Genomic DNA, 72,089 nt, shown 5'->3' on the forward strand with positions numbered 1-72,089 from the left:
CTGATCTGAACACAGCCTCATAACTCTCCTGAAACAGAGGCTTCAAAAAACACAGAAGCTTTGAGTTCTCAAGTCTTCCTTGGCAGTGGAAGGATCAACAATTCTTTCTTCTTTTGTGAGAAACTGTAAATGTAGAATTGTAAGAATTTAGTTTGAATGTACAGAGCTAACACTGGGCCTGGTTCATTAAAAGGTGAATATGTTGGGCCTGCACGTGCTGAGCAGATTTCAAAAGGCACCTGCATGTGCAATGCATCTCCCACTACGTGCACAAATGAAAAGTTCCCAAAAAACGAGCAAGGCCTGGGCAGGGCATAGGCATTCCTGGATTTCAGTTTCAAATGTGCGCGTCCTTATGTGCACAGGCGCGCGTCAGGCTCCCCTGCCGCGTAGCTTTACTTCTGCTAGGAGGATGCGTAAGTAAAAGATAAAGATTAATAGATCAGCGGCGTGTTGAGGGTCGGAGCTAACAGGAGAGAAGGGAGGCTATTAAACTAGGAGGGTTTGGATGTCATATCCCTTACCTGGGCAAACTGGGAATGAACTTGGAAAACTGGGAACGTCTCTTAAAACCCCCCCACTTATGTGGTAGAAGCGGCATTTGTGCGCACATCCCACTTAAAATTGTGCGTAACATGTGCATGATCGGAGAAAGTTCTTTTTTACTCAACGCACAATTAAACTCTGGAATTTGTTGCCAGAGGATGTGGTTAGTGCAGTTAGTATAGCTGTGTTTAAAAAAGGATTGGATAAGTTCTTGGAGGAGAAGTCCATTACCTGCTATTAAGTTCACTTAGAGAATAGCCACTGCCATTAGCAATGGTAACATGGAATAGACTTAGTTTTTGGGTACTTGCCAGGTTCTTGTGGTCTGGATTGGCCACTGTTGGAAGCGGGATGCTGAGCTTGATGGACCCTTGGTCTGACCCAGTGTGGCATTTTCTTATGTTTTCTTATGTTCTTAATATATGTGCATATACGCGTATATGTGATAAAATGGCCGTGTCCCCGGGCGCAGACTTTCGGACGTGCACACGGGCGCCTGCACGCCTGCTTAAAAGTTGCCATCCCAGGTTTTTCTTTCATTCTGTGTCCATGGGAGAAAAAGCTCAGTAAGAGGACTTGTTGTGTTAGAAACCGCCTCTCCGCAGAGATGATAGCACGATAACAGAATACAAGGAAGCGTTTGATAGGAGAACATGATAGTAAGGAGAAGTGAAGATAAAGCCAGAGACCAAGTAAGAAGTTTTGCATAATTCCCGTGAGTAGGGAAACTGAGCAGACCAGGTCAGGCTTGCAGCCTTGGTCTGCCTTCATATTCTCTGCTGCTGCTACACTACAAAATAATTGTTACTTTTACTGATGACCCTTCCTTCAGAGAAATCTCTTTATAGAAAATAATTGAAATGAGATTTTGTAAAAATAGAGTTGGGAACCAGAAAGCAAAAATTAATTTAACGCCAAACTGCTGATACACAGGGTGCATTCATTCTAGCATTGCAGACTCCTGCCATTTCCCATAGAAGAAACGTTGCAAATATTTCTTACAATAAAAACCTGTACTGAGAGGGGAAGATTACCTCCAGCTCTTTATGGCCTCTGGAGAGCAATTTCATAGAAAAAAGTTCAGCTGTCATAAAAGCAAATATTTGATATATACTTGGCAAAAACCAGATAAATCATACATTACTGCCTGAAACAAATGTATTCATGGCTCTCTGCTGGCAGGGAAGCGATACCATCTGAGGCAGAACCCTTTAGTGCTCTTTCACTGTAAGCCTGTTAAGTGAGTGTGACCCATATGTTTGGGTTCCCCTAGTCGGTCCTGGAATTACCCCCCTCCCAAGCCAGTATGCTTTTCAGGATATACCCAATAAATATGCCTGAGATAAATTTGCATGCAGTGGAGGCAATGAATGCATATTCATTGAGAATATTGTGGACTGGCTAGGAGATACTTCAGGATCAGCTTGGGAATCAGGCCCAGACCATGCAATATTAGGAATGTGCATGTGTTTCAAATGAATGCCAAAAATGCGATGAATGAGGCCATTTTTTTGGTTTATTCCAAATGGAACGGGCTGAAAATAGCCTCCTACAAAAACATCCAGTCGTTTTCAGGTACTTTTGTTTTCATGGCATTTAAAAAAAAAAAAAAAAAAAGAGCCTCAGGATGCCCACACCCCTGCAGGCCCCACTCCTGGGCAAGAAAATTGAACCCACCTGACTGTGGCGTGCCCAGACCCAAAGCTCACCCCGATACCAGGGTCTAGCTGGTGTTGAGACATTCTTGAGGTTGGCCCTGTGCAGTACAGGGCCTGCCAGGAGCCTGGGTTTGCCCAGTACAGGGCCTACCTAGCACCGAGGCCTACCCAGAGCGAGTCTGGCCAGATTCTCATTGAAAAAAGGGCAGGAGCAATACTAGCTTGCTCCCACTCAGGTCCCTGTGCTTTAAAAATAGCACTGTTCCCCCTGGATGATGGCACCAAAGAACTGTCACTTCGGTGCCTTCCTCTAGTGCAGCTTGCATTATTTTTATGTAAGGCCATTGTTACACCTGTGATAGCTCACAAGTCCAGCCCTACAGATTTTTATTTTTGGTCTGAGAAATAGTCAACAAATTGCTGGTGATAACATTTTTTGCAGGACTAACTGAATTCATTTGTGACTACCTTCTTCCTTCATTGGGTTTAGTGCAAAATGAGTCAAGGATGATAATGTCCAAATAGATAGGAGGCAATACTAGACAATTGTTTCAAAGAAAAAGGATAATGGAGGGTTGGGGAAGGTCCCGGGGATCTTTCTAGTCATTCTATCTGTTCTATTTGTTTAGATGAATTTTGAGAAATGTGAGAGGTGAGGGAGAAAAAGAAAAATAGCCTGAGTTGTAGATGAAAGAAGGTTATCAGTAGTAATCCGTAAGGAAACCAATGTCTCTCCTGAGTCCTTTTCTATTTGTCTCATAGTTGTCTTATTTTTAATTACAATATTTTCCATTCGTGGGAAGTTTTCCAGTTTTCTTTTAGGAATAAAATGTCTGATCTGCACTTTTGAAATATTTTCCACAGGTGTCAGTGCTAGCGTTTCTCTGCTGTTTTTCTCTGTCTCTGTAGTTTCATTATTATGTTTAGTTTCTAGCTCATTTTACCAATATAACATCCTTTTTCATATTTTCTGGCTGCATTGAGATATGTGTGCCACATTAATAAAGAAATAAGAAAATGATTCTTTTGTGCTGGTGCATTTGAAGGCAATGGTATTGCTTTTTTTCTCTTCTGTTTGAATGGTTTTCACTCCTTCTTTAACCAGACACTGTTTTGTTTAGTTTAGTTTAGTTTTTTTTTGGGGGGGGGGGGGAATATCGGGTATGTTTTCATCCTGATATTTCCATTTATCTCAGTCTTCCGATTCCCCTTATAATGACAATGTGCCCGAGGATCTGGTTTCTAGGATACCCGAGTAACGTTTTACGCTCCATTCTGACTTAATATACTTTGCCCAGTTTGCTTGGCTGATGCAGCCCAGCTTCTTCAGCATTTTCAGAACGTCATGCCGAAACCTCACGCCAATGAACACATACAGAAAGGGGTTCAAACAGCTGTGCAGGAAAGCCATGCTTTGAGTGACCTGAGTTGCAATATCAATCTTTTTAGCCATGTCGCAATCGGGGGCAGTCAGGTTAGCAGCATCTAAGGTTTGCAACACTAGAATGCTATTGTATGGCAACTGGGATAGGACAAACACTGCCATGACAGAGAAGATTACTTTCAGGGCTTTGTGCTTCTCAAAGCTCTTGGCCTGAAGAAGGGTTTTGATCACGACAGCATAGCAGCAAATCATGACCACAACAGGAATGCCAAAGCCCATGGTGAGCCTTAAAATGAGAACACTCACTTTCAAGGACTGGCTCAAGTCAGACGGATACACCATGGTACAGGATTTTACGCTTGTCCCTGCTCCAAACACAATGCTAGATGTCTCTGTACTGTACATGAATTCTGGGATGCTTAAAGCTATGGCAAGCAGCCAGACGCCAAGGCAGATAAGTTTGCTGTAAAAGAACCTTTTGGGCTTGTAATTCTGTGCTTTCATCGCCTGTACAATGGCAATGTACCTGTCCACGCTGATGCAGGCGAGCAACAACATGCCGCTGTAAAAATTGATTCTGTACATGCTGGTCACAATTTTACATGTGGCAGTCTTAAAAACCCAGTGATGCGAAGCAGCTATTGCCCAGAAAGGAAGAGTGAGGAGAAAGAGGATATCGGCAATAGCCAGGTTCAGCAGATACACATCAGTCATGGTCTTCATCTTCTTATAGTGTATATAGATAAGGACAACTAAACCGTTCCCCGTTATGCCCAAGAAGAAGACGCAGCAGTAAATGAGTGTAAGGAAGTATTTGGCAAACTCTCTGACAGAGCTCTTTTCACAAAAGGAGCCAGGATCCTCATAAATGTAGTCTGGTGTAATGGAGATATTACCCTCGGTGTAATCCTCTACTGCCTCCATAGCCTGTAAGAAGACAAACATTGATAGTTAGTTGTTCGCCAGCAAAGACAGTTGAGTCCCATTTAGCTTTTAATTAATGACATCTCAGAGATGTCTTTTGTTCTATGTTTTTATACATAATACGAGTCATAGTAAGGAAGGAGAGATATTTTAGTTACAGATATACATTTATTGCTTGTTATATACATTATTGTATGTTTATCACAGTATGTTATTACAAAGTACAGAAATAATTTTATATTACAATTTAATGTGAATTATTGTATTTTCTGTCCTGAGCCTGTATGGACAGGCAGATGATGATTTACTTCTATTAAATGCCTCTACCGGAAAGCTCACAGTGATTTATAATGAGAAATATAACAAGCCATTATTAAATAAAAACATATCACTCCCCAAAATCTCATCCTGAAAAAATTACCCTTTTGCTGACCACATAACACATCATAGTAAACCTGCTTTTTACAAAATACCAAACACCTTAATCTTGAATACAATAAAAAAAATAATTCTTCTCTATAAAACCCCTTAAAATTATGTTCTTAACAACTCTCTGGCCACTAAATCATAAATACCAGGAGACTGAATCAAAACAAACTCCTGCCTACCCTAATCTCAACCATCTAGCAGCTACAGTGATTGGCAAATGGCTTCCTTTCAGAGGTTGTGCCAAAGTCTAGGGCCTATCATCAAGAAAGCCCACTTTGTCAATCTCTGCAATTGGGCAGTTTGTACAGAAGGAACAATCAAAAAATTCTCCCATGTGAAGCACAGACTGTGGGGTGGGAGATAGTTGCACAACCTCTCTGTTAGGTAATCTGTCTCTCCCCCCTCCCCCCTTCAAGGCTTTAAACATCAACATCAATCTCTTAAATTTACATCAGGCCTCAACTGGACGCTAGTGGAGATGCTTCAAAGTGGGAGAGACATCGCCCTTATACTGCAACCCATCCAAGATCCTAGCAGCCATATTTGGAACTAATTTTTGAATGAATAATTAAATAAATGAATAAATGAAAAGTTTTCCAATAAATTGAAGATATTTTATAGTACATTACATAGTGAAAAAGACAGTTCATTTGAAAGCATATGTAACCGCCTCTTTGGTTGATATCCAGAATATAGGGACCACTCACAGTCCTAGGGCCAATCTTATCTTCCCGGACCTCTAATTCTTCCTGCCACGTACACTACCATTGTGTTGGCTACTAGGATGCAGGGATTCTGCTGGCAGGGAGGAGAACAAGCCTCCAGGGCCCTAGGTACATGCGGGTAGGGATCCCTCTGCAGTCTCTCCAGTCCCACAAGTTACATTTGATCTTTCTCACCATGGTACTCACTCCTTGATGTCTCAGAAAGCTTGTTCTTGAACTCGAAAATAGAAGCCTGGAAGCTTGAAGTGGTGCTCAAATAAAACTTTACTGTAACTGAGGAAAAATTTATAAGAATAAAAAACAAATTACAAGAATGAATCTTGCAGCCTAGGTGCAATATCAAAGAAAACTTCGCCTTAGTTCTCTCACGGTTCAAACTCTGAGCTGATTGCCCTTCCTGGTGAGGGGAAAGCAGAACAAGTCTCTCCTCATTGACAGGCCGATGCTATATCATGCGCTGAGCCTAGCGCACTGGCTAACATGCATTTTGGGTGTGCTAGGCTAACACCCGATGCAATAAGGGAATTAGCATGTCCAAAACATGCATTCAAACCAGTGCGTAGCGTATAGATGAGGCTATTAGCTATTATTCCCCAATGCAAAAAATCATAGTGTGCCCAATGTGCATGTTTAACATGGAAAATTTAATGCGCTCCGAGCTGTCTAAAAAAAACAAAACCCACAAAGCCACAAAAAAAGGCCCAAAATACTGCTTTTCTATGCTTCCTCCTACTGATACTAAGTAGGAATAACCACAGGAAGCAGTATGGAAAAAAATAAATTATGTCGGTGGTCAGGTTAGGAAAATGGATGCCTATTAATTGTCTATTTTCCCTAACTGGCGCACAGCCACTTCTCTTGGGCGCCTAATACCATGGACGCGCCAGGGACACACAATTTATCCCTAGCACGGCCTTTTCAGCACGAATCCTCATTTAAATAATGCATCACACGCCCAGGAGAAGTGGCTGGGTGCTCGTTGAGAGAGCAGGCACTAAATCATGGGCGCCCGTTTTATGAAAGCCGATATTGCATCGGCCTGAAAGCGTGTAGCAAGGTGGTGGTAAAATGGCTTCCTCCTATCCAAAAATAAAAAAAAATCCCTCCAAATGAGTTCTGCACCTGGGCAGTTAAGCTGGATGCAGGGCAAAGCAGCACTTCATCCTTTTCCCTTCAGGCAGGAGTTATTATCCTCCTGAGTTGGGAGCAGGTCAAGCAGAAAAAAATCAACTCTCTCGCAGAGGTCAGAACTGTTCCTCTGCCCGGGCAGTCCCATCCAGGTGCGTGAGGGCTCGTGAAAGAATTCCACAAGCTATGGGGCCCACTGGGATCCAGCAGAAAAACCCGCTCCTCTCCTTCCAAAGCCAACTACACAATGCACGTGCTCAACCCAGGTTATATAAAAGCGAGGGACCGACCAATCCCAGCATCCAAGGCAGGGAAAAATCATAGGATTGGGCCCAACAGTGTCAAAAAGCTCTGCCTACAGATGAAAAAGGAAAACATGAGTGGTAAGAGAACAAAGTACCCCTTATCCGTAAACAAGCCATTCTATTTAGCTTCATTTCCCTCTCAGTCCCGTAAGAAGAGAACAGTCCCCTCCTCCAGGCCTTGTAAACTCATAACTGCATTCAGTTGATCTCAAAGGCGAGTATAGTGTCTAGATTGTACACTACAAGACCTAAGAGCAACTATTGCAGAAGGTTAACAAGAACAGAGAATTCAGACGTAGTGAGTGGGTCCTATTTTCAAAACAGTTTCTTCCATTCTATGTCCATGGCAAATCATTTGAAAATGGAAGCAGGGGCTCCCAGGAACCCAATCTCTCCTGGAGGGATTGGAAGGGTTCAGGACGCCCAGGATCTCTGCGGTGACATGTACTGCGTGGCCATCCTGTGAGTAGTTTTGCTTCGCGCACCTCTCATTTCCAAGCACGGCGCGTGGCTGAACGTGTAATGTAGGTTCACTTGGAAGAAAGCAGCCTAGAGCGCTGGCATGGCAGGCTCCGTGTTCTGGTTCCAGCTTTTAAACACTGCATCTCTGGTCTTTTCTCTGTGTGTGCATGTGCGCTTTCCATCCTCTGTTGTTAGTTTGCTGTTATATGCAAAGGAAAAGCATTTATTGATTGTATACAGAGGAGTGGCCTTCCTTTCTTATCCTGTCTTTTTGTCTTTTCTGTGGATTCTAGCTGTTTTTATTTTATCTGTTGTCCTATGAGTATCTGTTTCCCCCTTGTATTTTTTTTTTATCCACTTTTTCTGTATTGGCAGAGGGGTGGGTTCAGGGTAAATAAGCCATGAAATTGTTTCTCTCCAGGGCTGCAGTCCTCCATTTCTCCATCAATAAATGCATACATGCACTGGAGTTTGCTCTGAGGTTGAACAGATGCCTCTTTTGGTTGTGCAAGTGCATGTGCTGGCTAATGTCTTGCTTTGCATGCCCTAGGTCAGGTGTTCACAACTCTGGTCCTCAAGTGTCACAAGCTGTTCGGGTTCTCAGGGTATCTATCCACACTGAATATGCATGAGATTCACTATATGCAGTGGAGATGGTGAATGCACATGCATCTCATGAATATTCAGTGTGGATACCTTAAAAACCCAACTGGCTTGTGGCACTCAAGCATCAGTGTTGCCTACCCCTGCCCTAGGTTCTGTTTTGCCTGTACGGCATCCTCTCTCATTTGTCTTTTTCCTCTTTCAGCCCCACCATCCCATAATAGCCCTCCGGTTAAAGAACCATCTCAGGGGGTTATTTTCCAAGCCGCGATAGGTCCTTATTGCGTGTGTTAGGGCCTTATCGCACGCGGTACGATTTAAATTAGGGGGAGGGGAGGAGTCAGGGCGGAGTTGGGGAGGGAATTATGGTAATTGGCGGTGGCACCGCTGCCGGTGATAATGTTTCGAACATTATCCCCGGCAGTAGCGCGTGGAATAGCGCCACCTTTTTTCGGTGGCGCTATGCCCATGCAGGCGAAACCACACCGCCGAGGTGCAGCCGGCTGCAGGCTATCGCCCAACCCGCCCCCCGTAGCGCAGGGTTCATCATTCCTGGCCTAAGGGAGACTCTGAGAGAAATCCTCCAGCAGTCAAGAGGGACTAACCCTGGATAGGAGCACCAAAAGCATTAGAAAATTCGTTTTTTTTCATCCTATTAATATAAATGCATGTTTAAATCATTCTAGTTATATCATTTCTATTATATTTAGTTGTGTGTGAGCCTGCATGATGGTTTAAGAGTAGTAGAGCATGAGTGCATAGGAACAGTGTGGGCGTATGTATGTGTGAAAGACCATGGATGAGGTGAGATTGAAAGGGAGGGGGCACATGTGGCAAGTGAGGGTGCTGGGCTGATTGTGTAGAAAGTAGAGTGGTTTTAAAAAGATGAATGCTTTATAAAATGTTCAATAAAAAAAAACGTTTAGAAAAAGATGAGTGCTGTGATCTGTTGTCGGGGAAAAGTGGTGCTTTCTCTTTAAAAGTTGCTTTTGCAATAAGAAAGAATAACCAGTCATTATTTTCACAACAGGAGATTTTGTCATCTTTCCCTCTCATGGCATGTGATTGACTATTTCAACTAGATTTTCTGATTAGGGCTTTAGAAGATTAAAAAAAAAAAAAAAAAAGTGACAAACTTGCTTCGATAGAGTGCAGTGGGATCTGCCACACTATAGTAAAGGACCTGCCAGAGAGCCACCTCATTTGAGCAGAACATATATTTGAGTTTTTAAATTCAGGCCCGTGAATACAAAGGGCATGGTCACCCCAAATCTCTTTTACTTAGCCATGCTGAATTTGTTGGTTTGTCCCACATAGCTCCTGTATATGCCCTTTTACAACATTTGCAATTTGGCAAAGCACAAGTGTCCTGTTATATTTGCCCTCTGAAACCTAAAAACAGAAAGCATGAATTAAACCCTGGGCGGACACTTTTCAAAACACCGTACAAGGGATAACTTATACAGCTGAAGTTAGCTATATAGCTGGTTAAGTTTAATGTTATCTGGGAACATAAATCAATCTTTGGGATTTCCCTAATAAGTATGCATAGGATATATTTGCATATTTATTAGGGATATCCTGAAATTCTCCTGACCGGTTTGCAGCCTTCTAAGACTGCAGTTTGATACCTCTGACTTAGGGCATGGCATACTATAGCATCATATACCACTTTTTATCATTTCATTATCTCTGTTTCTTGTTCTTATGCCTTGTTGTTCCAACATTTTAAAACAGTGGTTCCCAACATATGTTCCTGGGGGCCCACCAGCCAGTCGGGTTTTCAGGATATCCACAATGAATATGCATGAGAGAAAGTTTGCATGTTATGGAGGCAGTGCATGCAGATTTTCTCTCATGCATATTCATTGTGGATATCCTGAAAACCCGACTAGGTGATGGGTCCCCCAGGACATGGGTTGGGGACCACTGTTTTAAAAGACCAATTAGCACAGGGGTAGGCAACTCCAGTCCTCAAGTGCCACAAACAGATCCAGTTTTCAGGATATCCACAATGAATATTCATGAGGTGTATTTGCATACACTGCCTCTATTGTGTACAGATCTATTTCATGCATATTCATTGTGGATATCTGTGGCACAGGAACCATCAGTGACGTCTTTTCCTCTTTGTGTGCTTCATTTACAGTGCAAATAAACAAATAGTATTCTACGTTCACAAGTCCATTTGGTAATACAAACGCAAACAGGCCAGCTCGCTTGAAATGGCTGCCTTCCCTTTTGACTCACAGTTATTAATCCACAAGCTGTTCTCTGGTCTCTGCCCACATTATATCCCTGGCCCAGAGGAGAGACAGTCTGGACCCAGCATTCCCCGTGTTAAGGTGGACTGGGCCAGATAGCGGAGCCTGTTTTTATGTTGTTCCGTGTTCCCTGGGTATATATTCTCTCACAATATCCTGAAAGCCATACCTGTGCGTGGCACTCCAGGACTGGAGTTTCCTGCCCCTGTAATAGCATCTCTGCCTTTCATAGCCATGTTTTCCAGCAAACATTTATAGTCACTACAGGTCTGATCTGTGCGTTTCCCTTTTGGGCAAGATAACTTTATTAGGCTAACAAAACATCCCACAATTTAGATTTACTATCTTCTTAAAACATGCAAACCATAGCACACGTTGTGACCGTTCCCCAGTCGCTCCACTGAAATGTGTTGAGTTTTCTGGCAGGGGTAAAGTTCCTGCAGAAGACTAGATCCTTTGCAAGCTGTGATACCCTTTTACTGGACCAATAGGAGAACAGTCCCAAGTTGTTCTTGACTTTTTGGGATCGCATAGATTCCCTGTTCAGTACCATCTTCTTATGTTGGTCCAGGGAAAGGCATCACAACCTGCAAAATACAAAGAAAATCGAATAGTGGAAGGTATATTTGGCTGTGACAGCTGACGAAGCACTAGTGGCAAAGTTTTCTGTTGTAGCCCGGGCCGTAAGGTTGTGGAACCCATAGGCAGAGTGCTATGGTGATGCCCCTGTGAAGCTCTGCCGGCGCATGGCGCTAAAGCAAGCAGAAGCAGACTCCTCTTTGGCCTGAATATTTCGTGCCTTCAGTATTTGGCGCCCTAGGCAGGAGCCTATTTTGCCCATGCCTAGATACCCAGCCAGGTTACAGCACAGAAAAGGTTTGTTTATCTGACACAGAATGCTTTACCATCAAAGTGGTTTTCAACTGCTGATGTGTAACAGTCAAGCAATGTGTGTCCTATTTAGGCGCGTTTTGCACCTGGCACAAAAAAAAAAAAAAAAAGTGAAAAGATAGAAAGCCCTGCTAGTCAACCATGGTGAGTCTCTGTGAAGATGCACTGTTACAGGGGGCTAGAGGTTGCAAGCAATAGACAAAGTCTTTGAGCTTGCCTGCTGTTTTGCAGATCTTTCAATCGCATGTGCTTATTGCATAGCTCTGACTTACCTATGATGTTCTAAAGACTTGTGGTTTTAGTGTTTACTTGACAGAATGCAGCAGACCCAGTACATGTGTGACGCTTTGGCTTATGATGTCTTTAACTTTCACAAACTTTCCATTTCATCTGGTTGATTTAATTCTTATTATTATGTGTGTGCTCAGAGTAACAAAAACCATTTGCAAATTCAATAAATAAAAAAAGAAAGTGTTGGTCAAAATTCAAAGAAACAGAAGGAAAGACTGCCAAAATATCTGCTTCAACACAAAGAAGTCAATATTCAGTAAGCCAGTGTGCGGTAAATTTATCCAAGTAACGCTATTCAAATCAACGGGTGGCCGCTGCACTGGAGTGTGCGGATGGTAAGAGGGCATCCATGTGCCCAGCCAGGGCCCGCCCATGGACTTGTCCCCTCGCTGCCTGTGGTCTCAGGTAAAATGGAGTTCCAGCAGTGCCCTACCCCCCACTACTAGTGCTAGCTCCGCAGCCTAGCAGCTGGCACATGGCTCCTTCCCCAGGGTGCTGGCGAGTCTCGATGATGCAACATGCATCCTGGCTTCGTCAGCCTCAAGCATGCTCTGCCATTGGCTATTGCGGTGTGCACTGATATCCTGGGATGGTGCCACAGGTGTGCAACGATAGCATCGATGCCGGTCCCAAGCCGCCATTGGCTACAGCGGAGCATGCCCATATCATCAGGGTGGGCGGGGCTGCACACCAGACTCTGCACCGATTCCCTCCCTGGGGAGTGCAATGCCAAGTAGGCCTAACTGATCAGAAGCAGGGCCTTAAGACTACTGAGTGGTGGTCACATGGGAGCCTGAGGGCTCCTCCCAAGGGTGCAGAAGAGACTTAGGTGGTAGATGGACCTGAGCACCTGAATTAAATTCCATTCAGGTCGATACAGTAAGGGCGCGTAAGAAAAAGTGCGGCAGTGCCGGGCGCCCGCTCGTTTGCCGCACGCACAGTTCGGATCACATACCGCTCGATACAGTATTTAAATGGCATGCAAATGCAAGCCGCGTCCAAGGCGCATCCATGAAGCGCAATCCATTTTACTGTATAGGGTGCTATACAGCTACACTGTGAGGGTGGGGAAAAGTACTCGCAAAATCATTTTTCAACATACTTTTCCCTGCCCCACCCATAGTTTGATGTTCAGAAGGTGGTTTATGCACATCGTCCAGGGTTTATGCACGTAAATCCTTGTAAAAATTGCTTTCTAAAAGGTCGATTTTAAAAGAAGTGCACATGTGCATCGGCAGGCGAGTGAAGGTATGCTGGCTTTTTAATTGTGTGTGCACTTGCGCACATCTGTTTTAAAATGTACCAACCATCACCCGTACCTCCGGCCATCACCATTGGCCCCTGAAACCACCAAGGAGGCCCCCATGCAGCTGTGTGGCAGGCCACCGCGTTCGGCCAGCTCTGAAGCTCCCAATGTGGCTCGCGACAGAACACTGCTGACTCACTCCTTGGCCTCCCCTAGGCATGTGCACGCCCAACGTGACCATATTTAAAGGGCCAGTGGCAGGAAATCCCCTGCGGCACCCACTGATGACCTCAAAGGCCCTGGCCTACAAAAGGCCCTTGCTTCCTTACAGTCCTTGCCTTGGCAATCAGTAGTGTGAGTTGCTCTGCATTCCTCATCTGCAGTTCCAGTGTTTGTTGCCTTTGTCTTCAGTTCCAGGTCCAGTTCCTGGTCTTCATCTTCAGTTCCAGTGGTTCTTGTTTTCATCTTCAGTTCCAGCGTCCTCCTTCTCAGTTCTTCTTCGTCTCCTCGTCTGCCCACCTGTCTTGCTCCTTGCCTTTCTGCCCTGCCTATCTGTCCCACCTTCCCTTCGGACAGATACCTGGTATTGACCTCAGCCTGCCTCCTGGACATTCCTGAATGCCACCTGCCTCTGACCACTGCCTGCCTCAGGGATAAACCCGAATGCCAACTGCCACTGATTCCGGCCTGCTTCCGGATTCGCCTGTACTACATCTACTCTGGTCCAGCGACCTCGACAGTCCTTCCGACAATCTGTAGAGGCCCCCACCTAAGACTTGCTGGACCTGGCACCCAAAGGCTCAACCCGAGAGGAGTGTGGGATGGTAAAAGCGAAGCTCTGCCTGCCAACGGTGGGGACCTGCAAGACTCATCCCTGAAGGTTGTGCTAACTCCACCAAGGGTCCACAACTTCAACAGTAAACTAATATCACATATCCGCCTTTCATCTATTTAGCATTAATCCATGGAGCTATATACCCTAATACTGCACGAGCAGCTATACTAAGAAGTATGATATATCCATATTTTGAATTCCTCGTGTACTTTACATAGGCCTGCTGTCAAATTTTCTAAGGGAAACTCCACAGGCAGTTTCCTTTTGAAATTTTGCTTGCAGGCTCATGACTATAAAGGGTACCACTTTTAGCCTGAGGAAGTGTCCTTGACCTTTACAAGCATTGAGATTGGGGTTTCAGCTGTCTGAATGCCCTCAGTATGACAGAGTATGTCCAGACCCTGCCTGTTGGTGATGTCAGGTTAGTGTCATTATGATGAGGAGGAGCACTACTTCACATTAGGAGGGGTAAAATAATGCTATAAAAGCCCCTGCTCCCAGGTGAGTAGCAAGAGCATTTTTGAGGACGGATTGAAGATTTTCAGGAGTAGGATTCTAAGCTCTAGAGTCCTGAGTGTTATCTTAGAGCCCTCTCCTTCTTAGTAGCTACATAGGATCTGTCTCCCACTGAGCGGGACCCAGAGAAATTTAGGAGGAGGAGTAAAATTCCAGTGTGGAAGGTCCTGGGAGTTCACAAGAGAGAAGAGGTTCTAGCAGAGTTTGCTGGACAGGTGGTACTGGGAGAAACCAGGAGAAAAGTCAGCCTGCACGGGAAAGCTCACCATTAGGAGGGGTAATATACCTGATTCACCTGATTCAGCTAAAAATCAGCCCAAGACTCACATGAGAGTGAAAGGAAGAGGAAAGGACATTGGTGAAACAGATTGCATCTGCCAAACAGGTACTGGGAAGGCTCAGGGTGAAAAAACATACTTTCCCCAAAGGGCGGGCCTGTTTGAAGGAGAGGTGGAAAGAGACCGTGATGTCTGTGTTGGTTTGTTTTTTTTGGTGGAATTTTGCTACGGTATTGGCGCACTACCCTAAGTGTGCTGATTTTTGGGCTTGTGGTTTGCCACCAGTTTCTTTGAGTAAAAACTTTATTTTCAACAGCGTAGCGTGTTAAGAGTATTTTGTTACTGGATTGGTAAGCAGCAGAGCCCCCATGGTATGTAAAACCCTTAGGGCCTTGAAATCTTGGCTTTCCCCCCTGTACTAGCAGTAGGCGCTGTGTTTGGGCCGTGGGCCTCCCTGTGTGCCCAGGACCCAAACGGGATGCTGGGCTACAACTACAAAGCTATCCACAGGATTTCATAATTAGATGAGAGCCTAAGAGACACTATGCTGGATCAGATCATAGTCTATCGCGCCCACAGTCAATATGGGTCACAAGTACCCATCAGATCGCAAAACCTAGGTTTATTTCTTGTTACTCTCAAGGATAGCAATAGCTTTCTTGAATATTCCTGGCAAACAATGTGTTATGGATTTTTTCTCCAAGAGCTTGCCCAAACCTCTCTTAAACCTGCTATGCTAATCGCCTTGACCATATACTCTGGGGAACAGATTCCATAGCTTGATTGTGTGCTGAGTGAAAAAGTACTTTCTACAATCTGTTTTAAATTTGCTGGTTGTTAGTTTCATGGAGTGTCCCCTTGCTTTGGTATTTGAAAGAGTAAATAGCCGTCCTTTACTTACCCTTTCCACCCCACTCATGCTTTTATAAATTTTTCTATCGTGTCTCCTCTCAGCCGTCTCTTTTCCAAGCTGAAGATCCCGATGGAAGTAGCCGGCTAACTCTTCGGGGAGGTCAGTTTTCAGAAACCGTCTCACTGCACCAAATACACGGCTCCATAACTTTAGGATTCCCAAAACAAAAGTAGCTGGGTAATTTTTAATTGAAAATTCACCTAATATTATATAAGTACAAAGTACCCATGTGAACTTACACCTGCTATTTTAGCGGGATGACTTGCATGGAATAAACTATGTGCACATATTGACAAATTCAATGTGCTCGCGTAGTTTTGTCCCCCAACCAAAACAGGCCTCCTGAACGCCCAGTTGTTGGGAGGTTAAATATAGGCACATACATTTTCATCCTGATGGATCTAGCTGGCTAACTCCTTAGTTAGACGACGGCTAGATCTGTTTGGAAGGTGCCCCGAATAAGAACAAAAATGATAAATATATATGCAAATATATGAAAAATAGCATTATTGTAGCAGGTTGTTCTCTTTTTGAATGAGGGAACACGCAGCCGGAAGAGTTAAAAGTGCATTCAGTGTGTTACAGGAGTGCATTCTAAGAACAAAGACTACCTTCTGCCATTTGATTGCTTTCTGGGTGAAGGTGGCAATGACCTGTTAGGAAACACTGATTTGTAACCACAGATTACTCATATCAGGCCCTTTCATGCCCAAGAATGTACTGCAATAAGAACCAAAACTGCTTGTTACATAACTCTGTAGATACAAAAACAGTGCCATACCAATGCCCTCAACTCAGAATGTACATGTTTTCTGCTTCCAGAAGCAAAATGACTGTGACCTAAGCAGCACATAGAGCACCTTGAATACTGTGTACAATTCTGGTCGCCGCATCTCAAAAAAGATATAGTTGTGATGGAGAAGGTACAGAGAAGGGCAACCAAAATGATAAAGGGGATGGAACAGCTCCCCTATGAGGAAAGGCTGAAGAGGTTAGGACTTTTCAGCTTGGAGAAGAGCCGACTGAGGGGGAATATGATAGAGATGTTTAAAATCATGAGAGGTCTAGAACGGGTAGATGTGAATCGGTTATTTACTCTTTCGGATAATAGAAAGACTAGGGGGCACTCCATGAAGTTAGCATGTGGCACATTTAAAACTAATCGGAGAAAGTTCTTTTTCACTCAACGCACAAGTAATCTCTGGAATTTGTTGCCAGAGGATGTGGTTAGTGCAGTTAGAGTAGCTGTGTGTAAAAAAGGATTGGATAAGTTCTTGGAGGAGAAGTCCATTACCTGCTATTAATTAAGTTGACTTAGAAAATAGCCACTGCTATTATTAGCAACAGTAGCATGGAATAGACTTAGTCTTTGGGTACTTGCCAGGTTCTTATGGCCTGGATTGGCCACTGTTGGAAACAGGATGCTGGGCTTGATGGACCCTTGGTCTGAGCCAGTATGGCATGTTCTTATGTTCTTATGTTCTAATTACAAAACAGCATGTGTCAGGGGGTCCCAGAATTTGCCTCCTGCCATAGTAACTGCCCTTACTAGTATAGAGCCAGTGGTCTCAATAGACCCTGCCCATGAATGTTCTTAGAGTAGAGCAGGAGTGTTATAGGGAGGTTAAATATTCCCCAGAGGGAGGTGTCATACTTTTAATAAAATTCCTGAGCCTGAGTAAGTGCAGAGGGAGTTGATGGTGCCTCTCTTCACAGCATGGTGCTGGTGTGGGGACTTTCTCACTACAGGGAAAGGACCCGGGTTGGGCCCTCTCTCAACAGAAGGGTTTCTGTAGAAGAGCCCTGTCCTGAGGGACTGGCTGCAGCCCAGGGTCAGGGTGCCCAGGTCTCCAAGAGAGTGAAGGGGTCTTGGGGTTCCAGGGAGTGAATTCCTAAGAGAATGATGAAGATAAGAAGCAGTTTTAAGGAAGAGAGTTGTAAGCGCCTGTACGCCTCATTTGTCTAAAGAGAGTGCTTGGAGAAGTCTGGCAAAGCAAAAGCATTGTCCTTTGTGGGCATCAGAGGGAAGACTGCCTAACAGAGGAAGATCCTGAAAAGTTGCTGATTGACAAAAGGAATCAGCCAGAGGCTCATCTGAGTTTAGGAAGTGAGAGGGCTTCCAGAGTGAGCTGCAATCAGAAACAAGTACCAGAGGAGACCCAAGAGAGGAGGGTTCTTTCCCCCAGAGAACTAACCTGCCACAGGTGCAGCAGTGGCATGCAGGTCACGGCCATCAGGGGATTCACTGAATTCAACTTGAGAGTGAGACTGTTGCGGACTGGGTGCAGAGGGGATAAGTGAGATTGCTGGGGACTCGGAGGGCAAAGAGGGCATTGAGGTGGTGAGACTGCTGGAGACTCAGGGGAGAGGGAGTTGAGAGGGTGAGACTGCTGGGAAAGGTTTGGGGAGAGATGGGGTTGAGACTGCTGGGGACTCTGGAGGGGCAAGGGGGTTGAGAGGGTGAGACTCCTGGGGACAGGGTGGGGCAGGAGAGGGTAACCGCTAGGGACAGGGTGGGGCTTGGTAGATGAGCTATAATTGTTTCTTCTGTTTCTATTTCTCTTCACTTTTAGGAAATGTGCATCTCTGAATGCTTTAATTTTGTACAATACAGGAGGAAATGCATTCTGTTTTCATTTCGCTGGTGTTGCACTGCAGGAAAAGTCTGGCCTTTTGAAGTTTCCAGTTCTGCTTTTGTCTCCATGTTTCTATTTATAATTTGTCATCACTCATTCTGTGTTTGGTGAGGGGTCTGCCTATGTTTTGCATGTTGGGACCAAGGTGGAGTTTTCTAGCAGCATGTAATTTCTGAGTTAGGATCTGTAGCAGTCCAGCTTGCTCTGTTTTCCAATCTGTACCTCCTAGAAGGAGAAGGATACAGGGCAGTGGTCCTCAGACTTTGCTGACCCCTTTCAAGAATTGTACATGTCTTGTGTACTTATTAGGGTTACAAAAATTCAAAATTCACACTGAATATTATCACCCCTGTCATTATGCCAAGGAAGTGGTGGTGACGGGAACAGGAAAGAGAGAGGAAGCTGTTCCATCCCCTTTACCATTTTGGTTGCCCTTCTCTGAGCCTTTTCCAGTGCATTAATATCTTTTTTGAGATGTGGCAACCAGAATTGTACACAGTACTCAAGGTACGGTCTCACCATGGAGCGATGAGGCAGGGTGAGGCAGCCGCTTCAGGTGGCAAAATTTTGGAGTGCAAAAAGTACCATCCAAAATGCTCAGTAGCCGCCTCGACCTGCCTCCTGAAACATATTTAGCTAAATGTCGGCAGGTTTCCAACCCCCTGCCGGCGAACGAAATAGGAGAAGACCCTGCATCCTGCCAGCAGCAGGATGAAGAGGAGAGGCTTCATAGCCACTGATGGTAGGAGGAAGAAAGCAGGCCTCAAGCGCCACCAGTGGATCTCATCCCACTGTGGCGAAGGCAAGAAGAGGCCCGTGCATGATGCGATCGGAGCTGCTGCTGCTGCTCCTTCTCCTGTGCCGGTCCCTCGGTATTCAAAAATCATGAGGCTAGCACGTCCTTTATGCTGATCATCGCAAGATTTATTTATTTAGTTAGTTAAAAGGTTTTATATACCGACAACCGTTTGCACATCGTGTTGGTTTACAGATAACTTAGAACCAAGGTATAGATAGGCATGGCCTTTACAAATAACAATGAACAATCAACATATAACAAACAGAAAACTAGATAATTTAGTTGATGGATTCAACTGGGGGAAACATAAATTAGGAGAGGGGGATGAACAACAAAAACAATAAGAAAAGGCTATGTACAGGGTTCAAATAATACGTTCGTTGAGATTTTTGATTCCTATTTGGGGGAAAGAGAAGGGGAAAATTTGGGAGGCCTGAAATTAAGCAATGAGATTTTTTAGAGGTAAGTCACAGGGGGGGAAGAGTTAGCAAGAGAGGATGAGGGGGGTAGGCTTGTAGGAAGAGCCATGTTTTGAGTTTCTTTTTGAATTTGGGTGTGGAGGTTTCAGTGCGTAGGTCAAGGGGCATGGAGTTCCAGAGGGTGGGGCCGGCAAGTGAAAGGGCTCTGTTTGTTGTAGAGATGAGTCTAGTTGATTTTATAGAGGGAGCGCAGAGGGTTCCACGTAGGGAGGAACGGGTTGGTCTTGTGGAGGTGCGAGGAAGGAACGGTGGGTTTATCCAGTTGTAATGTTCATTGGTGATGCTTTTGTGAATGAGGGTAAGAGTTTTGTAAAGGATACATGATTGTATAGGAAGCCAGTGGAGATCAATCAGGGTGGGAGTGATGTGGTCTTTCTTATTAGCATTTGTGAGGATACGTGCAGTGGCATTCTGAAGTAGTTGCAAAGGTTTGATGTAAGAAGCAGGGAGGCCAAGGAGGAGGGCGTTGCAGTAATCTATTTTTGAAAATATGTTAGACTGGAGTACAGTACGGAAGTCAGAGAAGTAAAGTAAAGGTTTGAGCTTTTTAAGGGTTTGCAGCTTGAAGTAGCAGCTGCTGAGGATAGATTTGATGTAGGGTTTGAAGGTGAGTTGGTTGAAAAGTATGACACCCAGGTTTCGTGTGTGGGATGGGAAAGTGGAAGAGGAGAGGGTAGGGGGTATGGGTATTGATGAATGTTTGGTGGAGATGAAAAGGAGTTCAGTTTTTTGGGGGTTGAGAGATAAGTGCATGTCAGTGAGGAGCTGGTTAATGGAGGCAAGACAGGTTTCCCAGTTTTGGAGAGCGGTGAGAATGGAATTTGTGAAGGGGATAAGGATTTGCACATCATCTGCATAGATGAAATGCATGAAACCAAGCTTAGAAAGAAGGTTAGTGAGAGGGAGCATATAAATGTTAAACAGGGTAGAAGAAAGGGAGGATCCTTGGGGGACACCACAGTCGAGGTTTACGGGGAAGGATTCTATATTGTCAGTGATGACTGTGTAACTATGATTTTGGAGGTATGATTTAATTCATAATAGTGCTGTACCAGAGATTCCAATACTGATGAGAGTGTTGAAAAGGATGTTGTGATTGACGGTGTCGAAAGCGGCAGAAATATCAAGCATAGCGATGAGATAGGAGTTGCCGGCATCCAGTCCTTTGATTAGAGTATCAGTTAGGGAGAGGAGTAAGGTTTCCGTACTGAGGTGTTTACGAAAACCATATTGTGTTGGTGGGAGCATATTGAATTGTTCAAGGTAGTCAGAAAGGTGGGTGTTTACTAGTTTCTCCAGGACTTTGGAAAGGAAAGGAAGATTGGAGATGGGACGGAGGTTAGATAGGTTGGCGGGATCAAGAGAGGGTTTTTTTAGGATAGGCTTGACAACAGCATGTTTTAGAGAGTTAGGGACCAGGCCTTGTTCAAGGGAGCGGTTCACAATTTTGGAAAGTGATGTAGCTATAGTTTTGGGAATAGAAAGTAAGAGTTTGGTGGGAATAGTTTCAAATGGATGGGAGGAAGGTTTCATCTTTTTTAAGATGTTTTCTATTTCAAGAGTTGAGGAAAGTTCAAAAGATGAAAGAAGGGTGGGTGTGTGTGTGATGGGGAGTGTTATATTGTTAGTGTTCGGAGAGAATTTGGCAGTGATATTGGACACTTTATTCTTAAAGAAAAGAGCTATTTCATTGCAGCGTTTTTGTGTGGGGGGTTCCTGAGGTAGTGTCAAATTGGGTTTGGTGAGATTTGAGATTAAGGTAAATAGGGCCTTAGGGTTATATTGTAGGTGGTGAATTTTTTTGGCATAATATTCTTTTTTTGTTTTTTGGATAGCATTTCTATAGGCATGCATGAGTTGGTAGTAGATGGTTTTAGTAGCAGGAGAGGGGTGTTTTCGCCATCGTCTTTCAGCTGCTCTGAAGTGGATTTTTTGGATTTTGAGTTCGTGGGTGAACCAAGGTTTTTTATTTGATTGGGTTGGTGTGACAGTTTTTTGTGAGACAGGGCATAAATTGTTTGCAATGTTGAGGGTAATCTCTGCCCAGGAAGAGACAACATTGTCAGCTGACTTTAAGTCGAGGCGATTGGGAATGTCGGAGCAAGCTGTGGTGAGAGTGTCTAAGGAGCAGGTCTTACGGAACTGGAAGGATTTAGGTTGAGAGATAGTGGAAGGGGGTGGCAGTTGAAGTGCAAGGGTAGTTTTTATAATGGCGTGGTCAGACCAGGGTACAGGGAGGCATGAGGGGGAGTAGATGGTGTTGATGAGGGAGTTGGTAAAGATCAGGTCTAGGGTATGTCCGGCCTTGTGGGTCGGGGAGTGAATGATTTGTGTGAAACCCATCGCATCTAAGGATGAGATGAACACTTCGTATAGAGGAGATTGTGGTATGGAGACCACATGAAGATTGAAGTCACCAAGGAGAATAGTAGGAATGTCGGGAGAGAGTGATTGAGTGAGGAATTCGATGAGAGGGGTCTTTTTCTAGCAGACCCGGGGGGGTGTAAATCAGGCAAATTTGCAGAGAGTTTGATTTGAAGAGGCCTACTTCATTTTGGATGGGAATATTGCAGATTTGTGGAGTGAGTTTAAGTTCCTTCTCCTCCTCTTTTCTTTTTGCGGGGAATAGAGAAAATATCATAGATTTCAATGGGAAATTTGTTGATAAGGGGAGTATCAGAGGGTTTAAACCATGTTTCAGTTATAGCGCAGATTTCCGGTTTAGAGTCGGTTAGTAGATCATGAAGAAGGTGAGTTTTTTGTTGCAAGGATTGGGTGTTAGAGGAGAAGTGATATAAAGGAGAAGGTAAGGAGTTGTGTGGAGGGGGATATGGGAATGGGGGTAAGACACCTTTTTAGAGGGGTGGAAGGGTTGGAGGGGGGGATAGTTTTGAGGGGTATCTATTTTGATAAGTGGTGGAACAGTAGCATGAATGCGGTGGCATCGTTGAAGAAAAGGGCTGGCAGAAATTTAGTGGGGAAAATTAATGAGAGGCAACCAAATAAGGAGTTTTAGACAGGATGTTACAGAGATTTAGCAAATAAAGGGGCGCACGAAGGGGCGCACAAAGGTCGCACAAAGATCATCTGCATCAACTTCCATGTCTTGTGGGTAGTGAAAGGAGATGTTCAAATGACTTTTTCAATAATCTGTTGGTTCCCGCTTCAACCCATTCACAAAAGTATTTCGGTGTGTGTTGCAATTATTCACCTCTTCAATATCTTAAACTATAAATAAAGATTTATATATTTATACCCACAAGATGTTGGAAGTTGATGTGACATTGATTTAATGTAATGTCCCCTGAGGAAGCCTCATTGTGGCAAAACAACAGGGGGCCCCTGTGGTGTGGGGGCTATAATAACAGAGTAAATTACAAACAAATCTATAACACTGTGTAATGGTAGTGGGCACGACAGTGCTTTAATTTGTACACACTGTTATTTAATTAGTAAAATGTTTGACACACAAGATGTTTTTCTTTTAATATGGAAATGAATGCATGGTTTAGAGCAGTGATGGTGAGCTCCAGTCCTCGAGTGCCACAAACAGGCCAGGTTTTCAGGATATCCACAATGAATATGCATGAGAGAGATGTGCATACAATGGAGGCAGTGCATGCAAATCTCTCTCATGCATATTCATTGTGGATATCCTGAAAACCTGGCCTATTTGTGGCACTCGAGGACTGGAGTTTGCCATCACTGGTATAGAGTGTGTGAGTAAATGGTTGAACGTTGTTTGATACGATCCGAAAGGTGTTGATTTCCAACATAGATGCATCATTTTGGGTTTTATTGCATATTTTTGTAATTAGCATTTTGGGTATCTTGAATATTTTATAAAAGATGTGTATAATAAAATATTGTGAATTTAAAATAGAGTAAATGATACAGATTATTTTCATATTTTGATATTATTTGAAGTTAGGAATCTTATGTCACCTTCATACACTGATGTATCATTATTGAGGTTGCCATTCTCTCTTCCCCACATCAGTCTGGAAGAACTCCTGGACTGCAGCGAGTTAGTGGGGGCTCAGCAGTGCCTGAAAGTAGTCCTTCTTCAAAAAGGAAAGACCATGAAAGGGGGGGGGGGGGGGGGGGTTATACGTGTAAATGGTGAAATAACTGTAGCTGACAAGGACCATCTTTTTCCCCTCTTGCAAAAATAGTCCAGCTCAGGGATTACTCAGAACTGTCCTACAAAGCTCCAGTCTTGTGCATCGTCTTTCACCTGCCTTTGTACAACATAGAATATAGGCCATGGTTTATAATTACATAGTCACAAAGATGAAAATGATTTACTATAGCTAGATGCATATGATCTTTATCCAACAGAACATATAGCTGATGTGTTACCCACATGAAAGCAGCAGAAAGTCACATCTAAATTTTTCAGCCATCTACCAGCTGAGAGAGCAACCGTAAGCGAAGACCTTTATTTTCTTTTTTACCCTAATTTCCTCCCCTTAATGGTCTGTGCCTTACATCCTTCCCCCTCCCCTGCAGTGTGTTTGGATTGTATGGCTCTCCTCTGCAGCCAAAGGCCCTGCTATATTCATATTTTGAAAATCAAAGGCCTGATTTACATATGTAATTTCTCAGGTATTTTACTTGGTTTTTTTTTATAAAGATAAATACTTTGCATTTATCACAGCACAGCAGTTTTAAACTCTCCAGTTAGTACTGAGGTAAGGAACACGGAACACAAGCCATGTTCTTTCTAGTTTCTAGTACCGTCTCTATCACTGCTGTGAAATTAGTCATTGAAGATGTGACAGGCTATTCTCACCAATGCTGATCTGCAGTAAGCAAATCGCAGGACAACAGCACTGCCCATCATCACGAGCAGTGCCTGCAGGGCTCAGAATCCTGACCACAGCATGAAAAGATTAGAGATGTCAATCGTGTTCTCGATCGTCTTAACGATCGATTTCGGCTGGGAGGGGGAGGGAATCGTATCGTCGCCGTTTGGGTGTTTAGAGTATCGTGAAAATCGTTAAAATCGTGAACCGGCACACTAAAACCCCCTAAAACCCACCCCGACCCTTTAAATTAAATCCTCCACCCTCCCGAACCCCCCCCCCCCCCAAATGCCTTAAATTACCTGGGGGTCCAGCGGCGGTCCGTAGCTAAATCGGGGGAAGGGGGAGGGCAGGAAAACCGGCACACTAAAACACCCTAAAACCCACCCCCGACCCTTTAAATTAAATCCCCCACCCTCCCGAACGTGTAGTACTCCGTTCAGCCGGGGTCCGGAACCCCCGCTGAACGACCTCCTGCAGTCGATCTCCTGCCGGCGCCATTTTCTGTACGGAAAACGATTCGCGGCAGGAAATCGCTCCCGGACCCCCGCTGGACCCCCAGGGACTTTTGGCCAGCTTGGGGGGGCCTCCTGACCCCCACAAGACTTGCCAAAAGTCCAGCGAGGGTCCGGAACGACCTCCTGCAGTCGAATCGTGTTGGTCTATGGCCGCCGCCATTTTGCGCCGCCATTTTGCAAAATGGCGGCGCAGAATGGCGCCGGCTGAAGACAACACGATTCAATTGCAGGAGACCGTTCCGGACCGCCGCTGGACCCCCAGGTAATTTAAGGCATTCAGAGCACTTTGAAAGCAGAAGATTCTCAGCAAGACTTTTAGAATGCTGGATCAGGTGATGCAAAAAGTCGCCTTAGTGTCATGGAGGGACTTTAGCTATGGTGTTCTCTGGCACAATAGGAAATGGGCATTTCAGAAAGGAGCCTAAAGTGCTAGGGACATCTGAACTTAGCGCTCCTTCAATGAGAGCAAAGCTGCATTTCCCCTGAATGGTGTTTTACAAAGGAATCGAGTCCACTTAGCAAAGCTTCTCACCTTTTAATTGAAATCTCTGAATTGCCAGAAATGAGCGATGATGACTCCCCACTCTCTCTCTCTCTCTCTGGTACGCCTCCAGTAACGTCTCTTTGTAGCGCGCTGCTCAGCCGAGCTCTGCTCTCTGTAAGACTGAAATATGTAAAGATATCAGAGGGGTAAACGGGAGTATCATTACTCCAGCCCCCGGCACCACACAGGGCACAGAGATGAGAAATGAACTCCAGGACATGTTTGGTTGGATTGTATCATGCGTCGCACGAAACCTGACCCACGATTTATTCAAAACGCAACTCCTGCTGGAAAATACATTGCAATCTCTGTCGGCATAAAAAGTTGCAAGAAATGGACCTTAGTTCCACTTTAGTCTAGCGAATGTACACAGAACGCAATACCAAGGGTTTTCATACCATAGTATTTCTATGGAAACAACACTAATACCATTATATTCCTGAAGACATAAATCAATGTTTATTAGGTGCAACACTGACTCTTCCTTGTCAGCGCGATGTGAAGCAGTTACAGTATCTGTTTTCCGCTCTGTTACTCTGAAATAATTCTCATCGCTCGTTACATAGTTATACTACACTTAGGTGCCTGTACTAAATGAGGTTTTCCCGTTTTATTTGTAAGGGAACATGATTTAATAGAGTTCAGTCTTCAGATAGCTCACACTGGGGCCGATGTAATAAAATGAACGTTAAAATTGTGAGGTGAAATTGTTTCTTAACGGGCAACTAATTTTTTTTTTAACTCCCAATGCAGTAAGCTAATGGAACTCTAATGCTTTAGGGCATTTAAAAATGCAGATAAACAGGAAAATGTGCGCAAAGAAAAGGATTAGCTCACAGAAAAGCATGATTTATGCACGTGAATCACATCTTATGTGCAGCAAACACGGTTTATGTGCAGAAATCAATGTTTGCCTAAAATATATGATTTATGTGCACATAAATCATATTTAATGCATGAGAACCTTGCTTTTTATGGACAAAGCATGTTTTCTACACATACCTTAAAATCCTGACTAAAGGTCCTGACACTGCAGCTCTTGCTTTTGCCCATAAACTGACCCTAGTGCTGGAAACTTTACCTCAGACCAGGCGTAAAACTTCCAGTGCTAAAAAATATGAGTGAAGCAAATGCATTCTTCTGTCCTGGGGGGAGGGGGTAATAGCTATTGCTTTCCTCAGCATGAGATTTCCATGCAAAGGATCTAAACAATATGCACAGTTTTACGTGCACAATTTTTGTGTGCAAAACTTACTGCATTGGGAGTACTGATTATGCCCAAAACATGTACACACATCTGTGGGCAAAATGTATTCTACATCGAGCCCACTGTGATTATTTCTTTGTAGTAATTCTCACACACACACACACACACACACAAGCCACAGCAAATCCAGTCTTTTTCGAGAAGTGGATAAAGTTTGCTGTACTGATTCCTACAAAGGAATCAGACCCAGCCTTTAGGTCAGCTTCGATTAGAAGCACATAAAAGTTTGAAAACATAAGTTCTCATGGTGTCTGATTAAAGTACACTGGGGATATAGAAGTCGGTACTAGAAATGAAGTTACCATGACTTTTTGTGTAGCAGCAATTCATTTTCACTGGACTCCAATATTTAAACTTAAAATTTCATTTAGAGTCAAAAAGCAGGAAATGAAGGCTTCAGTCCATCTATATAATGAAGTATGTGTCATACTAAAGACCAAAGAGAGTATAATGCCCAGTAAATATATGACCAAAATAATCCCTCTATGGGTCAGTAAACAACCTCATACATATATACTGTACATAATATAGGCTCTCATAACATCCAGGGTATCTAGAACAAGAAGCTCCTTGCACATCTCGTGGAGCTTACTTTCCAGGATACATGCATGGATACGTGAATAAAAAAAAAATACTGCTCCTGTCAGAATCCCCTTGGACCCTCCTACCCCCAGCATGTACTGGAAATTTGGTGTGGATAGAGCACCAAACACAAAAGTTATTAGGGGAAACCCTCCCCCCCCCCCCCATATCTCTCTCAACTTCTCTTCTCCTACACTCCTACTAGGGAACTTTGCTCCTCCAAAATGGCTCTCCTGTCCTCTCTCCCCCTTTCGCTTCTGCCAGATTAACTTGCAACAGACCATGCACTCCTCTGCTTTGCCCAGCAGTATGCAACAAGAAGATACTGCTATTCCTGCACTTTGAGTCATCTTACCAAACCTTCCCGGGAAAGTGTCAAGGCTTTGCTGTCCTGCCAGGCTGTTCCCTAACTTCCACTCGGAAAGCTCTGATAACCATGAAAAAGGCAACAGAGACTCCCATCATGCTCCTCCTTAATATGCCTCCCTTTCGTGCTAAGCTTATTGTAAACCGAGACTTTAAGGAGGCAGGAATGTAATCACAACTTTGATTGTAATCTGCCTTGAGATCGCTTGATAAAGGCAGAATATCAAATGCTTATTTAAAAAATAATAATAATAATACATAAACACAGACTGAAAATGGGATCTCAGAAATTTCCTCCCTTTCAAAAGCAGGATAAAAATGCTTTGATGCTTCATCAGTTAGCCCATTTTGTTTTGATGCCCTGAATTTTGTATGAAGTTGTTTACTGTACCACAGTGGGGATTTAGGGCCATATATTTATGGATCAGTATATATTCTCGGACTATATTGCTGTGGGCAGAATACCACTTCTATTTTCCTATTAGCATTTATTATTAAAGACCTGCAAAAGTAGAAAGGCAAATGTGATTTATTTCTAATAATTGTAGCTTTGCTTTCAAATTAGGGCCATGCATTTCTAAAATGGAACAGACAATGTATTAATATTATTTTTAAGAATTAAAACTAAACTGACTTTACCTTTCCCCCATCCCCTAATACTGTAGCATGGACTTTCAATGAAGAGAGCTAATTTCTTTAACAGACATTCAGTTTTAAAAGGTTTTATACAGTAATATTTATTTTCACAGATCTACTCTATGCTGCTATAGAAACCAAAGATTGTATCTTACCTCCTGCTCAACGGTCTTCTTGCTTGCTTCCTTTAACGCAATTCTTTTCAGCAGGTTTAAGTAACTCTTTGAGAATATATCGTCTTCTCAGCTCTCAGCAGTTTGCAGCCAAAGGTTAAGCAATATATTTAACAAAGCCCGTGCTCAGGGGGATTTGCTTTCTCAGCTCAGGAGGGGATCGGGTCATGTGACAGTGTGGGAGGTGCAAGATGTCAGGTGGGAAATGATAACTCCATCCCATCTTTTTCTAAAAAGACTCAGAATAGCTAACAACATAATGTAACACCCCCCTCCTCCCTGACGGGGAACATAAAATGATGGGATGGGATTCCCTGTTGAATTGGGTGTTCCATCCCATATTTGTTTGGTGGGTTCAATATATGGTCAGGCGGATGGTGAAGTGGATGTGTGCGGTGACAGCATGAACATCCCCAATCACTCTGACTGCTGTATGGATAGTGAGGATGCCCCCATTAATGCCGCTCCATGAAACTCTGTTTCCAAGTATTCCCATAATGCTTGATATAGAAGCAAAACTGATTCCATGTTTCAAACATAGAAGCTGAATTGGATCAGCCAGCCAGCCAGGAGCTATGGGGGTCAATGCAATACAGTGTGCTTTGCCAAAAGCACTGTTTAACCCATGGTCGAATGCACGTTTTGGATGCGCATCCACAACCCCTTATGCTATAAGGGGATTACTGCGTCCAAAATGCGCGTCCAACATCCCGCAAAACTAATAGCGCTCATCACATGCAAATGCACGTTGTTGAGGCTATTAACTATTCTCCAGATCGTCTCCAAAAAACATGCACTCTGGCAGGCATAACTTGTGCACGTCGCCAGCTCCCTGCCCCGACACAGGCCAATGTGTTGGAGCACTCGGCTCCGCCCCCAGACCACTGTCACGCCTTGGACATGCCCCCGGACACGTCCCGAACACCGCGTCACCCCCAACACGCCCCCAACACCCCCCTCAAACAAAGCCCCGGGACTTACGTGGGTCCCGGGGCTTTATGCGTGCCGGCAGCCTATGCAAAATAGGCTGCCGGCACGCAGGGCTTTTAAAATCTACCCCTATGTGAAATAAAAGGCAACAGGAATCAAGGAAAGGGGCACTAGATACACTGAAATGCCTTGTGTTGGGGATGGGAGGAGGGTAAGGGGGTAGGGGGCTACGTAAGATCTGATTCAGGGTAGGCCAATTTGAAGAGCCATGTTTTGACACCGGTTTTCAATTTTCGAATGCAAGGTTCTAGCTGAAGTTCAACTGGCATCGAGTTCCAGAGGGAGGGGCCTGCAATAGAGAGGGCTCTCTCTCTGGTGGAGGAGTGGTGAGCTCTTTTGAGGGAGGGGGTGTGGAGGGTGCCTGAGAGGGAGTTTCTAGTGGGAGGAGTGAAAGTGAAGGGGCTCCTCAAGCCAGGAGTGATTGTGGTTGTGCAGGGTGTTGTGAATGATAGAGTTTTGTATTTGATTTGATTGTAAGCTGTTCCTTTAAATTTATGGTAATCCATTTTGAGACCAATTTTGGGAAAAGGCGGAATATCAAATGTTCATAAATAAATAAATAAATAAATAGCTACCTAAGCGCGCACAGTATTGAATAATTGCAAGGCAGGACTGGATGCTAACCTGCAGCTGGAGGGCTAAAATCTGGACAGTTCCGAACATTTTAGCCCTCCCCTTATTTTCCATGGTTCCAAAATCTGTATGAGACTGGAAAACATTAGGACATTTGGTTGGCATCCCTATGCTCTCTATACATGGAGCTTTTGATTTCCAGGTGCCCTAAGATTGTTGTCTCACACATACACACACACACGCACACCCACACTCTCACTCACACACATGCTCAGTCACACATACATGCTCTCTCCCTCGCTCACACACACTCCCTCTCTCACTTTTTTCCCCCTCTGGATGCCCAAGCAGAAGCGGCAGCAGCAGCCACCTCCTTCTTCAATCCCCATGGCCAAAGGCACTCTTCCTCTTTGTTCGGGCCATGGGGGCTGAAACTGCTTCTGCTCATTCTCAGTTTTTCAGCCGTGCAGACTGATGCAATGCTGCTCCCCCTCATCCATCCATCCAGCTGCACGGGGCCAATGCTGTTCCACTTCTTCCTACCACATGGCCCAGTGCTGCAGCCAGTGCCAAATTTAGGCATAGGCAACATAGGCAACTGCTTCTGGTGCCAAATTTTGCTAGGCACTAAAGCATTGCCGCTGCTGCCATGCCTCCATCTGGACCTGCCTCCCAGCTGCTTACCTAAAGTGGCAATGTCCTGATCCCCTGGCGGCAGCGGCAGCAACTTAAAAACATAAATTCAGCATGGGGCCTGAGGTCACTTGCTGCATGCTCATGGCCCTTTCCCCCTCCTCCCATATGGGTTTCCTGTTACTATGGAAACCCCTATGTGGGGCAGGGCCTTGTGTGTGTATCAGGTGGCTGCAAGCCCCATGCTGAATTTCTATTTTTAAGTTGCTGCCACTGCCGGATCAGGATGCTGCCACTTTAGGTAAGCAGCTGGGAGTGGACCCCTCTCCATCTAGGGGGGAGGGGGGGGGAAGGCAGGAGGGGCTGCCTGTCACCTCCCAGCACTGCCTATAGGCACTGCAATTGCAAATCTGACCCTGTTGCAGACTGCTTCTGCTCCAGTTTCTTCCTCATTGTTATCATGCTTCTCCAGCTAGGGAGTTCAAAACAAGTTACAGATAACAATTTGTTTTTACCCTGTATTGCTGTGGATTACTATTTTTTTGTACTACATGAGATAAATAAAATCAGATATATGATGAGTTAGAGTATATGCTGTGCTCTCAGCTAGTTGGAGCAACATGAGTAGTACATAATAGAGATGTGCTTCGTTCGGTTCAGGCTTCAGATTGGGCGCTTCGCGGAAAATTTCAGTTTCCCACGGTTTGTTTTTGTTTTTTTCGGCAATTTTCGACGAAGTGCGTTAGTGTGCACTAATGGGCCTTACTGCGCACTAACAACCAGTTAGTGCGCACTATCTCCACCTTAGTGCACAGTACACCGAACGAGATAGTGCACACTAGCTAGATGTTAATGCGCATTAAGGCCTGGTAGTGCACACAAACAGGTTAGTTAGTGCGCCCTAATACAACTTTCAGTGCACTAAGTATGTAGTAGTGCGCTGTAACTAATGTTAGTGCGCAATAAAAAATGCTACTTAAAAATTAAAAAGTATCAATTCAGAGGAGTTTGTTAGCTAGAAAAACAGTGCGCACTAATTGGTATTACTGCGCACTAAGAGGTATGCAGTGCGCAGTAACTTCGTTAGGGCGCACTAACATGAAATACGAATTTTGCTGAAATTTAGGCAAAAATCGCTTCGTATATCAGTGCCATCGAGCCATGACAAATTAGACAATATTGTTGACATTGTCTAATTCATGAAAAATGAATGCACATCCCTAGTACATAATAACAGAAAATTATTCACAGCTCAATACCATACAGGCATTTAGTTTTATTTATAAGAAATTCTAACGTAATAATTCAATCTAACTCGGTGCATTACTTAAGTAGTGGGTCTTATATTGTTTCAGCCAGTTAAGGATCCTTGTGGCTAAGGCATAGATAAGATGGGTAAGTCAGCATAGCCCGTCCCCCATTTGTGTTGTGAACCTCATCCAGGGGTGCTGCGGGTTACCAGAGTTCAAGTTTGGTAGGAGTAAATAAATATTATCTTCCTGGGCCCTTGGCATGGTCACCAGCTCTTGAGTACCCAAGCTCACGCTCCAGCTGGGCGATGTCCACCAAGTGTGCAAGGGCCCAGGATAAGAGCAAGGAAGTAAAAATTAGCAAGAGGATTAAGTAGCAATTGACCTAATGTCAATCCATACAACAAAGGGACTCTAGAAAAATAACCAGAATCCTGGGTAGTGGTCAAAATAAACAGTTTACGTCAACTTAGAAATGAGCGTTCAGGCTAGAATTAAAAAAAAAAATTAAAAACAGCATAAAAAATATTAAAACAGTGGCATAAAAGGTAAAAACGCTTGATCCAAGGCTTCATTTTCCTTGGTTAACTCATCACAAGGATCCGTGAACTCTTTAGTGCTATACTACCCCCAGTAATTGGAATATGCCATCTTTGGGGTAGATTTTAAGAATTTGCGCGATTGCGTACTTTTGTTCGCGCACCAGGCGCGAACAAAAGTACGCTGGATTTTATAAGATACGCGCGTATCTTATAAAATCCGGGGTCGGCGCGCGCAAGCCTGCCCAAAATCGGCAGCCTGCATGCACCGAGCCGCGCAGCCTGCCTCCGTTCCCCTACCTAACCCACCCCCCCGGCCCTATCTAAACCCCCCCCCTACTTTTGTGCGTGCCGGCCGGCAGCCCCGCTCTGTGTTCCGGTCCCAGGGGCTGGTCCGGAGGCCGCGGCCACACCCCCGGAACACCCCCGGGCCGAAACCATGCCCGCGTCGCCGCCCCCGAAACGCCGCGTCACTCCGGTCACGCTCCCCGACACGTCCCCGACACGCCCCTTTTACAAAGCCCCGGGACTTATGCGCATCCCGGGGCTCTGCGCGCGCCGGCAGCCTATGCAAAATAGGCGCGCCGGGCATTTAAAATCCGCCCCTTTGGGTTTATCATTTTCTTATAATTTTGTATTTTGCTCTTTAGCTTTCCACTGTTCAGAGTCTGGTTTCTCAGACTTTCTATTTTGGTTTTGTCTGCATGTTTCTATTTCTAAACCGTAGTCCCTTAGGTAAGGGTCGGTCTGTGTTCTGCCTATGTGAGACTGAGGTGCAGCAGTCCAGCTTCTTCTGTTATTCCAGTAAGTGGTGTATTAATGCTCTAGGGCATTGCATTGCTTCTTTTTCATAAAGTTGCTGTTATTTGAGTCCTGAGAGTCAGTTCTGTTATATGGTATGGCATTGGCAAGGTTCTAGGCACTGTTTGTTTTTTTTGCAGGAGTTTGTGATACTTTACGAAATGTTGAGCAGTGGAGGGGATCTTTTCTTTTTTCTTTTTTTGCTGAGGTGACACCAGAATTTGAATATAGCTTTCTTTCATATTGGGTTGTAATGTGAACTGTCATAGTTTTGCTCTGCACCTGTTCTCATGATTATTGCTATTTTATTGTAGTTATGGTGATCTCTGCCTTTCTGGAAAGCGGATTTGAAAAAGAATACATTGATATTTGTTTTATGACATAATTGATTGGATCTGATGTTTGTGTTCTTTGCTTTTTACCTGATATTCTTGTTTATTTTATTAATTACAATAAATATAAAATACATTAATACAGAGTAATAAGGAATTTTTAATGTTTATTTATTTATTTGTTTATTTATTTATTTATTTAAGTGCTTTTAAAATATACCGACATTCATAGGACATATCATGCCGGTTTACAATCAACTTTGTAGCAAGGAAAAAGAAATGTTGTAAGTGTGTGAAATAATAGAGTTAAAATATTCTAAAAAATGTCACTCATGATGCATAGGGGCTGTCGTAGACTACTTAGGAACCCATTGTAAGATGCATGCTAAGGCATTATTTATCAATAAGAGTACAACTAGTAGGGTTCAGACCTGTATGCTTACTGCCCACGCTTGTTAACCTTAGGCTCACCCAAAAACTCAGTTCTGGCTACGCCACTGTATTAAAGTGATGAAAACCATAGTTTCCTTGTCCATTCCAGATCTCCTTACTGGCCTCCTTTCTCTTGATCCACCAACTAATCAGAGAAAGTTCTTTTTTACTCAACGCACAATTAAACTCTGGAATTTGTTGCCAGAGGATGTTGTTAGTGCAGTTAGTGTAGCTGTGTTTAAAAAAGGATTGGATAAGTTCTTGGAGGAGAAGTCCATTATCTGCTATTAATTAAGTTGACTTAGAAAATAGCCACTGCTATTACTAGCAACAGTAACAGGGAATAGACTTAGTTTTTGGGTACTTGCCAGGTTCTTATGGCCTGGATTGGCCACTGTTGGAAACAGGATGCTGGGCTTGATGGACTCTTGGTCTGACCCAATATGGCATTTTCTTATGTTCTTATCCATGTTAAGGAAGCCCTCCCCTTGAAGGGTGGGGTAACTAGAGTGTAGTTCCAGCATGTACTGCTCAAAAGATGGAAAAATATCCCCAAGCTTAAACATCTAAACAAGTCCAAATGGTCAAAACCTCTCAAACTGTAATCCAGCTCTCCAAAAACTTCAGGTCTCTTGAGTCCTCAGGTCAAGATATCAAATTCTTCTCTCCCTTGCTTTTCTATTCATGCAGGCAAACATCTCTCTGATTCCTGCCTTTCAGGATTCAGGGGAAACACCCTTCCCTCCAGACTGAATCAATCTTCCAAAAATCTCTCTTCTCTCTACTCCAAAAATGCAAATTGTTGATCATGTCCCCAAGGGATGAAGAAAAGATCCAACAGCCCAGCTCCTAGTCCTTCTCCAATTCCCTCTCAGTCACTTGAGATCCAGGGATAATCTCCAGCTTCTTTCCTTCTCTTTAGCTCCTAACCCACTACTCTCCAATGCATTGAAACACTGGGCATGCTCTAGGGGATTTTATACTCCACTGAAGCCTTTCACCCAAAAAAAGGTGGGGTTATGACAAGGAGCGGAATCTCAAAAACCACAATCCTCTCCCACTACCCATGATGGAAAAAGTACTTGGAAGCAAATGCCCCATCACATCAGTAAAGTGCAAGAGGGCAGAGGGGTTCTTTACATGGTTTTGTGCAGAGGTTATTACACTGGTTGGTACTAAACACAGCCTTAGAAAGCCAGATTTTCACCAGTCTGCTAAAGGATTGAAGGTCCTGTGGCAAGTCTGATGTGAGGAGATAGAGAGCGCCATAGTGTTGGTACTGATCCAGCAAAGGATCTTTTCCTAGTGTTGATCAGGCGCATTGTTTTGGGAGAAAGTACAGCTAGGTGAGCCTGGGTTAGAGAGGCACTGAGGTAGGTTAGTACTTGGTCTTTGAGTGCTTTGGAGGCAAGTGTAAAAAGCTGGAAGTTTGTGTGGTAGAGAGTGGGAAGCCAGTGTAGGGTTTTTAGAATTGATGTTACATGATTAAATTTATATGCATTCATTACCAGGTGAGCAGCCATATTTTGAATGAGCTGTAGGCAGCAGTTCAGCATTGTAGGTACACCAGCGTAGAGTGAGTTGCAGTAGTCTAAGCAAGAGATTACAATGGCTCGAACATCAGTCATGAATGTTGTGCAATCCAGGATGGGGGGGGGGGGGGGGGTGGAGATGCAGAGGTGGAAAAAGGCTGCTTTGGTCATCACTTGGATCTGAGGTTAGATCGTCAATTTGGGAGTCTAAGATGAAGCCAAGGCTCTGGGCTTGGGAGCTAAAGGTTAGGGTTGCTCCATCCAGTATCACTTCTGGGTGAGGCTGGCTGGGTTTGTGCTTTCCTAGGATCATTGTCTGTAACAAGAGACTTTAAGCATTGTTAGTCCACAAGTCTAAAAAGTGGGATTATTGAAAGGGTTTATACAGTGCTACTGGATCATTCTACACTACAAAGAAAAGATTTTAAAAACAGTTTGATGATTTTGTTAGCTCATGTATTTATAATACTGGTAATGATTAGATTGTGAAAAGCCATTATTCACATGTTGGCAATCTGGCATATGAAAACCACACAAATTGATTTTTCAGCATAAAAAAACTTACTATGAACAGGTTTAAAAAATGTAATAATTTTTCTTTACAAAAAAAAGCATTAGCTTGTCCTACATGTTTTGGTTTTATATATATAGGCAATGTGTACACCTAACTAGTGCTTATTATATCAAACAAAAATTACTCCCAATGGAGAATGGAAAAAAGCACATCAATCTATATTATAAACACTATAAATCAATAATTTTTCATCTGTTATATAAAAAAAGTTTTATTACTTTAATTATAAATTTTATTAAAACATTCTCGTATCCAGTATTTATCACAAATTTTTTATATAATCCAATTATTACTTTATATAAAACAACTCTTAACACATATTTAATAATGTGCAAAAAACTGAATATATCACTATTCACAGCCCTCACCTCTATGCTGGTACTAAGCTCAAGCTGACCCTCAATAATTATGTATCTCCTTCTAAACCTTGCAATATTAATCACTGTTGATAAACATCATAAATTAAATTAACCTCTTCATTGATCATCATATCCACATGAAAATTTTATTTACCAACATGTATTTTCAAATGAAATGTAACATTGCATCCCCCACTTTATAATTCATAAATTATCATGTGAATATACACGATGTAACAAGTGGTTCAATTCCCATCTGTGGTTAGATCCTTTCCCAACAAGGCTCTTGTTTCACCTTCTCGGCTTCTTCAGGGGAACTTTCAAAAGGAACAATCAACAGCGAGGAAATCACCCCAAATGATTAATTCTTAAAAATCTGAACTCACGCCCACCTTATCATCAAGGAGCGAGTCAGAAAAATCACCGGGTTCAATATTGCCTCATGGCTAAATCAATCACCTTCAATTGTCAACACAATTAACGTTTCCATTAGCCTTATTGTGATAAATATTGGATATGAGAATGTTTTATAAAATGTATAATTGAAGTAATAAAAGCTTTTGTATATAACAAATGAAAAATTCTTGATTTATGGTGTTTATAATAATATAGATTGACGTGCTTTTTTCCATTCTCCATTGGGAGTAATTTTTGTGTTTTATATAGATAGATAGATATATATATATACATACGTACATACATACATACATACATATAGGCCCAATATTTAAAATGCATTCAGCGCAATTTAGCTGGATAAGCAGGACTTATGTGGCTAAGTAGTGGCCGCTGAATATGTGCCTATGTTTAGCGGCTGCCCCTTAGTCATATAAGTCCCTTTTATGGCTAAAAGTTACAGACAGAAAAAGTAGGCTGGATGGATTGGGGTGGAGTGGATTGGGGTGGAGTGATTTAGCAGTATAACTTATAAGGCTAAGTACTGATATTTGGAGTTAGCCGCATAAGTATACATATAAGTTTAGACATGCCGGACAGCAGGTCTAAACTTAGTTGGGTTGTTTTATCCAGCTAAGTGTGAAAATATATAGTGTATTGAGTGGCTTCACCGTGCCACTGAATATAAAAGCAGCTAACAAAATGCTTGGAATTATTTGGAAGGGAATGGCAAAGAAAATGGAGAACATTTTAATCCTTTGTATAGGTCTATGGTGCAACTGTACCTTGACTGTTGTGTTCTGTTCTGACCGTCCCATTTCACATCAGATATAGTTGACTAAAAAAGGTACAAAGAAGGAATGAATGGCTCTTTTATGAAGAAAGGCTAAAAGGTTAGGGCTCTTCAGCTTGGAGAAGAGATGACTGAGAAGATATATGGTAGAGGTTTATAAAATCATGAGTAGGATGGAAAACACAATTAGGGAACAGTTATTTACCCTTTCAATGAAATCAAGGACTAGGGAACACTCCTTGAAACTAACAGATGGTAGATTTAAAACTAATCGGAGAAAGCATTTTTTTCATTCAACACACTCCTAAGCTGTGGAATTTGTTGCCAGAGGATGTGGTCACTGCAACTAACGGAGAAGGGGTTTAAAAAAGATTTGGAGAAGTTTCTGGAAGAAAAGTGCATGATCGATTATTAACCAGGTGACTCCAGGACTTATTGCTGAGAATGAGCAAGATGAAATTGGATCTACCTTTTGGGATGGGCCACTGTCAGAGACAGGAGGCTATGTTAGATGGACCTTGGTCTGACCCAATATGGCATTTCTTATGTTCTTATATACTTTATGCTAAACTTACATAGAACACTCTAAGAGCCTTATCTGTGCTATGGTATTAGAAACAAGACAGGAGACAGAATAAGTCACACAGTGCCACCTACTCATTCAAATGTTTCCAAAACCTCTATGAGGCTCAGCTCAACTACAGTCCTTATCTATTTGGGTAAGTAGCCAACCTGATTTTTTTTTCACTCCTATTGCTTTTGTAAAGAATAAAATGTTCATATTCATATGGTTTGTGTAACGTCAATATTATGGACAGAAGTTCTCTTCTCCAACCTAGAAGGGTCCTCCTTTGAGCATGTTCAGGAGAGAATATATAGGCTCACTGAGTCCATCCCAGAAAGGGTGGGGAAGGTCCTAAAACTGCAAAACCCCTAGCAAGCAAAGTAAAAATGCTAGTGTGGAAAGCAAAACCCCATCACACACCCAAAATAACTGCAGCTCAGCCGTAGGAGAAGTGTCCCCCTCCCTCTCGCTTAGCTCAGCCTAACCACAACTTGCCTAACTTTGTAGGGCTTTACAGGCTCAGATGCATCTTTTGGTACTTCCCTCTTAGCCAGTCTACTGCTTTCAAGTTTTCTAAACCCTGCAGTTTCTCAATATATTTCTGCAAGCCTCAGCAAATGCATCTTATGATTTTGGGGTGAGTGTCTGGTCCTTCTGAGGCCTACAGGCTTCACTAATTTTATTTGACTTGAGTTGATCAGTTTCAGGTCAATCCCATAACAGGAACCACTGCAAAAGTCTCCTGCTTCTTCAACTCAAAAATTTCAACTAAACCTGCCACACTGCTCCTGGCGCTCTGCTTGCTTTTAAACTGACTGCTAACCAATCCTGCATCCTCTCAGATGGTCCCTGTAAGGGATAGTCTATAAACTCCTGCTGACTACCTAATCCTAATTTAGGGTTTAAGGAAGGGGCAAATTAGAGGGTCCCTTCATTTGATTGTGCACGGAGTAAAATAATACTTCCTATGGTTTCTTTTAAATCTGCAAGTTGCTAGTTTCATGTAGTTTCCCCTAGTCCTAGTTTTGCTTGAAAGGGTAAATAACCATTCCCTGTTTACCCATTCCACCCACGGTTTTATGCATCTCATTCATCTCCATTCTCAATCATCTCTTCTCCAAGCTAAAGGGTGCTAATCAGTTTAGCCTTTCTCGATAATGGAGTTTTTCCATCCTCTTTATCATTTTAGTCACTTTTCTCTGTATCTTTTTTATGTCCTCTATCACTTTTTTTAGATATGGTAGCCGGAATTGTACACAATACTCAAGTTGCGGCTGTACCATGGATCTTACAGATGCATTATTTTATTCTCAGTTTTGTTCTCTCTTCCTTTCCAAATAATTCCTAACATTCTGGATAAAGTGGCTTGCTGGATACAACAAAACAAGAAAAGTCTAAACCTAGACAAAAGTGAAATATATACTGATATCCCTTTCAATGTGATATCCCTTTCAAAAGTGAAATAATGCTGATATCCCTTTCAATGATGCTGATAAAAGGCCTTTGTTTTACCTACAAGGCTTCTTCAGGAGGGTACAAATGATAGACTTGTCTTATGATGATGGTGGTCCAAAAATGTAGTCCATACTACTGGGGATTAATCAAAGTTGTGCCTTAGCAATAATCCTGAAAGCATTGTCTGTACTACTGGGAGTGAATCAAAACTGTGCCAAACTGAATAAAAACCACAAAAATATTGTTGTCAAAGAATTCAAGTATCACAAGTTAAAACCATTCTAGTTACTGTCACTTCATTTTTCCAAATGCTTATTTAAACAAAAATATTCTAGTCACTCACCATATAAAAGAGAATACATTGTTACTAATGAAATGCTCAATGCAACTCACCAAGCATTCTGTTAATTTAGATCTAATGGAGCTGAGTAGTATGATTATTATATCTTTATTTGTCTAAGTTCAGTATTTTTAAGTTGGGTTTTAATATGTATGTTTTATTAGAAGCTGCTATGGGCCTCTGTATTAGCAACATATAAATACAAATAAATAAATAAATGATGTTATATTTGTTAGAACAACACCACTGACCAGCTAGCAGAAATGGAAGTGCTCTCAATGTGCATTCATTGAAAATGAATGTCCATTCTGAAACAAATATGTGCCTTTCATTTCATTTGTAGGCCCCTGAAAATGAACGGGACATTTCTCATGAATGAAACATATATCATTCATTTCATTTGTTTTTGGTCCCATAGACTTGTATGGCTGCATTGTAAAGAATAGAGCCCATGTACTCTAATATAGCTTTATGAGGTTGGTCATGTGGGAGTCTCCATAGCAACCCACCCTTGCCTGTGATTAATGTGAGGTCAAAGATTAACGGATCCGTTGGCAAGGAAACCAGAATGACAATGTAAGGGAATATATCAGTGTGAAGCATTTTTCTGAATCAGCGAATCACTGCTCTGTGTATCCTTGCTTCTAGTATGTGCAGAATTTTTCAAACTGTATTTTATCCTTTTTTTTTAAAGAGACAGTGCTCTTTGCTGTTGTATTGAGCTCTGTGTTCCAAAGTGTTCAGAATCAATAGTGTCCTTGTTTCAAAATCATTTCCATTCCAATCCTTTTGGCTGCTGTGTTTATCTGTACAGGTTTTTAATTTTTATTTTAATTACCATCTCACTGTTACTCCCACTGACAAAGGAAAGCTTGTGTGCTTTTTTAACAAGCTTCCTCTACCCTTCAGGTGAAAAGTTATGGCTGTGGCACTGGCTACAGTGATTTTGGACTTGTTGCAGTGAACCAGCAGTAGCTATTCTAGCTGTGCTATACAGTGCCCAAGATAGAGAGGCTTTTTTGTTCTGTTTGAGTCTATACAGTGCACCAGAGCTGTCAGTGCATCTACAAAGCAGGCAGTCATCAGCCACAGGTACAGCCACAGGTAATGCTCTAGTGTGTACCCGCACACACTAGAGCATTATTTTTCTGTGCTGTGTGTGTGCAGTGCACTAGTGTGAAGAGGAAAATAGAACTGTAGTGCATTGTCTCTGGGGGAGATGTAATAAAGTGCACCTAGCCCAGCTCACATCTTAACGAGTGGTCGAATGCACATTTTGGACTTGCATCCATAACCCCCGATGCAATAAGGGGATCAGCACATCCAAAACACACACATAGCTAATAGCACTCATCATATGTAAATTCCATGTAGATGAGGCTATTAGTATTACCTTACAATGCAATAAATGACTGCTCGTCCAATGTGCCCTTATTAACGCGGCCTCTCATCCTACACTTTCAGATCCTTGTGCTGCTTGGCCTTGCTGCGATGCACAGATTTTATACTTTGGGGGTTCTAAAGTTATTTCTGCCACTGTACCTTCCGGGCAATCTTCAGCTCCTACACCTTGAGGTCTTCATACTAATCTGGAGTGCTGCTATGCACTTCTCCTATGCTTTTGAAATCTTGATACCACTCTTTCTGATTCTTGGTCCCTTTATCTGTAGCTTGTTTTTGGGTACTTGCCAGGTTCTTATGGCCTGGATTGGCCACTGTTGGAAACAGGATGCTGGGCTTGATGGACCCTTGGTCTGACCCAGTATGGCATTTTCTTATGTTCTTATGTTTCTTATGTTCTTATGTTCTTATTCCCCCTTCTTAGTGCTTTAAGGTGCTGATGCCACTTTTGGTGCCACTTTGTCTCTCATGATCCCTTTCAGGTGTTCATGTTGCTATTGCTGGCATCCTCTTTTTGCACCTTGGAGTGTTCCTCCTCTTGCTGCTTCTTTGCTCCTCTCATGGTGCTTTGGAGAACTCCTGCCAATGCTGGTACCCCTTTGCCCCTTTGTGGAGCTGTAGGCTTCTATTTATGCCACATTTGGTGCCACTTTGCAACAGTCTAAGTACTTTACAGTTCTTTCCTCCTTCTCATCATTTCTTCCCACAAGTTTCATTACAATTGATAAGAAAATCACTATTCTGGCGCCCATAAGAGACTGCAATGCTTACCCATTGTTTTTAATGGTAAACAAATAAACTAATGAAACAAATAAACAAATAATTTTTTTTCATATTGAAATTAGTGAATGAATGATTGAATGAATGGAATGAAATGAATTTTTTTTTCATCTGCACATTCCTATAGATACGCTTTCCCATAACCCCCACATCAGTTTTGCTAAGAGTATCCTATAAAACTCTGAGAAGTTCTGAATTGAAAAACTTATCCCATTTCATGATAGCGATGTGCCAAAAATGAGCAACTAGTTAATCCAAAAATGCTTTCCATTCTATAGACTTATTTAAACCAAACGGATAAACGGTGTTCCATGTAAAAATAAAATACTATTCTGCTGTGTCAGAGTCAAAATGTCCTTGTAAAATGAATGGTTTCAAAAAAGGCATTGAACAAAAACTTTGAATCTGTAAGCAATTGCTACACACCAAGGGCCGGATTTTAAAAGGGTTACACGCATAAGGTACGCGTGTAACCCTTTTAAAACCCCCCTGTGCGCGCCGAGCCTATTTTGCATAGGCTCGGCGGCACACGCAAGCCCTGGGACACGCGTAAGTCCCGGGGCTTGCCTGGGGGCATGTTTCTGGCTCGGGGGAGTTTCGGGGGCGTGGCCGAGTGCCCCGACACAGCGACCTGTGTCGGGGCCTGCTGCGCCGGCGCACGTAAGTTACTATTGCCCAGAGGCAGTAGTAATTTTTAAGATAAAGGTAGGGAGGGGGTTTAGATAGGGCTGGGGGGGGGGGTAGGTAGGGGAAGGGAGGGGAAGGTGCGGGGGGGTGAATGGAAATTTCCCTCCGAGGCCGCTCCGATTTCGGAGCGGCCTCGGAGGGAGCGGGCAGCGCGCGCAGGGCTCGGCGCGCCCAAGGGGGTGCACATTATAAGCATTCTTTATAGTTTTTCTAGGATAATCTCTCTGTTGAAATGTATTACTTATATGTTCAACCTGGAATTTGTATTCATCCTCAGTGGTGCAAAGTCAGCGAAGATGTAAGACTTGACATGATGGAATATTTTTCTTCAACCGTTTAGAATGAAAACTGGTAAACTGTATAATAGATTTGCGGTCTGTAGATTTGGTAAAAACAGTTTTTATAGATGGCTCTCCTTCTAGAATACCAAAACATCTAAAAATGGAATCTTGAATAATGACTTTGAAATGAAAGCTGTAAATGTACATCTTGCTGATTCAGCCACATCTCAGACGATGTTAACATAGATTGTGAAGCAGTCCAAATGAAAAAAATATTGTGTATGAACCTAACCCAAAAGTGGCCATGAATCCAAAATGAAGACTTGTATACAAACGCATTCTCAAATTCAGCTACATACAGGCAAGCCACCGAGGGGACCATCGTAGCACCATAGCCGAGCCTTTAATTTGTTCAATTTATCTTGAAAACAAAAATAATTTCTCATAAGCACCAATTTGCCAACATTCAAATGAATATTCTATGATCTACTACTGAATGACAGGTTCCACTTGACAAGCAATTAACTGTAAGGCGGCCTGCTGTTGGACATTAGTATAGAGAGCTGTGATGTCTGTTGCACCAACATCCAGGCTGGTTGACAATCAGTGATGGAGTTCAAATATTGTTAAAAATGTGCTGAATCTTAGATGTAAGGTGAACTATATGGCACCAAAGAAATTAAACAGGTATCCCAGTATTGTGAAAGGGGTTTTAAGAAAGAACCTACCCCGATATGACAGGTCTACCAGGTGGATCAATAAAAGATTTATAAATCTTTGGTACCAAATTTAAAAAATGGTATACGAGGGTGTTGTTAAAACAGGAAATGATAAGAACATAAGAACATAAGAAAATGCCATACTGGGTCAGACCAAGGGTCCATCAAGCCCAGCATCCTGTTTCCAACAGAGGCCAATCCAGGCCATAAGAACCTGGCAAGTACCCAAAAACTAAGTCTATTCCATGTAACCATTGCTAATGGCAGTGGCTATTCTCTAAGTGAACTTAATAGCAGGTAATGGACTTCTCCTCCAAGAACTTATCCAATCCTTTTTTAAACACAGCTATACTAACTGCACGAACCACATTCTCTGGCAACAAATTCCAGAGTTTAATTGTGCGTTGAGTAAAAAAGAACTTTCTCCGATTAGTTTTAAATGTGCCCCATGCTAACTTCATGGAGTGTCCCCTAGTCTTTCTACTATCCGAAAGAGTAAATAACCGATTCACATCTACCCGTTCAAGACCTCTCATGATTTTAAACACCTCTATCATATCCCCCCTCAGTCGTCTCTTCTCCAAGCTGAAAAGTCCTAACCTCTTCAGCCTTTCCTCATAGGGGAGTTGTTCCATTCCCCTTATCATTTTGGTAGCCCTTCTCTGAACCTTCTCCATCGCAATTATATCTTTTTTGAGATGCGGCGACCAGAATTGTACACAGTATTCAAGGTGCGGTCTCACCATGGAGCGATACAGAGGCATTATGACATTTTCCGTTTTATTCATCATTCCTTTTCTAATAATTCCCAACATTCTGTTTGCTTTTTTGACTGCCGCAGCACACTGAACCGACGATTTCAATGTGTTATCCACTATGACACCTAGATCTCTTTCTTGGGTTGTAGCACCTAATATGGAACCCAACATCGTGTAATTATAGCATGGGTTATTTTTCCCTATATGCATCACCTTGCACTTATCCACATTAAATTTCATCTGCCATTTGGATGCCCAATTTTCCAGTCTCACAAGGTCTTCCTGCAATTTATCACAATCTGCTTGTGATTTAACTACTCTGAACAATTTTGTGTCATCTGCAAATTTGATTATCTCACTCGTCGTATTTCTTTCCAGATCATTTATAAATATATTGAACAGTAAGGGTCCCAATACAGATCCCTGAGGCATTCCACTGTCCACTCCCTTCCACTGAGAAAATTGCCCATTTAATCCTACTCTCTGTTTCCTGTCTTTTAGCCAGTTTGCAATCCATGAAAGGACATCGGCACCTATCCCATGACTTTTTACTTTTCCTAGAAGCCTCTCATGAGGAACTTTGTCAAACGCCTTCTGAAAATCCAAGTATACTATATCTACCGGTTCACCTTTATCCACATGTTTATTAACTCCTTCAAAAAGGTGAAGCAGATTTGTGAGGCAAGACTTGCCCTGGGTAAAGCCATGCTGACTTTGTTCCATTAAACCATGTCTTTCTATATGTTCTGTGATTTTGATGTTTAGAACACTTTCCACTATTTTTCCTGGCACTGAATTCAGGCTAACCGGTCTGTAGTTTCCCGGATCGCCCCTGGAGCCCTTTTTAAATATTGGGGTTACATTTGCTATCCTCCAGTCTTCAGGTACAATGGATGATTTTAATGATAAGTTACAAATTTTTACTAATAGGTCTGAAATTTCATTTTTTAGTTCCTTCAGAACTCTGGGGTGTATACCATCCGGTCCAGGTGATTTACTACTCTTCAGTTTGTCAATCAGGCCTACCACATCTTCTAGGTTCACCGTGATTTGATTCAGTCCATCTGAATTATTACCCATGAAAACCTTCTCCATTACGGGTACCTCCCCAACATCCTCTTCAGTAAACACCGAAGCAAAGAAATCATTTAATCTTTCCGCGATGGCCTTATCTTCTCTATGTGCCCCTTTAACCCCTCGATCATCTAACGGTCCAACTGACTCCCTCACAGGCTTTCTGCTTCGGATATATTTAAAAAAGTTTTTACTGTGAGTTTTTGCCTCAAGGCTTTCTGCTTCGGATATATTTAAAAAAGTTTTTACTGTGAGTTTTTGCCTCAAGGAAAGGATGATCCCTCAAGGAAATATTGTCTTTCTTTAACCTCTGATCTAGTATATTTTTTTATTTGATCTGTAATAATGAAGTGGTATCTGTCTGAAGTGGCTGGTAATAGGAGGTATCACTGAGTTGATGTTAAGCTCCATCATGACCACTCCACCCCTCTTTGACACCTGGGGAATTACTATAGACCTCTCACAAATTAAGGATTCACAAGCTGACTGTTCTCATTTCAATAACTAATGAAACACACATGGGGACCGGGCCCAGAGCAACTGGGTGTGCATACCGTTCATATGCACGGGGCGGCACACCCGGGGCAGGCAGTGAGCCGGTGGCAGCAAGAGAGGCTGTGGGGCCGCCAGCTGCCAAAGAAGGAGATAGACTGCAGGCCGCTGTGCTCAACCTGCTGCCGACCCTTGGAGAGGCCCGTCTTCCGTTTGTGTGTGCGCGAGCCCACACACAGCTTCTGCTCGCCGCCCCCCCCCCCCCCCTCCCCAGTCAGGAAGGCCAGTGGGCGATGGTGGGGCTCATCCCACCACAGGGCCGGTACTAGCTTTTTTGTTGCCCCGGGCAAAAAATTACTGTGCTGCCGCCCCCAGAACCCATGGATAGGGAAGGGTATTAGGTACCGTAGGCAAACCTTACAGCCTTGCACACAACCCACATACTTTACAGACACACAATTGAATTATAAATTTATAACACATTTTATATGAAAAAGAACATTCAAAAGTACAATCTTCTGAGGAAAAAATATTACTTACAACATGTATAGTATATTTACATGCACGCCTGAGGTGCCAACCAGAAAACTGCAAAAAGGACACTTGGAGTTCTTATGGAATTAAACTTTTTGTAATGCGTATTGGATGTGAGCTTGGCCCTCAGAAAGCCATGAACAAACAGAATTACCATTACAATATGGTAAACCTTCCATATCAAAACAACCCTAACAATCTTATCTATGAAAAGGCAACACTGCACATATTACACCAGGCCCTAGTGCGCCAATAAAAGCTCTTATTAGGAAACCAGGCTGCTATAGATCAATACACAGAAATTACATGCCAGCAAAATACCTCATCATGGTCACATATGCAAAATACAGAGACACCCTGACCAAATACAGAATAAAGAGATGAGAAAGTATAAACAGAAACGTGCTGAGAAGAACCGAACTGGAAACCACAACAAGCCAACCTCTACATGCAGAGCAACAATGGAAAAACAGAAAGATTACCATTCTTCATAAAACATTAAATAATAAAATAAAAAATATAGAACATCAATCATAATAGTAAAATCATATTCATAAAAAGAATAAATATTTCAAACCAGTTAATGAACAGAATATCCAAAATTTCCTAAACATCAAAAAAATATTTCAAAACATCTAAGGGCAAATGTTTGAAGCAAATACTGGGATATATGCGTATGGTCAGGCCGGGCGCGTACCGAATGCATTTTTGCAACAGCCCAGCCGCGTGCATATCTCTCGGTACATGCAGAAGTGCCGGGCCTTTAAAAAGGGGCAGCGCCTGGGCAGGGTGGGGGCAGAGGCTGGCTGGGACAGCACCATTTTGCGCTGTCCCGGGAAAGCAAGCGCCGGCAGCTGGCCGGTGCGCGGAACTTACTACTGCGTGAAGGAGCAGGTAAGTTCAAAAACAAAAAAAAGGAGGGTAGATAGGGTAGGTTTAGGGGTTGTGGAGGAGAGGGGAAAAGGGAGAAAGAGTAGGTAGGGAGATAGAAAAGTTCCCTCCCAGTCCACTCCTTAATTGGAGTGGACTGGGAGGGAACTGGGAATGGCCCGATTGCGTTGCTGTGCGGTTTTTTAGAAAATGATCCCACTTGCGCGCATGAGCTGTGACCCGCCTGCAACATGTGTGCCGATATAAAAGTAGGTGCGCATGGGTATTGCATTTTATAACTTGTGCGCAGTGATGTGCGCATGTTATAAAATTGGCGCGCACATGGACGCGCGCGCGCTTCTTTTAAAATCTACCCCAATGAATAAATTATTCAACAATTTAAAAAATGTTCTATTCCCCCCCCAAATTAAATATTTAGAAAGCAGAATTATCAAATTACACCCAATAATTAAAACTAATAAGGATTAATAAAAAAATCTCGTGCTCTCCATACTTGGGATGTTCTGATTTCTAGTCACCCTGAGATTGTTATGGATTGATGGAGGTAGGGCCACACAAATTGAATCTTCTGACTCACTCGCATGCCCAATAACACATTCATTGTCTCACATGCTCCCTCTCTCTAACATATACAGACTTTCTCTCCCTTAGAGATGCATTATGTGTGTGGGTGTGTGCTGGTGAGAGTCTACATGTGACACAGGGGCTCTCACAGGCACACAAACGTACATACAGGCTAGCACCCAAGCTCTCACCCAGACAACCCACATACACACACATAGAGGCCAAATTTTAAAAGCCGGCACATGCCAATCCCGGGAGATACGCGTGTGGCCAAGCCACGTGTGTGCTGAGCGCATTTTCATCGCAACCTGGCCACCTGCGTATCTCCTGATATGCGTGGAAATGCCGGGTTTTTGAAAAGGGGTGGGCCAGGGGGCGGGGGCTGGGTTGGTGCTGTCCCTGTGAAGCACTTGCAGGCAGCTGTGCGGCACATGGAACTTACTTCAGCTATTGAGAGGAAGTAAGTTAAAAAAACAAAAAAAAATTTGAATAGTTAGGAGGAGATTGGGGATCGAGACGGAGAAAGAAAAAGGGAGGAAGGGTAATTAGGAGGTTAGGAAAGTTCCTTCCCAGTCCTCTCCTTTATTGGAGAATTGTGGAAAGGCCTTGTCCCATCAGCGAGTGTGTAAAAAATTACCCTCCCCCCCCCCCATGCGCGCGCGATTGGGTACCCGTGCACACATGAGCTCGCTGATATAAAATCAGGTGTGCATGTGTGTGTGGGTATCAAATTTTATAACATGCATGTGGCAACACACGCATGTTATGAAATCGGCGCCACTATGTGCATGGCTTTCAGAATTTACCCGATTAGGCTCTCACACAGACACACACACACATGCACAAACACAATTGTCTTCTGACCTAGTAGGATGAGTTCCACCACAACCCCACGTGCCTCCTGATGTCTTCAGCTGTGGTGGGATGAGCTCCACTACAGCACCGCGGGCCTCCTGATGACTTCAGTCCATGTTGGGATGAGCTCCGCTACAGCACCGCGGGCCTCCTGATGACTTCAGGCCATGTTGGGATGAGCTCCGCTACAGCACCGCGGGCCTCCTGATGACTTCAGGCCATGTTGGGATGAGCTCCGCTACAGCACCGCGGGCCTCCTGATGACTTCAGGCCATGTTGGGATGAGCTCCGCTACAGCACCGCGGGCCTCCTGATGACTTCAGGCCATGTTGGGATGAGCTCCGCTACAGCACCGCGGGCCTCCTGATGACTTCAGGCCATGTTGGGATGAGCTCCGCTACAGCACCGCGGGCCTCCTGATGACTTCAGGCCATGTTGGGATGAGCTCCGCTACAGCACCGCGGGCCTCCTGATGACTTCAGGCCATGTTGGGATGAGCTCCACTACAGCACCGGCCTCCTGATGACTGAATGCCCTTCCGGAGGAAGTGGTGAAGTCTAAAACTGTGAAGGACTTCAAAGGGGCGTGGGATAAACACTGTGGATCCATCAAGTCTAGTGGGCGTAAATAAAGTGGAGCCAGCAAAACACTGCACAGAGCGGCAGTAGCCACAGAGGCGTTCACGGAGCGGGATGCCAGTGGCCAGTAGGTGCTCCACCTTCAGGCAGCAAAACACTGCACGGAGCGGCAGTAGCCACAGAGGCGTTCACGAAGCGGGATGCCAGTGGCCAGTAGGTGCTCCACCTTCAGGCAGCAAAACACTGCACGGAGCGGCAGTAGCCACAGAGGCATTCACGGAGCGGGATGCCAGTGGCCAGTAGTTGGGGTTCCACCTTCAGGCAGCAAAACACTGCACGGAGCGGCAGTAGCCACAGAGGCATTCACGGAGTGGGATGCCAGTGGCCAGTGGTTGGTGTTCCGCCTTCACGGAGGGCTGCCATCTCCAAAAAAAACTAAAACAAGGAACAAACAAACAAAGCAGGGGTGGGTAGGAGTATGGGGCAGGGGTGTGGCCTGCTTGTTGAGGCGGTGGCTACCCCTGTTTGAGCTGGATGTTCACTGGGAAGCGGATACGGCGCTGCTCTCTGCATTGGTGGAGGGGTGGAAGGGAGTTGGGGCCGGAGGGTGCTGGAAGCCAATAGTGACGGGTGGGAGGGAGAAAAAGGGTGGGAAAAAAGAAAGAAAGAAAGAAAGAAATGGATGAACTGCGTGGCTTGCTGGGCAGACTGGATGGGCTGTTTGGTCTTCTTCTGCCGTCACTTCTATGTTTCTATGTTTCTATGAATCTCCTGATGTCTTCGGGCCATGTTGGGATGAGTTACACCATGGCCCACTGGCCTTTCTGATTGGAGGGGAAAGAGCAGAAGCTGGGCATGGGCACATGCACACACAATTGGAAGATGGACCTCTCCGAAAGCTGCCGGTGGGTTGAGCGCCAGCAGCCTGTGGTCTATTTCCTTCTTCAGCAGCCAGCTGCCCCATGGCCTCTCCTGAAGCCGCCGGCTTGCTGCCTTCCCTGGGTTTGCTGCCCCATGCAAATGCACGGTATGCACACCCAGTCACACCGAGCCTGAGGAGACCCGCAAGGCCGTGGTGGAGCTCATCCCACCACGGCCCGAAGACAACAGAAGGCCATGTGTGCATGTGTGTGAGTGACTGAGAGCCTGTAAGTGTCTGAGAACTGTGTGTTTGTGCATGCAGGTCCATGCATGTTATAAAATTGGGTATTGGCACACGCAAGGGAGTGCACAATTGTGCACCTTGTGTGCACCGAGCCGTGCTGCCTTTCCCCATTCCCTCCCAGGCCGCTCTGAAATCGGAACGGCCTCCAAAGGATCTTACCTACCCCCCCCCACCCCACCTTCCCTTCCCTTCCCCTAACTCCCCCGTCCCCCAGCCCTAAGCTAAACGCCCCCCAAAAAATTCTCATACCCTGCTGCGCCTGCCTCAGACAGTCACAAGTTGTGCGTGCCGGCCAACTGCCGGCACGCAATCCCCCAGCACAGTGGTAAATGGCCACTGTGCTGGGGGCCTCTGACCCCGCCCCACCCCCCACCCTGCTCCACCCCCGCCTCTTTTTGAAAGCCCCGGGACGTGTCTAAGTCCCGGGGCTTTACACGCATCGCCGGGCCTTTTTAAAATAGGCCCGGAGTTCGGTCCGGTTACGCACGTAAGTCCGGAGGATTTACGCATGTAATGTTTTAAAAATACAGCCCAAAGGCTCTCACAGGCATACACACACACACACACACACACACACACACACATAGGGCTGGATTTTAAAAGCCCTGTGCGCGTAAATCCGGCCAGATTTACGTGCGCAAGGCACTCGCACGCCGGCGCACCTATTTTGCATAGGCCGCCGGTGCATGCATAGCCCCGGGACTTACGTGCGTCCCGGGGCTTCATAAAAGGGGCGGGAGGGGGCGTGTCTGGGGGGGCGTGTCAGGGGTCAGGGGGCGGTTTGGGGCGGGTCCAGGGGCGTGGTGCTGGCCCGGGGGCATGTTCGAGGCCTCCGGACCAGCCCCCGGGTTGGGTGATGGTGCGCCAGCAGCCCGCTGGCGCATGCAGATTTACACCTGCTTTCGGCAGGGCTCGGCGCGCGCAGGTTGCACAAATGTGCACCCCCTTGCGCGCGCCGACCCCGGATTTTCTAAGATACGCGCGGCTACGCGCGTATCTTAGAAAATCCAGCGTACTTTTGTTTGCGCCTGGTGCACGAACAAAAGTACGCGCGCACGTAAATTTATAAAATCTACCTCATTATGTATCTGTGAGGGAGAGGGATCCTATGTATGTTAGAGAGGAGTGTGTAAGAGAATGCATGTGTTATTGTGCATGTGTGAGAGAGAGAAGATAAAATTTGGGCATCCCTATGTCCCCCAATCCACAACAATTTCAGGTGACTGGAAATCAGAAGATCATAGGTATGGAAAGCAGGAGATGTTTTAATCCTTATTAGTTTTAATTATTGGGTGTAATTTGCTAATTCTGTTCTTTTGAAATATTTAACTTTTTGGGAGGGAAATAGAACCGTTTTTAATTATTGGATTGTTATTCATCAGATGTTTTGAAATATTTTTGTGGTGTTTAGGAAATCTTGGATAGTCTATTTATTTTTTCTGAATTATTTTAAATATTTATTCTTTTTATGAATATGATTTTACTATTATGATTGGTGTTCTATATTTCTTCAATTTATTATTTAATGTTTTTATGAAGCATGGTAATGTTTCTGTTTTTCCATTGTTGCTCTGCATGTAGAGGCTGTTTTGTTGTGGGTTCCAGTTCAGTTCTTCTCAGCACGTTTCTGTTTATACTTTCTGATCTCTTTATTCTGTATTTGGCCAGGGTCTGTCTGTGTTCTTCATATGTAACCGAGGTGAGCTATTTGTTGGCATGTAATTTTTGTGTAGGGATCTATAGCAGCCTGGTTTCCTAATAAGAGCTTTTATTGGTATTCTAGGGCCTGGTGTAATATGTGCAGTGTTGCCTTTTCATAGATAAGGTTGTTAGGGTTGTTTTGGTATGGGCGGTTTACAATATTGTAATGGTAATTCTGTTTATTCATGGCTATCTGAGGGCCATGCTCACACCCAATACGCATTACAAAAAATCTAATTTCATAGGAGTTCCAAGTGTCTTTTTTGCAGAGTTTTCTGGTTGGCACTACAGAAGTGCATGTAAATATAATATGCATGTTGTGTTATTTTTGCCTCAGAAAACTGTACTTTTGAATATTATTTGACATGTAAAAGGTATTATAAATGCATAATTTGTGTATCTGTAAAGGATTTGGGAGCGTGGATGTGTGCAAGGCAGTAAGGTTTGCCTAGGGTACCTAATACCCTTCCCTATCCATGGGTTCTGGAGTGGAGGGGCATGTCAGTTTTCAAAAATATAGATTGCAGGACAGAGCTGGGTTTTATTTAATGGGCCCGGGACAGACAATGAAAGAATCGGTGGTGGGGGGGGGGGGACAGTTAGGACAGTAATTTTTCGTACAGGGGAACAAAAATGCTAGCCCCGGCCCTGATGGAGAGGAAGATGTTTCTTTAGTGGTGATGTCCCACACCACTAACTGTTTGAAGGCAGTTATCAAAGGATCTGTGGGGCCTGGTGGTAACCATTTGGATTTGCTGGCTAAAGTAATGTTGATGTTACAAGATGGCAATTTGCAAAATGGAGAACAATTCTAAGACACCATATAAATTTGAAAATTTCCACTCGTACTCGAAATGAATCATAACCTGCAAATAGCACAAATGATAAACCTTTCTGTAAAAGATTCAGTTCAGCAGAGGACAAGATAGGTGATGATAAATTAAAAACTATTGGTGTATTTACTGCTATAATCGTGTCATTCGTATGTCTTTGTTTGTAAAAAAAACTGGTTGTGTACGAAGGCTCTGTTGGTTCTGTGTTGATGATTTTGTTAGCTCAAATATTTATAATATTGATGATGATTAGATTGTGAAAAGTCATTATTCACATTTTATTTATTTTATTTATTTATTTTATTTATATACCGACATTCATTTGGCATATGAATACTGCACAAATTTGGTTTCAAGCAAAAGAAACTTTCTATGAACTGGTTTTTAAAAATGTGAAGAAAAAGTTTTACAAAAAATTCATTATCTTGTCCTACATCTTTTGATTGTGTTTTATCTAAGGACAATATAGCATTGATGTGATGAATATACCTCCACATTTTATATATATATAAACAAAAAATACACTCCAGAGGGAGTAGGGCAAAAGCACTTATGAAATGAAGTAACTACCATACATATTAAAGGAATATAATGTGTTACAAAAAATCTTTATTCATGTATATACAATTACATTTTTTTATGATGACACTCTAACAATAAAGAACTACCTGGACCTAATACAAAGTTGCTTTAATTATCCCTTGAGAACAATTAGAAACAATGTCTTGCACTATTAACATCATGAAACATGACACTTTTATGCAATAATAAATCTAACCACGATATCTAACCAAGATAAAGAGGCTTAAAGTACAGCTCGATAGTAACAGCCAGAATATACAAATACAAGGTTACATAGACAACTAACAGAGAAAAAAATATATATATATGACAAGTGAAAGCATCTAAAGTGATTTATAGAGATAGATATAGATATATCTAGTTACAGGAAACAAACACTAATGAACCAGTTTACATCCCACACATTAAAAAATATTTATTTTTAATAAAATTTAAAAATTGTTTACAAAAAATAGCATATACGACATCAAAGTGACAATCATGTCAGGTGATTCAAGATATATAGTGCCTGCAGTTGTTTTTTGATAATTTTTCATGAATTTTAAACTATTTTTTGATATCTACACGATTGTCACTTTGATGTTGTGTATACTATTTTTTGTAAACAATTTTTAAAATATTTTTTAATGTGTGGGATGTAAACTGGTTCATTAGTATTCATTTCCTGTAACTAGATATAGCCTTATTTATTGAACACTTAAAAATGTTGTCTATTGCCTATTTCTTTTTCTTTCACTTTATAAATAGATGTAGATAGATAGATATACATTATATATAGAGATATAGATATAGAGATATACAGGAAAATAAACCAAAGAAGTCATAAGCGTATGCATACTAGTTTATACATAAGACTATATAGGACTTTAGTGTTAAATGTATCACACGGCATTTTTCTTACCCACAGGAAATACCACATCACATGCTATAAATCTCTTTAGATGCTTTAACTTTTCATCCTTTTGTGAACAGAAGTCTGCCCCAAACGTCAGTTGGGATGCTACAAGTTGTTCAAATTTTAAGTCACAAAACCATGATATGAGACTCAGTTCCACAAGGTGGTGATGTGGTGTGGTGCGGCGGGCGGGGGTGACAGGGGCAAGCAAGAAAGCAATCTGGGTAATTTGACCTTGCCTGTGATTATGGTTTTCCTGTTATTATCATTGTTTATGTGTCATTTTGTACACTGCTGTGAGCAGCTGAATTGCAGTTTCAAAAAAAATTAAAGAAAAGCAATGCATGGGTTCAAAACACCCTGTCTTAAATGTATCTAATTACAACTAAGAGCTGTGGTGCTTCCTCAAGCTAGACTACGAAACTGGGACTAAGCTTCCCTGTGAACAGCGGTGGGATGTCCAAGGGCTTTATCATAAGAGAATCTTTTAACTGACTGAGTTCAGACAATGAAAAAATCTGCTACTCTGATACGACAGTAAACAACTGAGAGGGGAAACTTTAGAAAAGCAACTCTGTCCCAATAGACATCCCATGCCTCAGTTCAAGAAACCTTCTCCCGTTGCTCTGAGTAACTTTGGAAATATCAAGAAACCCCTTTATCTATTCTTAAAGAGGAGGCACCACACAAAGTCTCTGAGCAGGTCAAGAAGAAAAGAAGCCAGAAGATTTGCTCTGGAATTCACCTTTCTCTTGCGACATTTCTATTCAAGCTGAGAAGATTAAGCTATTGGTGCATCCTTCCACCTTATTGGCTTGACATTTAAACCCAGCCATATGATAAACTGTGAAAACAGGGGCCATGAGTCAGATTGAATTCTGAGAATATCCAGTCTTCTTTAACATATCACTAAGGGCCTCATTTTCCAATATCACATTGGTAACGCATTAGGGGGCATTACCAATGCAAATGAGGCTTCGCACAATAATTGCCGGTTTTTGCAAGCAAATCATCACGGTCCACGATAGTTCCGGACAGCCCGTTTCAGGGAGAGAGAGAGAGAGAGAGAGAACGTGCACCTTACTATAGTGCCTATGCCCTAGACAGGTATTTTAACCCCTATGGGAGGGCCACCTACTAACTCGGGGTGGGGATTAGGTATGAGCGTCGGGGGTTGGGGGCCACTTTCGCATTCCACATGAGACCTACGGAAAGAACAGTGGTCTCTAGTGAAGATTTGCTGGCCGTCGGAGTGAGGAAACTCACTCCAAGAGGAGATTTGGGCTACGTTCTCTCCACCTAGCTTGATGGACACTCTACCTGGGCAACAACAAGCTAGGTGGAGAGAATGTAGCCCAAATCTCCTCTTGGAGTGAGTTTCCTCACTCCGACGGCCAGCAAATCTTCACTAGAGACCACTGTTCTTTCCGTAGGTCTCATGTGGAATGCGAAAGTGGCCCCCAACCCCCGACGCTCATACCTAATCCCCACCCCGAGTTAGTAGGTGGCCCTCCCATAGGCGTTAAAATACCTGTCTAGGGCATAGGCACTATAGTAAGTCTCTCTCTCTCTTTCTCTCTCTCTCTCTCTCTCTCTCTCTCTCTCTCTCCCCCTGCTGTCCGACTAATTTGCATTCGCAAATCGCGTTAACAGCTGTTAACACGATTTGCAAATTTATCGCAGGCGGCAAACTGCTTGGAAAATGAGGCCCTAAGTCCTAACTTGCAGAAATTGAATAAATCACAAGTTCATGTAGCTGGATGAGTTTTCCACTGCCCCACTCTTACTTCATAAGAAAATACTTCCTTTTAATGAATGCAGTATTTGCTGCTTGTAAATACAAAATCTGATCTTCACAAACCCTTGGCTTCAAATGATGTTCTTCAGGCTGGAGTTTGGTAGCTTCCTCCACACTAACGTTACCCACTGTAACTGCACCACACATCCAGTCAAGGTCCCTTCCGTAGGGGCCATCATCCTACATAGCTCTTCCAAGGAAATGCTCTTGGGGACTACTGGGAACTTCACTGAGATGCCTTTACAGAAGCCACCAGTGCCATTGGAATTTGGACCTGAGGAGTCTGCATGGCATCCTCTCCCCCAAACGGGAATTTTCAATCATTGAAACACCTGGGACAAGCACCACCTGTGTAGTTGGCTCCTCTGTGTGTGCCAAGCCTTGATCTCAACTGTAACTCGGTGATTCTCCTTCCAAGTCTGCTGAGGTTGCAACTGCATGAATCTGACGATAGTGTATAGAAGACCTTGGGAGGTAGTGATGGATTTTTCGCAATGGAGTTCACAGAAACGTTCTGCTTCAGGAGGGGTGGCTCCTCTACAGACTCGGTCAGCCCTCCAACAGCACCTCCAGGGAGATCTATAGCATTCAAAATGTTCATGAAGACTTCCATCCAGCCGGAAACTGGGCTTGGAGATTCAGATGAGTAAATTTTAAATTTACCCTTCCCTTTCACCATTCCAAGAAGTTATTTAGGTGTAACATTCCCTTCAGAGACTGCCGAGCACTGTCCCTTTTGGTGCAGCCTTTGGGATCAAGGCACAGATTCCTACTGCGGGGAGCAGGATTCACCTGCATGGTCCAAGAGATCAGCAAAAAATGTAGTCCTGATGCTTTACCAGAGAGAAATTTCTCTCCACGGTGGATCTCTGGACCTCTCCCTGAGCCTCTAAACAGGATGTCTTACTCCAGAAAACCTCTAAACAACTCCTCCCAGTGACTCGTGGAAGCACTCCACACCACCTCCAAAACCATCCCCTTTGGGGGAACAACCCTCCAGTCAATCACAATATCATTAATGCCCCCTGAACCTCCCACTGCTTTCATTTTACCAAATAGTACATTCTAGTGAACCCAGATAGGGGTCACATAGGAAACAAATAAAAGGACTAAGATCTTTTGAGAGCCCACTCAAAAAGCAATCACTGGGTGAATACCATCTTGGTTCACCCTTCCCCTCACACACCCTACCCTCCTCCCCACCCCACCCCCACCCCCGCAGATACGGCTCCATACAAATTACAAACATTTTTTTTATTCACCAGAATATTGATTGCTTAGACTATGGCAGAAACCATGTCAAGCACCTTCTCTATGGTCTCTATGTTTACAAGCTGAATAGAATAATGGAGTTCTACTATATGTGAGTTAAATAACCTTCACATTAAAATAAACTTTATTTGAGATTTAAGCAACTATTAAATACATTTCCAGAGGCATTGTATAAATTTAAAAAATGTGCAAGAATCATCACATTAAATTAATGTCATTTACCATGTAGATGAGTTCAAAAACAATCCCACAAAATGAGAATCAGTGCTTTGATACATTTTCTCAGATCATGAACAGCTATCCATCTTTCTTAAAAGTGAAAATCAGTGCTCTGAGCTGGATAATCTATCTAGTAGTTCTAAAAGCAATGTACCTTAATTAATTAATTGATTTATTGAGAAAATACAGTGTGTATGGTTTGTTGGTTTTCCCTTTTTTAGGGCATGTTCCTGAATGTAGTGCCTTTTTTTAAGTCTGTACTTTATTTGATAATATTTTGGGACTATTGGATTTTCTCCATTGATTAATTTGTTTCAAGGCAATGATAATGCCTTGAAACCTTTAGGTTTACTGCTTAATTCATTCTCTTCATTTGTTCCATCTTATCTCTTTAGATATTTTTACTCATATGTATTTGCTTTTTATTGGGGGGAAGCTCCTCCTGTTCCTTCAGGCTTCCAGCAAAATTGGAACCAGCCTCCACTTGTCTAAGGTTACCAAACATTAGTCTTAAACCTATCTGTACAAGACCTTCATAGTAGTCAACTATATATATCACTACAGGAGGGCCAGCTAATAACTTGAGGTGAGATTTTGGTGGTGGTTTAGGGTTTTGGGGCCAGTTTGACAAGAAGAGTGAGATGTACGAACTGCACAGCACACCTCGGTGAAGATTTGATGCCATTTGGAGTGAGGAAAGTCTCACAAAGATGAGATTTCTACAATGTTCTCTCTCCCTAGCTTGATGGACTTCCTCACTCCAAATGACATCAAACGAGGTGAACTGTGCTATTTGTACATCTCACTCTTCATGTCAAACTGGCCCCAAAACTCTAAACCACCACCAAAACCTCACCTCGAGTTATTAGATGGCTCTGCTACAGTGATATAAATAGTTGAATACTGTGAAGGCCTCTCCAGAGGCGCTCTCTCTCTCTCTCTCTCTCTCTCACCAAAATGCAATTTGTGGTTTTTCATTGCAAATTGCATTATGACCGTTTCAGGCATATTGCACAGCTCAACGCCAGGAAAAAAGGTGTAGTTATTTTCGGCGTTAAAAACATGTGATAATGCCCCTCATTTTCATTAATCCATCCCATTCCCGCCCCTTTCAAAAATTTGCATTCGCACCATGCGATACCACGATTATTGCGTGGTTCATGGCATTAAGGCATGTGTTATGCCGTTATCGTGGGCATTAATGCCATAATGCATTTCGATGAATGACCCTGTTAATTTGTAACTTTTGTGAGGAGAGAGTTTCTCTGTTTTATTTCTTCCCCTCCCATCTTGCCTAGTCATCATAGCTGCATTCCTTGGCTAGGGGGCCACAAAACGTGGAACATTCCGGAAGCCACTAGGTGTCATCAGGCTGTGATGGCTGTGATTTCCTCCCTCTCAGGGGCTGTGAATGCAGCCTCTGCTGCATCCCAGGGAGCCCAGGCTGGCACAGGGAGTAGAAACTGGGTCCAGGAATCAACCTCAGGCATCCTGTAAGGCAGGGTGCAGCCAGGTGGCACTGAGTTACCAGGCCAGCCTGGTCTTTTTTTTTTCAGTTTATTTATTTATAACGTTTTATATACCGTCGTTTAGAGACATTCCATCACATCAATTATTTATTTACTTTTTACTTATTCATTCCACAAGTCATGCAATAAGATGTGCTGCATCGCCTTCATCTTAATGTGCTATGTTTTTCTAAAAGCATTTCTCATTTCATAACCGAGTTATTATTTGATGAGGTTTTCATTCTGATTATTTTTCTTCATCATTGCAAGATTTCACTTCCTGAAATACGTTTTTGCATTCTCTGTCTCTGTATTTGTTCTGCGGTCACTTGGCGTTTTTCTGAGGTCTGTGCTCCGTGTTGAAGGCATGTGTTGTTTATCCAGGTCGCAGAGTTTCTGGTCACACCTGGAACATGGTTGTTTTTTTTCTTTGTGAAGCCTTTCTTCATTAACTACCGAAGGTCATTGTAGCAACTCTGTCCTATGCAGAATCTGAAAAAAAAAACTATTGTGGCAATTCTTACAAGACAAAATTATAGGTGGATTTCCATAAGCATCCAACAACTAAAATTTTATTCTTTATGCATTTTTCTATGGGCTTAGCTGGCCTAATGTTGAAACATAGAATATGATGGCAGCTAATGTCGGTGAGACATGGCCAAATCTGCCCAATTTGTTTCTTCTTGCAAAGTCATAGACCCCAGCTGATCTCTGCTTTTCTCTTTATTTCTTCTCAGCTAAGGATCCCCTATGTTCATTCAGGTCTTCTTGAATTATGTTACTGTTTTTGCCTCTACCAATCAGTGGCTTTGTTAATAAAGGTTTCAGCAAAGGTTTTAGGGCACCAGAGGGTGCCCTTGGAAATAGCAAAGATGTTTACTCTTCCTGTTAAAACTGTGAGGCTGAGGCCTAAATAACCTGCATGCAATTGTAACTCCTACAGGGCAGAAGAGGAAAGGGAGAGCTTTGGAACTTTTCCTCTAATGGCAGTCACACAAAAAAAGAAATATTTCTCCTCCGTATTATAGCTATTAACAAGGCAAATCTTTTCCCACAGACAGGGGAGAGAAGCAAGTGCCATAAGGTTGGTTTCAAAATAATCAATGATAAAATTTGGTTTAAACAATTAGATGTTAACTTGCAGTAATAACTACTTAGACACAAATTCCGAAATACAATAGTTTTTTGTTTTTTTTTTAAAGAAAACAAACTGAAGAAATTTTTTGATTAACCAGTAGGTACTTTCCCAGAACACCTATAAGAATATTTTGAGTGAAATATTTAAATATTTAACTGTTTGTCTTTCACTAGTATTAAATACATTCATTTTCCTTTTTCAGGTTTTTTTTTAAAGAACTTCAAACATTAACTTTTCTATTTATCCTGTCTTTCAGATACAAGGATTCACTAACACAAAATCTCAGATAAGTTTCAAGTTCAATAATTAATACAAACTCTTATCACAAATTTCCTTAAACCAAGAATATGATTCTTTTTTCAAAATATTCTTAATTTTGTGTCTTGCAGGTTTCAATTCTTTTTCACAAATCACCCAGGGAAGTATAAATGACACTATTCAGTACTCAATATTTGAGAATACTATCAGCCTTATTTCTTGTGTCTCACTGTGTGCAACAATTTCTCTGTATCTGTGAGTATATTTTTGTGTGTTTTTCTGTGCTTTTGGCCAGAATACTTTGGGGCGGATTTTAAAAGGGTTGTGCGTGTAATATACACGCGTAACCCTTCTAAAACCCAACTGCGCGCGCTGAGCCTATTTTGCAAAGGCTCGGAGACGCACACAAGCCCCGGGACATGCGTATGTCCTGGGGCTTGAAAAAGTGGGCGGGGCAGGGGCGGGACCGAGTGCCGGCACACGCAACCTACGCCTGCCCAGAGGCAGGCATAAATAAAGAAATAAAGTTAAGGGGGGATTTAGGTAGGGCTGGGGGGTGGGTTAGATAGGGGAAGGGAGGGGAAGGTGGGGGGGCAGAAGGAAAGTTCTCTCCGAGGCTGCTCTGATTTCGGAGTGGCCTCGGAGAGAACGGGGAAAGCCATCGGGGCTCCCCTAGGGCTCGGCGTGCGCAAGGTGCACGTCCTTACGCTCGCCGACCTCGGATTTCATAACATGCGTGTGACTGTGCGCATATCGCACATGATAAAAATGGCAATGATAACGGACACCCCTACCAGGCCTTTCTGACCCAATAAAAACACCAGTTTTACCTACTCTACCTTCCTTAAGCCATATTGTTTCTTGCAAGTATAATTGTCACGGCATACTGGAAGCTTTGGCAGGCTCACCGCAGATGACAACACGTGGAATAAGATCAACCTCAAGAACAGCCAAAGCCTGTTCCAAGCCCTCCTAGGGAAGTACCAGCAGTGCAGGCAGAGCCACGGGTCCCGCGGGCTCCTGAGCCACCATCTGGACATAGACAGTCACGGCGCTGAAGATACAGGGAGCAAGTCTTTGAACATCCTTGCTGGGCATGCCAGAGGACTTTCTGCTTAGCAGCAGGGCCGGTGCAAGGGTATTAGGCACCCTAGGCAAACCTTACAGACTGGCGCCTCCTCCCCATACACAATTTTAAATTATGCATTTATAACATATTTTACATGAACAATGACATTCTGAGGTAAAATTAATATACAAGTTGTTGTGATAATTTCATGCACTGTTGTGATGCCAACAAGAAACCTTTGCATCTTGGAATTCATATGGCATCATACCTATTGTGATATGTTTCGGCATGGTCCTCCCGTATCAACACGGTACTATCTGCCAACACTCAAAGAATAAAAACCCTACCTATGAAAAAGAATACCAAAAATATTACACCAGAATCTAAAATATCAATACACTTCCTATTAGGAAAACAGAACAGGCCAAGCTACTACAGATCCCTACAGAAAAACCACATGCTAAAAGAATGCTTCATCTCAGTCTTTGCATGCAGAACACAAACCCTCACCAAATACAGAATAAAGCCACATAAAGTATAAATAGAAACGTGCAGACAAAAACTGAACTGTAAAACGCATCACGCCAGACTCTATACAGTGTAACAATGGAAAAACAAAAATTTAACCATTCCTCGTGAAACAAATCAATAAAATAAAGATATATAAATCATTAATCATAATTATAAAATCATACAAATAAAATAATTTCAAAACAGCTGATGAATAGAATATCCAATAATTAAAGACTCATGCAAATTTCGAAAGCTTTACAAAACACCAATAAAATATTTCAAACAGCAGACACATCACATGCTACCCAATAATTAAAATGATAGTCAATCAAGAAAAATGAACTTAAAAAGCCACCTTTACTTACCCTCTCCAGCAGTTCTCCTACTCCTTTCCCTTGCAGGCCATACCAGAAGCAGCAGTAGCTGCTGAAGCTGTCCTCACAGACCTCTTCCTTAGGGACCACAACCAGTCTCTTCTCTCTCTCACACACATACCAGTCCCTCAGGACCAGTTTCTGTCTCTCACACACCAATCTCTCCCCAACCAGTCTCTCTCTCTCTCTCTCACACACACACACACACCAGTCATCTCCCTGATCAGCCGTTCTCACACATACACACGTCACATCTCTTGCCAGTCTCTCTCAATCACACATGCTCTCGCTCTCTCTTACTTACACACAGGCTTTCAATCACACACATGCTCTATTTCACTTACACACAAGCTCTCAAACACACACATGTTCTATCTCACTTACAAACAGTCTCAATCACACACATGCCCTCTCTCACAGCCACAAGCCAGCCAAAAACATGCTCCATCTCTCATGCGCACACACATTGACACACACAAGAACCCTCCCTGCCTCACATATACACCACACACACATACAGAAGCACCCTCTCTGTCTCACATACATATTACACTTTCACAGAAGCACCTTGCTTTCAGACTTGCAGCATTTTTCACTTTTACTAAAAGTGAAAGTGATGCTCCCAACCGTTAAATAAGAAAACCACATTCCTATCAAAAGGCGAAATGACACCCTTCCTTCAGGTTCTGTCCTCCCAAGGAACAGCCACCCACATAGTACAGCTTCTCTTGTTTTACGCTTCCAGGCAATAAAGCAAGTGTCTTTCTTCAAACTATCAATTGTATGATTATTCATGTGGGAGATATGGAACAGAAAGACATCCTTAGTCGGCTTCCCTTTTAAATGGGAAGATTCCAGTCTTAGTCATTTAAAAATATACATTTTCTAAAGGCTTAAAAAAAAAAAAGCAAAACCATTTCAGATTCTATTCTAGTCTTCATGCTTAAATTATGCTTAAAAACAAAAAAACAAAAAACCAAACCCCACCTGGCATCAGTATCTTAAATTTGTGATTTTGCTGAGATGAGCATTTTAAAACCTTTAATTTTTTTTTGCTTTAGTATTTGTCTCTACCCACTTTAAGTTAAATTTTATTTTCCAGAAGAGGGATGCTTAAAATTTAGTAATTTTATCTTTCATCCAACTTTTCAAAAGTTCAGCTATAAGTATTATCATATTTCATTTTTTTAAACTGGCAAATTCCTTTCTCACATACACACACACACTCACAGAAAGTGTAGCTGGAGAGAAAAAATGGCTGCCTACTGAGAGCACGGAAACGCTCGGCTCTCACTCGTTCTCGGTTTTTTTCCTCTTGAAATTTTGCCTTTTGCTGTGTGGAAATGCCTCACACGAAACGTAAGGCAAAGCTGAAAAGCTTGCCTGTTGATTTAACATCAGAAACTTCTCAGAGAAGTATTGACGAGTGTTTTGGCTTTTCTCCTGCTACACCCACCGAGAGGACCGCTGACGGGTTGAGACAGGAGCAGATCTCTCCCGTCCAGGTCGAAGAAATATCGCTAAGTCCAGGGGCACCAGAGACTCCAACGCCACCTGGAACTGGTCAAGAGAGACCAGGGGACATATCGGAGGAAGTCCCGGGAGCTGTTTTTAAGCCAGAAGATCAGCGGACCTCCACGCGGAGAAGGGAGTTGAACAGCGGGTAAAATGGCAGATCTCAAGCAAGGATCGGCCGTGGACGCTGTAAAAATTCCCTTCGAGACCAGCACACCGATTGCTGAGGAAAGTGGCTTGAAAATTCAGCTAGACCGTGGAGTAAAGACCAAGGTCAGTAAGAACATAATTATTAAACCTGCAACTATTACTTTGGACACTATTTGGAATGTGATAATGAAACTGGACGCCTCTATAACTTCACTAACGGAAGCTGTGGTAGATAAATCCTTGAAAGGCAATACTGAAAAAGTGATAGAACAAGAAAGGAAAATAACAAGTTTGGAAGAGAGACTGATTAAAGCTGAGAAAATTCAACAGTATCAGATTCAAACAGAAGGAGAGACGTTGAAAAAAATTGAGAGTTTAGAAAATATGGTACGGGCAAATAATCTGAGAGTACTCAATTTTCCTGTTCTGGATTTACTATCACCAGTAGAATTATTTAAAGAATATATGATTCACACTCTCAAAATTCCATCAACATGTCTTCCCGCTGTAGTCAAGGCATACTACCTGAAGGGGAAAAAAGATACTAAGAGTAATCAAGAAAAGACTGAAGAACAAAATCCCATAGACTCAGCTCCGTTGAATATTTCAGAGATTTTACAAAGCTCCATGGAGTTAGAAGTAAAAAAAAGAGAAACACTTGATATCTTTTGCATTTATGTCCGAGAGAGACACAGTAATGCGATTTTTCTTCTGATCTAGATTATCTACATTTTATGGACAAAAAGTTTGGATATATCCAGACCTTGCAAAGAACACGCAATTACGGAGAAGGAAATTTATTGCTCTTAGACAGGATTTGTTATCGAAGGGGGGTAAATTCATGTTGAAATATCCATGTAGATGCATAGTAAATTATATGAATGGAAAATATGTTTTTACAGACCCAGAACAGCTAAAAGTGCTTTTGGGAACAACATCATAAACCTCCGGTAATTTAATGCAGGAGGTCCAGTAATCTTCCTTTTTTTTCTTTTTTGTATTTGACTGCTCCATTTCCTTGATTGTCTCTCCCTCTGATTTCCTAAAGTTTTATGGGGAAAGGTATATTTCTGTTTTGTAGTAAAGGTTTACTAATTTATAAAGTTTTTTCTGTAACCCTATATTTCCTAATCAAGAACTTCTTGTAAATTTGTTCAAATATGCAATAAAAATAAAATTTAAAAAAAAAAGAAAGTGTAGCTGAATTCCAGTGCTCTGATCTGTTATGACCTCCCCCAGTGTTGTGATAGAGGACTCTTGGGCTGAGGCAGGATTGGTGCAACCTGCAGGGAGGAGCCCTGTAGGTTCCCACTGTTGGCAGGCAGACCTGGACGAAGCAGAGACCCAGCTGGAGCTTCCCCTCTACCAGCCCTCGTTCTCCTTGGGTTGAACCTTTGGGTGCCATGGCCGGAAGGTCTTAGGTGGGGGCCTCTGCTGATGGTGGAGGTGGTCATCCTAGGGTAGCTGGGTCAAAGCAGATTGAGGTCAGATGAATCTGAGGTCCAGGAGATGGTCAGGGCAAGCAGTGGTCAAGTGTATCCGATAGCAGGCAGTGGTCAGTGGCAGGCAGCGATCAAGCACATCCTGGATTAGGCTGAGGTTAAAATCAAGTATCTGTCCAAAAGGGAAGCAAGGGCAGACAGACGGGGAAGGTAAGGCAAGGAGAAGTTCAGACAGACAAGGAGAATTGAAGATATAACAGGTACTGAAGATAGAATGCTGGAACGGAAGACAAGATGCTGGAGCAACAAGCTCTACTTTAAGAATAAGGGGACCTGTTGCTGAGACGTTGAAGGAGTGTCAACAATGGCCTTTTATAGACCTGAGCAAGTGAGGTCATCAGGTGGTGCCTTGAGGCTATTCCCACCATGGGCCCTTTAAATAGAGTGACGTCTAGCCCGGGCTTACCCTAGGAGGAGCAGGGCCAGCAGGAGTCAGCAACACGCTGCTATGTGGAGCATCAGAGGCGTCTCGCCACAAAGAGGCCAGGAGGAATCGCACTGTATTTGGGAGCCTGCGGGGAAAGCCTGGCCCGGAAGGTGAGTGCAGCAATTCAACAAAGCAGCCTGTGGATTGCCGAGCGTTAACACCTAGTCTCATTCCTGGGCAGTTGCCTCTCAACTGTTCTGTTGGAAAAGAAAATAAGAAGTTGCCATACTGGGTCAGACCATTAGGGATGTGAATCGTTTTAGGACGATTAAAATTATCGTCCGATAATTTTATATCGTCTTAAACCGTTATGGAACACAATACAATAGAGATTCTAACGATTTATCGTTATAAATCGTTAGAATCGTGAGCCGGCACACTAAAACCCCCTAAAACCCACCCCGACCCTTTAAATTAAATCCCCCACCCCCCCGAACCCCCCCCCCCCCCAAATGACTTAAATAACCTGTGGGTCCAGCGGCGGTCCGGAACGGGCTCCTGCTACTGAATCTTGTTGTCTTCAGCCGGCGCCATTTTCCAAAATGGCGCCGAAAAATGGCGGCGGCCATAGACGAACACGATTGGACGGCAGGAGGTCCTTCCGGACCCCCGCTGGACTTTTGGCAAGTCTTGTGGGGGTCAGGAGGCCCCCCCCCAAGCTGGCCAAAAGTTCCTGGAGGTCCAGCGGGGGTCAGGGAGCGATTTCCCGCCGCGAATCGTTTTCGTACGGAAAATGGCGCCGGCAGGAGATCGACTGCAGGAGGTCATTCAGCGAGGCGCCGGAACCCTCGCTGAACGACCTCCTGCAGTCGATCTCCTGCCGGCGCCATTTTCCGTACGAAAACGATTCGCGGCGGGAAATCGCTCCCTGACCCCCGCTGGACCTCCAGGAACTTTTGGCCAGCTTGGGGGGGGCCTCCTGACCCCCACAAGACTTGCCAAAAGTCCAGCGGGGGTCCGGAAGGACCTCCTGCCGTCCAATCGTGTTCGTCTATGGCCGCCGCCATTTTTCGGCGCCATTTTGGAAAATGGCGCCGGCTGAAGACAACAAGATTCAGTAGCAGGAGCCCGTTCCGGACCGCTGCCGTTCCGGACCGCCGCTGGACCCGCAGGTTATTTAAGTCATTTGGGGGGGGGGTTCGGGAGGGTGGGGGATTTAATTTAAAGGGTCGGGGGTGGGTTTTAGGGGGTTTTAATGTGCCGGTTTTGCGATTTTACGTTTTTTCGATTTTTCAAGATTTTTCACGATATTTTACCCCCCCAAACGGCAACAATACGATTCCCTCCCCCTCCCAGCCGAAATCGATCGTTAAGACGATCGAGGACACGATTCACATCTCTACAGACCATGGCTCCATCAAGCCCAGCATCCTGTTTCCAACAGTGGCCAATCCAGGCTACAAGCACCTGGCAAGTACTCAAACACTAAGTAGATTCCATGCTACTGATGTCAGTAATAGCAGTGGCTATTCCCTAAGGGGGTCATTTTCAAAGGAGTTACACATGTAAATGTGACATACTATCGTAGCAATTTTCAAAAGCTATTTACTCGAGTAAAGTGCACTTACTTGAGTAAATCCTATGGACAATTCAATGGCATATATTGTAGCAATTTTGAAAAGCCCACTTACTTGAGTAAAGTGTATTTACTCGAGCAAAAACCAGTTTTGCTCGAGTAAATGCTTTTTAAAATCTACCCCTAAGTCAACTTGATTAATAGCAGTAAAAGGACTTCTCCTCCAAGAACTTATCCAAACCATTTTTAAACCCGGCTACACTAACTGCACTAACCACATCCTCTGGCAACAAAGTCCAGAGCTTAATTATGCATTGTGTGAAAAAGAATGTTCTCCAATTAGTTTTAAATGCGCTACTTGCTAACTTTATGGAGTGCCCCCTAGTTCTTCTATTATCCACAAGAGTAAATAACCGATTCACATTTACCCATTCTAGACCTCTCATGCTTTTAAAAACCTCTATCATATCCCCTACTGAGCCATCTCTGTTGCGATGCTGCTCATGGGCCTAGCTGCGAGCAGCCTCTTACCTCCGCTGCCAGACAGTCTCGACACTGTCTCTTGCAGCCTGCAGGCCGCTGCCTGTGCTCTGCGGCGGTCAGAGCCACCGCCATTCTGCCTCCGCGGCCCGGAGGCTGCCGATGTCATCTTCCCGCTGTGAGGCAGCAGGGAGCCACCACCATTGTTCCTCCTGTGGCAGGAGGCTGTTGCTGACGCCAGGATCTGGCTTCACGGCCTAGTGCCACTCCTGCTTGTCTTTACAGCATGGACGCCGCCGCCGCTGTCCCTGATCCTGCTTCCTCTAGGTGCGTGGCCGTGCCTCTCCTGCCTATTTAAAGGGTCCGTGGCAGGAAAAGCCCTGCAGCTCCACTCGATGATGTCATCTGGCTCTCTCCTCTTCAGCCCTATCAAAGGGCCCTTCGCCAGTCCTTCAGCACCTTCACAAGGAGCCAATCTGCTCCTGGACTCTTTGTTGATTCCAGCTTCTTCAAGGCACTTTGTTCCTTGTGAGATTCCCTTGTCTTCATCTGTGGTTCCTGGTCCTTTGTCTTATCTTCGTCCATGGTTCCTGGTCTCTCGTCGGATTCTGAATCTTCATCTGCCCTGCCTTCAGATGTTCCTGTCTTCTGATGTCCTCGTCTTCAGATAATTCTGATGTCTTCGTCTTCAGATGTTCCATCTCCAGGCGTCCACTTCTTCCGGCTCCTCTCTTCGGATGCCCTCGTCCTCGGATGTCCCTGGTTCCGGGTCCAGCCCTAGCCTCCCCCTGTGGATTCCACTTCCAGAAGACCAACCTGGGCGTCAGCCATGCCGGGTCACTGGCCGGATCCTGATATGAGAGCCACCTGGACCCTCTCTTCATCCTGAGCCACTGCCTGCCTTTGCCTCATCCACTCGCCAAGTACCCTCATCTTGACCATGTCTCCAAGTGTCTTTGTCTTGTTCCTATTCCAGTACCATCACCTGTCCTCGACCTCGGTTCATCCTGTCACATCTGCCGTTTCCAGGCGGCAGGTCCAAAAGGGCTATCGAGTGGCCAGAGGGCTACCCCAGAAACCAGCATTGCGTTGTTGGGTCTCTTCCGGTGCATACAGGTTCGGCAGAGGTCAGAGCCCCTGGTCTTCAGCCTGTCCGCCCATGCTTGGATGCATCTTTCCTGCCTCGGCGCTTCCTCAGAGCTCCTCTGCAGTCACGCTGCAGTCCAAGGGCACACCTATCTCCCCGGAATCGGGACCACTCCCTCGTGCTCCCTCAACAATCTCTTCTCCAAGCTGAACAGCCCTAACCATTTTAGCCTTTCCTCATAGGGGAGTTATTCCATCCCCTTTATCATTTTGGTTACACTTCTCTGTACCTTCTCCATCGCAACTATATAAGAACATAAGAACATGCCATACTGGGTCAGACAAGGGTCCATCAAGCCCAGCATCCTGTTTCCAACAGTGGCCAATCCAGGCCATAAGAACCTGGCAAGTACCCAAAAACTAAGTCTATTCCATGTTACTGTTGCTAGTAATAGCAGTGGCTATTTTCTAAGTCAACTTAATTAATAGCAGGTAATGGACTTCTCCTCCAAGAACTTATCCAATCCTTTTTTAAACACAGCTATACTAACTGCAGTAACCACATCCTCTGGCAACAAATTCCAGAGTTTAATTGTGCGTTGAGTGAAAAAGAACTTTCTCCGATTAGTTTTAAATGTGCCACATGCTAACTTTATGGAGTGCCCCCTAGTCTTTCTATTATCTGAAAGAGTTAATAACAAATTCACATCTACCCATTCTAGACCTCTCATGATTTTAAATACCTCTATCATGTCCTCCCTCAGCCATCTCTTCTCCAAGCTGAAAAGTCCTAACCTCATAGGGGAGCTGTTGCATTTCCCTTATCATTTTGGTCGCCCTTCTCTGTACCTTCTCCATCACAATTATATCTTTTTTGATATGCGGGGACCAGAATTGTACACAGTATTCAAGGTGCGGTCTCACCATGGAACAATACAGAGGCATTATGACATTTTCTATTTTATTCACCATTCCCTTCCTAATAATTCCTAACATTCTGTTTGCTTTTTTGACTGCCGCAGCACACTGAGAATACAATTTCAATGTATTATCCACTATGACACCTAGATGTTCTTCCTGGGTGGTACCTCCTAGTATGGAACCTAACATTGTGTAACTACAGCATGGGTTATTTTCCCTATATGCATCACCTTGCACTTGTCCACATTAAATTTCATCTGCCATTTGGATGCCAAATCTTCCAGTCTCACAGGGTCCTCCTGCAATTTATCACGATCTGCTTCTGATTTAACTTCTCTGAATAATTTTGTATCACCTGCAAATTTGATTACCTCACTCATCATATTTCTTTCCAGATCATTTATAAATATATTGAAAAGCACCAGTCCAAGTACAGATCCCTGCAGCACTCCACTGTTTATCCTTTTCCACTGAGAAAATTGACCAATTAATCCTACTCTCTGTTTCCTGTCTTTTAACCAGCTTGTAATCCACAAATGGACATTGCCTCCTATCCCATGACTTTTTAATTTCCTTAGAAGCCTCTCATCAAGGACTTTGTGAAACACCTTCTGAAAATCCAAGTACACTACATCTACTGATTCATCTTTATACATGTTTATTAACCCATTCAAAAAAATGAAGCAGATTTGTGAGGCAAGACTTCCCTTGGGTAAATCCATGCTGACTGTGTTCTATTACACCATGTGTTTCTATATGCTGTGTGATAGTTTCCACTATTTTTCCCAGCACTGAAGTCAGGCTCACTAGTCTATAATTTCCTGGATCGCCCCTGGAACCCTTTTTAAATATTGGGGTTACATTCGCCACCCTCCAGTTTTGAAGTACAATGGATGATTTTAATGATAGGTTACAAATTTTAAGCAATAGATCTGAAATTTCATTTTTTAGTTCCTTCAGAACCCTGGGGTGCATACCATCTGGTCCAGGTGATTTGCTACTCTTTAGTTTGTCAATCTGGCCTACTACATCTTCCAGGTTCACAGTGATTTTGTTCAGTTCATCTGACTCATCACTCCAGATAGAAATACTTTTCTCCAAAACACTGCTTGAGTGGGACTGTGTCACACTAGGTGAGCAGGCCAGGGTTGCATCTATAGGGTTCCCAATCTCCTTCTGACAAATCATCTTCTGGAAAACACCCTAAAAGCAACAAAAACCTTTCTGATGATCTACAAACTAACCTAGGACTCTCTCCTGCAAGGGACAGGAAGCCCTAATGAAAAAGGATATCAACCAAACTTGGGAAACCTTTATCCTTAAACCAGTCCTAGATATTAGAACAGTGACTCCAAAACAGGGGATGGAAAGTGATTGTATCTTCTTCCCTGGATTGACTGTCAAAGAAGACAAGACAAGGGGAACCAGCTTACTTACCCTTTGGGGTCAGTAGCTTCTCTCAAGGTAATAGCACAGATCTAACACTGCTGGTGTTCTTCTGGTAAGCCTATATATTTGAGAGAGAAAAGCTCTGGTGTCCAAACACAATATCTGCTGAACAGATCCCATTTCGAAAAACTCCAGAGATCAATATATTAAAAACTGGAATGATTCATTATAGCACTTCATGACATGAGAGTGTCTTAGCAAATGGTTCAGTCCATCTACCTCGGTATGTCTCTTTCTAAAATGAAACTCTCATACATATGCATTAGGGGTAGCCTGAAAACCAGACTGCTCCCTCCACTCCTTCAGGATTGTTTGAGAATCACTGGTTTAAGGG

The 72,089-nt window shown here is 43.4% G+C and overlaps 1 protein-coding gene across 3 annotated transcripts; it reads right to left on the minus strand.

The window, feature by feature from the left end:
• Nucleotides 1-2,176: 2,176 nt before the first annotated feature.
• CCR9 (C-C motif chemokine receptor 9) lies at nt 2,177-28,301 on the minus strand. 3 transcript variants are annotated; one of them, XM_029589456.1, is made up of 4 exons: nt 28,189-28,301; nt 25,171-25,302; nt 5,841-5,939; nt 2,177-4,515 (listed from the first exon to the last, which is right to left on the minus strand). In XM_029589456.1, the coding sequence occupies exons 3-4, from the start codon at nt 5,841-5,843 to the stop codon at nt 3,415-3,417; spliced, it is 1,104 nt and encodes a 367-aa protein (XP_029445316.1). In that variant the 5' UTR covers nt 5,844-5,939; nt 25,171-25,302; nt 28,189-28,301; the 3' UTR covers nt 2,177-3,414. The 3 variants fall into 3 exon arrangements, 2 of the variants coding, with proteins under 2 accessions (XP_029445316.1, XP_029445317.1); XM_029589457.1 differs by lacking the exon at nt 28,189-28,301 and adding an exon at nt 27,387-27,461; XR_003854583.1 differs by lacking the exons at nt 2,177-4,515; nt 5,841-5,939 and adding an exon at nt 10,710-11,015.
• Between the last annotated feature and the right edge of the window lie 43,788 nt (nt 28,302-72,089).

Source organism: Rhinatrema bivittatum, chromosome 2, assembly GCF_901001135.1.
Source record: "Rhinatrema bivittatum chromosome 2, aRhiBiv1.1, whole genome shotgun sequence".
NCBI lineage: Eukaryota > Metazoa > Chordata > Amphibia > Gymnophiona > Rhinatrematidae > Rhinatrema > Rhinatrema bivittatum.